Source organism: Hordeum vulgare, chromosome 7H (assembly GCF_904849725.1).
Source record: "Hordeum vulgare subsp. vulgare chromosome 7H, MorexV3_pseudomolecules_assembly, whole genome shotgun sequence".
In the NCBI taxonomy this organism is placed as follows: Eukaryota; Viridiplantae; Streptophyta; class Magnoliopsida; order Poales; family Poaceae; genus Hordeum; species Hordeum vulgare.
In genome coordinates this window covers 600,607,988-600,679,648 of record NC_058524.1, presented here as the reverse complement: position 1 = coordinate 600,679,648, position 71,661 = coordinate 600,607,988, and the positions used below count along the sequence as shown (strand labels likewise).

At 46.0% G+C, this 71,661-nt stretch overlaps 4 protein-coding genes and 1 long non-coding RNA gene across 6 annotated transcripts; 3 read left to right on the top strand and 2 right to left on the bottom strand.

The window, feature by feature from the left end:
• Positions 1-32,321: 32,321 nt before the first annotated feature.
• Positions 32,322-37,419, top strand: LOC123407674 (receptor-like cytosolic serine/threonine-protein kinase RBK1). 2 transcript variants are annotated; one of them, XM_045100860.1, is made up of 9 exons: positions 32,322-32,718; positions 32,868-32,930; positions 34,260-34,853; positions 35,329-35,583; positions 35,901-36,055; positions 36,160-36,239; positions 36,402-36,537; positions 36,722-36,871; positions 36,951-37,419. In XM_045100860.1, the coding sequence occupies exons 1-9, from the start codon at positions 32,703-32,705 to the stop codon at positions 37,110-37,112; spliced, it is 1,611 nt and encodes a 536-aa protein (XP_044956795.1). In that variant the 5' UTR covers positions 32,322-32,702; the 3' UTR covers positions 37,113-37,419. The 2 variants fall into 2 exon arrangements, with proteins under 2 accessions (XP_044956795.1, XP_044956794.1); XM_045100859.1 differs by lacking the exon at positions 32,322-32,718 and having other exon boundaries at positions 32,744-32,930.
• A 408-nt stretch (positions 37,420-37,827) lies between these two features.
• Positions 37,828-40,360, bottom strand: LOC123407675 (fructose-1,6-bisphosphatase, chloroplastic). The gene is made up of 3 exons (XM_045100861.1): positions 39,691-40,360; positions 38,948-39,344; positions 37,828-38,448 (listed from the first exon to the last, which is right to left on the bottom strand). The coding sequence occupies exons 1-3, from the start codon at positions 40,105-40,107 to the stop codon at positions 38,048-38,050; spliced, it is 1,215 nt and encodes a 404-aa protein (XP_044956796.1). The 5' UTR covers positions 40,108-40,360; the 3' UTR covers positions 37,828-38,047.
• A 7,618-nt stretch (positions 40,361-47,978) lies between these two features.
• On the bottom strand, positions 47,979-49,494 carry LOC123411719. Its single transcript, XM_045104682.1, has one exon. It carries the CDS (start codon positions 49,473-49,475, stop codon positions 48,222-48,224), a length of 1,254 nt encoding a protein of 417 aa, XP_044960617.1. The 5' UTR covers positions 49,476-49,494; the 3' UTR covers positions 47,979-48,221.
• Positions 49,495-51,896: 2,402 nt separating this feature from the next.
• LOC123409826 (aspartic proteinase nepenthesin-2-like) lies at positions 51,897-53,440 on the top strand. Its single transcript, XM_045102697.1, has one exon. It carries the CDS (start codon positions 51,958-51,960, stop codon positions 53,344-53,346), a length of 1,389 nt encoding a protein of 462 aa, XP_044958632.1. The 5' UTR covers positions 51,897-51,957; the 3' UTR covers positions 53,347-53,440.
• An 8,846-nt stretch (positions 53,441-62,286) lies between these two features.
• Positions 62,287-62,715, top strand: LOC123410780. Its single transcript, XR_006613100.1, has 3 exons — positions 62,287-62,372; positions 62,487-62,528; positions 62,619-62,715. It is a non-coding gene; the product is annotated as an uncharacterized LOC123410780 (long non-coding RNA).
• Positions 62,716-71,661: the final 8,946 nt, after the last annotated feature.

Sequence of the window (71,661 nt, the reverse complement as noted above, 5' to 3'; positions counted from 1 at the left end):
GTCCAACAGGTAGGCGTTCCCAGCTCCATACTGAAAGTAGGAGCATACAACCACCAACTCCACCGTCCTTTGTCGTCCTGCGACAAGCATCGTCCAACTACAAGTAACAACAAACATGCATCAGTTTAGCAGAAAAAGATAACAGAGAGTACTTAATATTAACAATTTATTACCTGCCGATACAAATAAGCCAGTGCGGCCGAGCCCCAGCTGAACTTGTTGTCCAAAACAGTCAACGCCTTCAGCCACATCCAAGGAGCATTCTTGCCTGTGCCGTCCGCAAAGATAGTCCTAGAGATGACGTACCACATGTAGACGCGAGCATACCTCTGGATGACCTCGTCATCTGCGTCCTCAGGACAATGAGCAAAGTTGGCGGCAATCCAAGTGAAAGTGGCGCCGGCAGGGACTCTATCTTTCTTCCCTCCATCTTCCACCTCCGGCTCCTGCGGCGACATACCAATAAGAGCCTCCATTTGATGCCGCCATCCCTCAGAATCAGTGCTCATACATAGTGGCTTCCCCTCGATGGGAAGAGCGGTGATCATGGAAACATCTTGAAGAGTAACCGTCATCTCTCCGGTCCGGAGGTGAAAACTATGTGTCTCCGGCCTCCAACGATCAATGAGTGCTGTGACTGCCGCAGCGTTCAGATTTGGAGTTGACCGACTCACAAGCTGCACGAATGGAAGGAGTCCCGTCATCTCGATGTACGGGGTGTACCGCTCATCGTAATGCATTACAGAGGATGCCCCATGAGACCGGATCTTCAGGGGCGTAAGCTCCTGCAAACATATAGGAGAAGAAGATATCAAGTGCTTATTACATTTTCAAAATATTACTAATCTACTAATCATTTTCTACTTACCATCTTCTTCTCCGACATGAAATAGGCCCGGTGTTCAGCGTCATAAACATCATTCAGAAGCCACACCATCCTACAAATCACAAAAAATTACTCATTTACTAATATTCAAATAAGACTCATATACTCATATGAACTACTACTAATACTAACTACTACCACTAACTACAAACCAAAACCTAATGCAATTCCTATACCTACTACTACTAACTACTACTACTACTAACTACTAACTAGTCATATACTCAACTAACTAGTCAAATCCTAACTCATATCCTAACTAGTCAAAACCTAACTCATATCCTAACTAGTTAAAACCTAATGCAAATCCTAACTCATATACTAACTAGTCAAATCCTAACTCATATCCTAACTAGTCAAAACCTAACTCATATCCTAACTAGTTAAAACCTAATGCAAATCCTAACTCATATCCTAACTAGTCAAAACCTAACTCATATCCTAACTAGTTAAAACCTAATGCAAATCCTAACTCATATACTAACTAGTCAAATCCTAACTCATATCCTAACTAGTCAAAACCTAATACAATTCATATACCTACCTCTACTACTAACTACTACTACTACTCACTATTCATATACTCAACCAAAACCAAAACCTAATGCAATTCCTATACCTACTACTACTACTAACTACTAACTACTCATATACTCAACCAAATCCTAACTAGTCAAATCCTAAGAACCTACTCAAATCAATCTACTAAAATCAATCTACTCAACCAAAACATAATAAAATTGGATAGAAGGATGGGAAAGGGAAGGGATGGGGGAGGACATTACCTTGGGGGATCAATCCAAGGAAGAAATCCTCAGATCTGAAGGAGATTGGGGAGGGGATTAGGGAGGGGATGAGAGCCAGCCGCCGCAATGGAAGTTTCTGTTTGAATGAGGGAGGGGGTGGGGAGGGGGCTGGCCCGTGGCCCTGTAAGTCAGTGTGTGGCGCCTAAGGGTCAGGCGCCACACATTACAATGTGTGACGCCTGAGGCTTAGGCGTCACACTGCCTGGGGGGTGGGGCCCTCCCTGCCACGTGGTCGGGGGTGTGGCGCCTAACCCCTAGGCGTCACACAGTACAGTGTGGCGTCGAGGTGTCGGACGCCACACAAAAGGGTCAGGCCGGTGAATTATTTCTCCCGAGGGGTCAATCCGTGAGTTCTTTCGTCCCAGGGGTCATTTTTGTCAATTTTGCCCCAACTCCATGACATCAACATCCACGAACGTACCATCCTTTTTCAAGTGAGCTTTGGCAATTGACACGCATGTCAGGTCAAATCTATGTTTTCTCGTAGTGCTCCCGCCGGCCAAAAAGTGTAGCTAGCACTCTTAAGCTGATGGCACTGGATAATGCTTTGCCGGGGCCGTGCGACGCTAACAACCACTTCATCAAGTCCGATCGTGGGTAGGGTACATGCGTTGCTTTACGTGTTCAGTGATCGTCCTTTGTGTGGTTTGACAAGCTCAGGACCCGGTATCTCGTCTTCGAGTCTCGACCATACGCAGTCGCGGCCTGTGCACAACCACGCAGGTCCTCCGCAGTCTCCTCGCCTCCGTGGCATCGCGCACACGACATCACCACCAGGGACGAAGCCAGAAAACGAAGATAGGGGGGCAAAAACTATAAGCATAATTATTATTTTTTGGCTACACAGCCACATAACTTAGTCAATGTATGTTTGTTGCTTCATAATAAAAATAAAATTACATATCTATTAATTTGAAGCTGAATTTATGAGCACCACTATCAAAGATCTCAATAATTTCTTCAGAGCTAAATTTGGCTGCTATTTCCTTCTTAATGTAATATAGTGCAATGACGAAGAAAATCATCTTTCAATTTATTATGAAGACGTGTCTTGAAAATTTTCAACGCGGAAAAGACTCGTTTTGCTGTTGCAGTTGACACGGGAAGAGTTAATACTAATCGTAACAACTTCTCAACCATAGGATAGTCAGAAGACTTGCCAATCTTAATTATTTCTTTTGTTATATCAGCAAGTGATTTGAAATTTTGATCTCAGGATGGTTCAATGTATCAAGCTGGAAATGTGGTAATTCACACTCTAGTCGATCTCTTTCTTGACTAGAAAAATCAGCAGGATAGAATTTTTTCACTAGAGTGAATATCTTGGGCTTGTCAAATGCGTCATGTCTAGGGTACAATGATGAACGACATCTAGAAGCTCCATAACTTGAGAACTGAATCCGTCATTCAAATCTATCACTTGTTGACCTATTGCAACATTAAACACGTCTACTTTATAATTACCTTTTAATGTCTATACTCCTAAAATTAAATTCTAAATTAGAAATTAATCTAATCCTGAAAAAACTGACATTTCTTTATGTTTGATTGCCCAGCCGTGTCCATGTAGGTGTAGCCAGATGAGCGGATCGACAGTGAGTCTGGCCGTCTGGGTCTCGGCCTCTCGGAACGGTCGGACGGAGGCCCTCCCTTCTCAACTGTTGATGGAGATATTAGATTAGAGGAGAGAAGCCGGTGGCGGCAGTGAGTAGATTGAGAACAAAGTAAAAAAGAGAAGGGCAGTGCTCTGCGCCGGCGCGTCGGCCGAAACATTTGGCCGGCCGTGCGCGGGCCGTACGATCCATCAACCCCCGCGCGTATGCACCGTTGGATCTTCATGCAACATTTTTTTCTTCCGATGCAGCAAAAATTCGACGCGATGCAGCAATTTTTTCAACGGTTGCAACGACAAAAAAATGTAGTAAAAAAATATCTACATGATCGTAGCAAAAAAACGAAGCTGATGGTGCGTGGTAGCAAAAGTCAAGCGCCGGTTGTAACAAATATCTACGTGAACGTGTATGTAACTTTTTTAATGAACGATTGCAGCAAAAAATGATGCCGGTTGTAGCAAAAATTAACACGGTTGTAGCAAAAGTAAAAAAACATCGATTGTAACGAAAAATCTGACAAACCGGAGTTGCAACCAAACGTATATGCAGCTCTTTTACTGGACAAATGTAGCAAATAAAAACGTTTGTAGCAAATATGACGCTGGTTGCAACATTTTAAACGGAAAAATATTGCATGCCCAGTCAGGCACAGCGCGCAGGTCGCGTGCGGCCGACCGAACGATTCGACCGGTGCACCGGCCAGAAATGTTTTCCAAAAAAGAAACATGTGCGCCTCTGCCTTTGCCAACTGTCGATGCACAAATCATGCCCCTGCGTGTGTGCGTACAGCGTGGCAGCTATATAATGTCTGCGTACCAAAAAAAAAACTCCTAACTAATCGCTCCTAAGGGATAATGAGATCGTTGCCCTCCCTCCCCTTAAAATCATCCCTGATCACCACGCACCACCGTCGACTCATCGCACAGACTCACCCCGCACCGTCTTCGTATCCGCAGTGACCGCTACAGCACCACGCACCTTCATAGGCTGACACGCGGTCTGGAGCATCACGCAGCCACCGACGAACACCGCCATCGTTGGTACGCCTCCGGCATAACGAATCACGTCCAAGACAAGAAAGCTCTGATACTAAATATTGGGTCTTACCCTATCTAGTTCTCTCACTCTCAGCTGGACGAAGGTAGTAGAAAGAGCAAAACACATTGGGGATTTTCGACGACCGTTCGTACATCTGTTTCTATATTTTAGCACGAACTATGGGTTCAGCTCACAACCATCAAGTAGTCTACGAAGTTTATAACCAGGGTTGGTGCACGTACATGCTACTGCCACGAGCGTGCACACATGCTACACACATATGCACATACGTATACATAAGTCCGTAACTCAATCCGTGGATCCTATCTGACGAATCTACCACGGTCGCACCGCTATAGACCAGACCTGGCACACCGATGCTGGTCGCACCGTGCTCCGTCACGGCTTATTTCTAACAATCATGGCCGGTCTCGCCTTGATGCGGTTGAGCGACGACGAGTGTGGCGTTCGGGCGTGGCACGTGAGCGATCGGTCGAGCATGATGTCCATTTGACATAGGTACTCCTCATCCATGGTCACTGGATATGCAATAATGTGCGTCTGCATTGACTAGTGTACCTTCTACTCCTCATCGCCGAACAAGATGATGATCTCCTCCTTCTTAGAGGAGCCGGCCGCCGTGAAGGTCGTTAGACCCAGAGAGCTATGGCGGCAGCGCCAAGATGAAAACCAGAAGAATATCCGAAGCCACCACCTGTAGGTGCGAAGAACCATGACTTCGACATCATTACTGGTGGTGAGGAACAAAGAGGAGAGGATGCGCAGTATATGATGTACAGGATCGGAGCCATGCCTAAATAGGCGAGTCCAAACGAACGGGTGGGTAGCTAGCTTTAGTGCAACACACCTCTCGTAGTGAGCTTCGCGGTCATCATGCCGTCATTCAAGTGACGTTGCCCGCTCGTCCGTCGCGTCACTCTAACTAGAATCTTTGCCGTGTGGAGTCACATCCGCTCTGGAGTGGCCTAAGGACATGAATCAATGGCAACGGTTTTGTGTGGAAAGGGTTTTTCGGGCAGGGGGTCTTTTGGGATGGCAATCGGGATATTAGACATATTTGTGGTGATGGTCCGAACGCCCGCGAACCCTAAGGTTGGCGACAATGTTTTTAGATTTTGGACAAGAGGGCGTGTCCATGAACGAATGGGGTATCACATTGAATGTTTGTGGTGGCTGGATAGCTCGATCAAGGTCTTTGGGGGGGGGGGGGGGGGCTAACAGAAAATTACAAAGTCTATTGTTACTAAGCCTAGGATTAGAGCCCTCGCTGCCAAAGGATACCACGTGATCGGCCGTGTGAATCCGATACTTTTCTCTACCTAATTTTTACCTAATAATAAAGCAACGGATACTTTTGGTTGTATATCATCACACATTTTGAAGAAAAGTCCTCGTGCTTTCATGAAACCAGCACGGTCCTGTTTTAAGTGAGAACAGGGAAACATTTCGCGTTCTGCACAAACCCTGTGAGGTTAATCAACTCGTGGTCCTATTTTGGGTGAGAATAAAAAACATTTCATCTTTTGCATAAAATTTCTTGATATTTTGGTTAATAAACCTGATATCCGTCCAGCAAATAACTTTTTTGTATAGATTTAAATGTTTTTAATATTCATATCTTTTAAACCATAACTCTAATTTGAACATGTGATATATGAAAAATGAATAGAAAAATGTGTAGAATATTAATATGATGTTATTTTGATCTGTTAATCACATTTAAATGATGTTTAGCCATAGATTCAAATAATTCAAAAAATGTTCATATCTTTTGAACCCTAACTCCAATTTTAATTAACATGTTATATATGAAAATAGATTAAAAAATGCATAGAATCCAAATATGATGTTGTTTCACATGTTTGTAATTTGTAAAATGTTCTTTAGCATGCAACGTTAATCAATAGTGCATGACCCGTCTTTCTTTCGTACCAATGTCGATTCAAATTGAAAATGAACACCTAACGGAAACAAATTGGAGATGAAAGAAACTATATCTGACCATGCATGTCCGTTGGTGAGAGTGGGAACAAGGACAAACATCATGACTGATAAGATGTCGTGTTTAAAGAAAGCACATAGACCCATTAGGATTTTGAGTCATGGTTTGTGTGATATATTTTGCTCCCGTTGCAAAGCACAGGTTCTTTTGTTAGTCTCTATTATTAAAGGGGATCTGCCGTCGTCGTGATGGTTCGACCAGCATCCTCGCCTCTGCCATCGCCAGGAAAATATCCGCAGTCAAAACCTCCCACGATGGAAATATTGTTTTTTATGACTTAAAAAACGGAATTGGGTGAACCAAACTCCCACGATCCCCCATGCGGCGCTTCCCACGTCACGCGGAAATCTCTCCTTCTCTCTTTCCCTCACGATCCCTTAACCATCGTCTCTCAGTGTCGTCCACATCGTCGTCACTGGATCCCTAACCTCCCCATGCCTTCCCTTCACATCTGCCCGCTCCACGGCGCCATCCGATGCTCCAAGGACGGAGTCCCCCACAACCACCTCCCCATCGCCATCCTCTCCCTAGCACTCGGGCACACATGGCACACCCCTTTCACCGGAGACAGAGGGCGATGGTGTTGGCTCCTCTCGCCACATCGCGTGAGAGTCTCGGCCTGCTCCACTATAGCGCCCCATCGAAATCAGACGACATGGGGCAAACGCAACATCCCCCAGAGGAGCAGCCGAAGAAGACATGCTTCACCATCGCTCTCAATAAGGACATCATCAGTATCGGCTGCCTCCGCTGCTCCCCGTTCTACCAGGTCATCGATGTCTTTGGCATGCACTTCTACAGCAGCTTCCTCCACTAGACTTGACGCTGAACAGCGCACTACCGTCGCCAAGGTTCTTCCCGCTGCTGCCGCCGTGTACGCTGACGGCTCCATTTCGTCTGAGCTTTTCACGGTTGCACCGACGCCTCCACCTTGCCAACGTATACCCTCCCACCGACCGATGTCGACTGCCCGGTGGTCGTCGACAGCCAGCGACTCGCTCCCGACAATGCGGGCGTCATGTGCAAGCACGATTTCAAGCTTCAACACATGTCATGCCAGACACATTAGTAGCCACAGAGCGGGTAGCCAACTGATGGAATTAGGAGAGGAGGCAATCGACGATAGGGATTCTAGGGTCCTTAGCGTGGACGTACACATAGCTTCCGCGTGGGATGGAGGAACCAGACGCCAGCTGGGTACGAGCGGCACATGCACGGTCATATCTCACATGGTGGTCACGGGCTCATAGCAAGGCTAGGTGGGCGATGCAAGCGGTAATGACCCAGCTTTTTTGTTCTTGTTACTACTTGTGTTTTCCAATTCCGTTTGTTTTCCTTTGTATCACGAAAACCCAAGAGGCAGCTTATACTATCATAAATTCAGAACAGATAACTACAATCTATTCAGTGGAAGAACAGGCAAAGAGTTTGTTTGCATTCTTTTTGCTAGATCACTTGGATTATGTATTACATAACAAACATGTTTGTTTTAAGTTCTTCTATTTTTGCAATTTCTTTCAGCTTTGCACTTGTGGTAGTGTTGTCTGTTTTGTCTCTACCTATTTCTAGCTGGGATGCCACTCCCTATGCCAAAGGAACCTGAACATGTTTGCTTGGTCATACGGTCATTGCCATGCTTGCAATCAGCAGAAAATGCTTACTGACTTAAAACTTTGTTGACTGCGAGGTCAGCAACCATGGTGGATATGCTGTATGTATGCACCAGCTGTAGAACTACAGGCACAAACAGACAACGCAGACTGAAAATCAAAAATGTGTAATGCTCTGTATAAACAATCCGGTCATGTAGAGTTTTGAGTTTAGTTTTTCTTTGTCAGTCGAGAAGACTTAACTACCGACTGATGTAGTTGTCACAATAATATGTCGAGCAAAAGATTTTGACCAAATACAAAAATAATCAGGATGCCTGAAATCCATCTAATGGGGTCATCCAACACCAATTTACCGAATATTTGACATAGAAATGACTGTTTCCAGTATGATCATAGAAGGGTACCCCTATGCATGTGTCAATTTTCATTCCGTTTGTTAAATACAGTTGTGGAGAAAGAGTGCAAATGGGGGCTGACAGGGAGGGAATGAAACAAAAATGCACGTGCTTATAGCTATAATTGGTGAAAAACTGAACATGTGTCATACTTGGATGCATTTGACAAATAGAATAAGTGATGCACACATAGTAAGGTTATTGGGTCGCAAGGGGCAAGATATAGGAAGCTTGGTAGTTGTTAAGTTGTAGTTTGAAATTTAATGTAGGCAATAACACTACTAATTTATCTACATGTCACAATGGGGTGGTTGTTAAGCACAAATAGCAAGTGTGACACGATGGCACGATGAAATAAATAACACTTGGCCAGCTAGGAGGATCTGGACATGGACAAGCAAGCAAGCGGGAGCGAGACCGCAACGTTTTGGGTTAGCATGAGTGCTCTAGATAACCGAGAAATACGACATCCACGATGGATGGTGCTATAGAAGATCTAGTAGGAGGACGCGCTAGAGAAGGTCAAAGATGAAAAAATATTAACGACCGCTCATCATTATTACACTTGGCATGGTAGTAAGAACATGAGAGAATGAGGACAAAGTAGTCCGTCGTTAACAACGGGCGACAACCGACAAAGCAGAGAAGATCGTGAGGAGACACTCCAAGATGATATTATCTCAACATAGTCATATAACCACATAAAACAGGTAAATTATAAATTTAAATGATATTTGACATCAGTATTTTTATCTCTGAATTTGTTGTTCCGTAGCAACGCACTGGCATTCGCCTAGTAATAATAAAGGGGTTATTGCTTCTGGCAGTACGTCATGTAAATTGCCCCGAAAGTTATAAAATATTATCCATCAATGTCACCTATAAAAGATAAAAGATGTTACATACAAAACAATCCCATGACTCGGCCGGCCCATGTAGGTACCTCCTATAATGCACTATATGCACTGGGAGAAGACTCAGCATGCCGTTTGGGTTCACCATGTCCAGTGGCCTGTTTTTAAGACTAATTTTTATTTTATCTTTTTATATTCCATTTTTTGTTTTCTACTTTATATAATTTGGGACTTCTAAAAGTTGTTCTTTGAAAAATTTGCATTTATAGATAAAATACATTAGTAAATCATAAATGTTTGTGACTTTATAAAATATTCACGTTTTTTTAATAAAATGTTTGGTTATTCACAAAATCTTCAAAATTTTGAAAAGAAATGTTAAGTAAAATAAAAAATGTTCATAAATTTGTAAAGTTCGCTTAGGAAACAATGTTAATGAAATTGAACAAAATTTCAAAAAATGTTCATGAATGTAAAAATATCCTAAAATTCTGAAATTTTGTTCATGACTTACAAAAAAAATTTCATTCATAAAAATTTAGCTAACTCAAAAAACCATTGTGCATTTAGAAAAATGTTTTTTAAATCAAAAAAAATGTTCAAATCAAAAAAATGTTTACGAATTACAAAAAAATGGTCATCAATTCTTAAAATGTTAGAAAATTCTGGAAACATGTTTCAAAAAATGTTTGCAATTTTTTTAAAAAGGTTGCAAAAATCCTATGTTGCATTATCTATGTTGCAATGGTTGAGTGTGTGAGTCGACCGCTAGATGATGCCAGATCAAACAGCTCACGGCCCTGCGATCTTTTATAGAGATCAGCCAATAGACGTGTAGCACACCCAAAAAAGGGCGAGAGCCTCCCCGTATGATGGCCCGGGGATATCGCCTTCAAAGAACTACAAGCCAGAGTTGACCTGGAAATGAAGAAAAAAACGATTTGACGATGCATTTGATTACATTTTAATGATAAAAGACGAAGATCCCATGTAGACGTCTAGATGGTCATCAAAGTTACGATGGACTTGCCAACTTTAAAGGCGATTGCACGTTGACAAGCATTGTCTTTGGCCGAGGACTTGGGGTCTGAAAATCTCGTTATTGTGTCCGATTGTGAGACGGTGGTGAAACACATAAGAGAAGCATGAGGAGCAAACTATGGTAGTGTGATCAAAGAGATTAGCTCTTGAAAATACATCATTACTTCTTGTCTTTCTACACACGAGTCTAGGAGCCCGAACTATGAGTCTCATAACCTAGCTAGGCATGCACTTTATTTGGATCAGGGACATCATCTTTGGATTGGTCATCCACATGATTCTAATGTATTTCAACATCATCTTTGGATTGGTCATCCACATGATTCTAATGTATTTCATGTATCTGTCTGTTACACTTGGTGAATAAAGCTTAAGAGAAGGCAACAAATCGAAGTATGTTTTTTTGGCCGAGGATATCAGAAGAAGCATGGAGGAACGGGATTCTTGTATTACTCGTATTCATCGTAGCCAAAATAAATCTAGTCATTTTATGGCAAAATTTAGGAGATCCGAACGCCACACTGATGTTTGGCTTGGATTGCCTTAGAAGTTTTTGAATTTGATTGTAAACTTTGAATTTTTGGAGTAATACAAGAGTTTATTTGCAAAAAAAAAAGAGTAGGTTTTCATAAAAACAAATCTGATTACATTGTAAAAAGAAGATTATATATACTACCAACAACCACGATACACTTTGGAGAATCATTTGAAAATTACGGGTCCCAGCAAAGATCAAGATCCATCTATGAAAACCTCTGATGGGAGCAATATCATGCTATGGCGTCCTTGCTAATCGACATATTATGTCTAGCTCTCAATGCCCATTGTGCACAACGAATTGTGAAAGCATCAAACATGTTTTCTTTCAATGTCCGAGAGTGCAAGAAATATGGTGAATCCTCGGACTATCAAGCGTTGTGCAAGAAATATGTACACCAGAGCGTAATGGGAGTGCCATCCTCTCGGAGCTCCTCTTATCTAAGAGCAAAACAATGTCACACCATAACTGATATTGGTCGAGGTGAGCTGATCGCAACCACAGTCTGGTATGTCTGGTGGGAGAGAAGGAGCTTCACTCATGGTGAGAAAATCTTCAAACCACCAAGATCTGCACATGTGATCTCAGCTCTTGCAAAGAACTTCTTCAGGGCCAGGAGTAAGAAGCCGGGAGTCCTTCACCATGGATGGAAGTTACCGGCCGAGGGCCACTACAAGCTTAACGTAGATGCCGGCTTCTGCTGCGACTCTGGAACTAGCAGTGCAGGTGCGGTATTGCGTGATGACAGAGGTACATTTATCGCAGGCTCATGGAGTGGTATCCCTTTTGCTGAAGATGCTAGCTCAGCCAAAGCAAGAGCACTCAGAGATGGGTTAATTTTGGCAAGCGAGGTGGGACTGCAGAAGCTCGTGGTCGAGTCCGATTGCATGAAGGTGATTGATACTATATTAAATGATGGCAACTCTCTTGGACCTGCTGCTGCAATCTATGAAGGGTATTCTTTTCTTGCCAAGAATTTTAGTTTTATTCAGTTTAAATACTGTCCTAGGAGGCAATTATGGTAGCAGATACTCTAGCTAGCAATGCTGATTCCACTAGAATTATAAAATGGATGAAGAAGCCTCCTGGTTTTCTTATTGATGTACTAGCAAATGATGTAACACTCATATCACATGAAATATAAGGGCAAATTTGGCCTTCCCCGTTTAAAAAAAAACCACGATACACTTAAACGCCGAAAATTTCAACGGAGTCAGTATCTCCCCATGTAGAAAAGTCTACGTTTTCGCCTTCGTAAAAAGGGAAGTCTACGTTTACAGTCTAACGAGACGGAAAATTCGCCGGGTTCGGTGTTTGTTTGGCAGGCAGGGAGAAGAGCCTTATCATGGACGGTGGAGCCGTCGCGCATCTGCGGGCACCCATCGCGACGCATCCCACGACGAGCTCACGTGGCCGGTGGCTTCCGGTCGGTTTCATCTCGCCGCCGCCGCCCTCGCGCATGCGTAGCCACCACCAGCACATGCGCCCGCGTGCTGTTTTGACTGTGAAATTGACAGGCACATAGGAAAACTACGGCAGTTAGCCCAGCAGAGCATGTTGGTTGTTTTGATTGACCTGGAAAACAGGATCTCGGCTGGATGCATGGAGGCCACTCGCTCCTGTGATCGCGGAGGAAAACAGCACTCCTTTCCTTTTGCTATGTGAATAAGGCAGATCATTTCTGCCTTGTATTTGCACCTGCAAGTGTATAAGCTGGGAGTCATATGTTTGAAAAATGAAGTCAGTCCTTGTGGTTCAAATGGCCCATGAAATAAGAATAATCACTTCCATGGCAAAAGGAAGATTGAGAAAGTGCTTGAGGTTGCTGAATGATGTGGCTCAAGTCATCTGACCCGGGTGGCCGAACATAAGTGCCTTGAAAGTTGTCTCAAAAAGCATCTTCGAGATCCTCCTAACTCCCTATGGAGTTTTCTGGGAGGGTGTTCAACCAGTTTCTCGCTGGCCTTTAAGTTTTAGTGGCAAGTATTTGATGGCATGGAGGTCATCTCCGCGAGCCATGTGAATGTGGACGAGGAAATCTTCGATCCATACGGTCGGGTCTGTTGTCCCATCGTACTGCTCGATATTTACGGGTTTAAACCCTTCAGGAAACTAATGCTGCATCACCTAATGTGTGAAAAACATTGGATGGGCGACGTCCCTTATCCGAACCGTGTCATGCTGGAAATCGGATGAGATCCAACCGCGCGGCTGATCCCGAACTCCATCGTTCTTATTAGGCCGAGCTTGGTATCTATCTTGTTTCACGGGAGTGTCCTTCTAGATCTATAAATAGATCTAGTTTGCTCTGCTCTAGACTTAATGTTCTGTCACAGATCAAATGGGTCTTCGGGTTGAGCCAGCTCCTTTCTCATGTCCCGTCATCGAAGGGGATGGTCTGGTGATGCGGGCTTCAAGACCTCATCTTTCAATTATGGCAACAAACGACGATGCGGGTAGCTTTTTAAATGTGAGGCGGTACTTCTCTTGATGAGATAAAGTGTAGGCAAAATGGACACAATTGATCCAAAGATGAAAGTATTTCACAAAGTGAACCGCAGTTGAAAAAATTCACTTAGCTGACTCTTTTGCGTGGCGTCCGACAATCAGGCGCCACATTACACTGTCTGACACCCAAGCCAATGACGCCACACATATTGCCAGCTGGCGTCTCGTGTCAAGGCCCGACCCCACTCCTGCAGTGTGGCGTCTAAGACTAAGGCGTTGCACTTTCGTCAATTGTTTGACACCTAAGCCCCGGGCGCCACACAACGGATAGTTTGTGAACTACTACTAGGTGTGGTGCTCTGGTGGAGTGGACATTGATCCAACGTGACAGTTTGTGGGACGTCTTTGCTTTAGGCGCCACATAATATAGTGTGGTGTCTAGCTGTCGGATGTCATAAAAAAAGGCAGTTGTGTAAAAAAAAATTAATCACGGTTCAGTATGTAAAATATTTTCATTATTGACGTCATAAAAAAGACCTACGTGAATTTTTTTAATCACGGTTCAGTATGTAAAATGCTTTCATCATTGGATCAATCGTGTCAATTTTGCTTGAAGTGTACGCCTGATGATGCCACCAGCGATACCTTTTTTGGCAGCATGTGCAAACATGCATGGACCGAGGAGTCGCTAACCTGCTCGATCCCTCACCCTCTGCTTTAGGCCACTGGTCTGGTCGCGCTGCACGCCCGCGGCCGCAAAGCCTCCTCTATCCCCAGCCACCATGCCCGATACGTACTAGTCCAACTCAGGTCAGGTGAGCTTTGCCAACCGTGTCAAGCCAAAATCCTGTGTTTTCTAGAACTTCTAGTAGTGGCGAGTGACTTGAACCTGACCGAGCCCTTGCCTTATCCGCCGCCCAAAAAGTGTAGCTACCACTCTTAATTCTTAAGCTGATGGCCCCGCGAGATACTTTGTTAGCGTTTTGACCACACGGCCGGCCGGCGGGCCGTGCGACGCTAACAGCCACTTCATCGAATCTGATCGTGGGTAGGGCGCGTGCACGTCCAGGTCCGTTGCTTTACTTCCTGCCGATGATCGTCCGCTTGTGTCGTTCGACCATACGGCCAAGTCGGTCGATCGCCAGCATGACAAAGAAAACCAGGGCTAATGTACTGAGCAATTAGTCCAAGCCTCCGAGGGCGCAGGAATGCATGCAGCGTGCTGCACTTCAAATTTAGGTTCACCTGCTCTCCTCCTGGGATTCATTGCCCATGCGCCCATGCTCACTCCTCCTGTTCACGTCATCGACGGAGATAAAGTAAGTGCTCGGTTAGTTCAGGTGAAATAAAAATCCGGATGCGCCATATGTAATCTTTCGTTGGACATGCGATCACGCGGCGTGTGCAGGAGTAGCCTCAACAACTACGTGCTTGAGCCAAGCAGTGCTGTAGTCCCCTCCCAGTGATGCTCCTTCATACAGTACCAAGGCTGCCGACTACGTAAAAAATCTTATTTCACAAGTTAATTAGGAAGAGAGAGAATAGCATTGGTGATCAAGAAAGAAACCATGCTAATTACGCGTGAAACACAATTCTGAGTATACACCTAAATTGAGCTTAGAAACAAAAATCACTCACAGATTGGCCAACGCCGATAATGAGCAAATGGCACATAGCGAAGCATTGATGATCCATGGCAGCGTTTGAAAATCGAGATAGATCGGGAGTTACCAGTACCCGTCTGGTTGTAATGAATGGACGTTGGATGGATCCAGATGTGAACCTTCCACGGCGCCCTCTTGTATTGGTAGTACTACAGACTGCTGCCGGTACCAGGACAACGCGATCTTCTAGTGTCCAAAGGTTGATACGCGGCAGATGTGTAGTTAATGTCGTGTGGGGTAAGCAAATGCTGTCAGGCTAGTCGCAGTTGGGAGTTATCGTGTGTCGAGAACGGGGACCCGCTCCCGCTCCCGCTCCCGCTCCCGCTAGAGTCCAGTCCACTCCCCCCACGCCCACGCCCGTCGTTACCGACCGCCCTCGCCCTGAGCTCCCCCTCCTATCTCGAGACCCCGCTCTAGCGTCCGACCACCTTCCTTCGTCAGTCACTTCATCCCCCTTCCCCACCCGCAGCCATCGACGGGCACCTCCGGCCCTCGACCGAGGTGGTGTCGACGGCGGCGGGATCTTCTTTTCCCGCGAGCGCATTTCCCCTTCCCGAGGCAATAGGCGGCGATGGTGCGGCTCAGCTAGGCAGCGGTCCGGCGACCCGACAGCAATGGGCGGTGGCGGGTGAGGTGGCAGCGCTCCTCCTTGGCGGCGGAGCGTTGTGGTGGCGCGGGGTGGCCGGTGTGCGCCCCCGACCCAGATCTGGGCCCTGCGGGTCTCATTTGGGTCCTAGCAAGCCAGCACCCGACGCGGTTTTGGTATCTTCTGTGTGGTGGGGAGGAGGAGGAGGAGCTCGGACAAGGGGCGGTGACGCCTACGGTGTGCCTGTTACAGCGCAATGGCGAGAGCTGTACGGGCTATGAGGTCCCGGTCGGGCCTGGTATGCTCCTGCTATTGCATTTGGTCGGCTACCGTCGTTGACGCTGGAGGTTGAGCCCCCCTCCCCGACGCTTGCCGACAGTGCTATTGTTCCTAGTCCCGACTCATTTTCATCGATGTGCCGACCTCACCTCGCTGTGTCGTGGTGAGACGGCACGGGAGCTTCAAGACCATGTTGACGCAGGGTGGAGGCCGGTTTGGGGGCAGGCTCCAGAACGCCCGAGGTGCAGGTTAGGATGGAGGGAAACCTGTGTCTCTGACGATAGGAAACTTATCCACATCAGTGTCACGGATCCCTACCTCCAAACACGCTGGCGGTAGCCTATACAACTCTACCGCCAAGGTTCACAACAGTAGATGCAAAGACGCATTGTGTCCGACAGATTTTTTTTTTCCGGTATGACTTGCAACCCTAGCATCAGGTTGCTTGGCGATAGCTAGGTTGTTTATACCTATCGCCAAAGACCTTGACGGTAAAAAAATAAATCAAAATTTGAATTTTTTATAAAGTAGGATCACATCTGCATCAAATCTCTCTCTAATAATAAAGCACGTAGTGCTTCTGTCGTCCGTTGTGGCTATTTTGCAGAAAAATCTATGTCTTTTTCCATAATTAACCCGCAGTCCATATCTTTTAATCCGTAACTCCGATTCTAGCATGTTATATATAAACTTTGATTAAAAAATGTGTAGAATCTAAATAGGATGTTATTTTTAGCAGTTGAATACTTCTTAATTATTATTTTTGATGCAAAACTTAATCTGTAGTGCACGGTCTATTTTTTTCTCTTTTTCCGATGATGATACAAATTGCAATAAACATTCATTAAATTAAAACCAAATTATGAGGAAAGAAAACATCGTTAACCACACATGCACATCTTTGAAAAACCTCATGGGAAGAAACAACGTATTTCTCATCTTATTTCGAGTGACTCATTCAAACGCGTTTTCGTTGTGTGAGCACTGAAGTCATTCCTAATCGGCAACACAAATGTGATACCATGTGAAAATGTATTACGTTCAGAGCGTGTGTTATTTTCTCTTCCGTTACAACGCACGGGCTCTTTTACTATAGTTACATAAAAGATCAAAACATGAAATATAGCAGCACGAGCGGACGGCAGTAGCACGACGCATGTCTCGGCGACACACACACCATGACCGGTTCACGTGGCACGCGCAGCGGCGTCCGGACGGATCGGTGCGTCAGACGAGACAGACGCGCGCGCACGAGGCAGGGGCACTGTCGCGACGATGCCACCCACGACCGGCTCACGTGGCCGGAGAAAAGTTCGGCGTCGTGCGTCCCCCGTGTTGCCGCCGCCGCCGTCCTCGCCACATGCGCGCGCGTGCTGTTACTTCCCGGCCGCGAGCCTGACCTGACCTGACCACCAACACCAAAGTCGACGATGGAAAACTATGGCAGGCAAAGAGCATGCTGGTTGTTTGACCTGGAAGACAGGGAGAACCCCAGCGCCACTCGCTCCTGTAATCGCGGACGGAAAAAACAGCGCTCGGTTCCCGGTCAAAACCGATGGTGCATCGGTCAGCAAGACAAAAATATTCGTTAAACTAAAAGGCAATTACGTAGTACAGTAGAACTTTTCTTTTCTGAAAGGCATGAGGGCATGTACAACCGTATGTTTCAAATGACCGCTCATACGTTCAAAGACGTTGACCGGACAGAAAGAGAATACAAAAAAAATAACTCAATTGAATCCTTTATACCATCTCTATACGTTTGGACCGTCTATAAAGCCTGATATTAAAAACAAATATAAGAAAAATATAAGGGCTCGTGAACGTGCCCGGTCGATTCGTCAGGTAGGATGCGACCCCGCACTAGCACATCTTTTCTTTTTCTTTATTCATTCTTTTTTGCCTCTCTAAGAAATGTAGTTACGCAGACAAATATATAGGAGACACACCCGATCAGTAACCGATACGTTCACAACACTCATGGTATCATTATGAATGTACAAGTTAAAACTGTAAAAACCTAGAAATATACATACCCAGTTAAGATGAGATATGATTACATCACAATGTCTAAGGACGCGATCTAATAGATCGTTGTATTGAGGGGCCATGAACTTTGGAAGGGCTTGAACTTCATACATCCCTTTTTTACTCAATTCAGAATATCGATAAAGTTAGATTGAATCATTTTGACGACCTTTCCTTTGGATTTATTATTATAGGGTGTCGTATTTGCGTTTAGGGTGTCTGTATTTGCTAATACGGGAGGGAAACCGCACGAGCAGAAGCACAACTGCTTGACGAGTGGAGTGTGCAGTGCCAATGCGACTTTGTGTCAGCATATGCAAACAAGCATGCACCGAGGAGTCGTTCACCTGCTCGATCTCTCTCCATCCCTCTACTGGGCCACTCGTTGCACTGGCATTGCACGCTCGCAAAACGTTTGGCTTTGCTTTCGCTGGCAGTGCCAGCACTCTTGTTACAGCTGATGGCCCCGGATAATCAGCGCTCTGTTGGCGTTTGAGACCACACGGCCGTCCGGCGGTCCGTGCGATCGACGACGCTAGCAACCACTTCAAATCCAATCGTGGGTAGGGTACGTGGATCTCTGCTTTACGCCTTGCCGTTGCCGCGGGGGTGATGGGTCCTCTCCTTTGTGTCGTTTGACGAGATTTTCTCCACTCGTCCGTACGAACGCCAGGTCCACACAGGGGCGGAGACAGGGAGGCGAGCAGGGGCCTCCCCCAACGATCAACGAAACCTGAAATATATAGTGTATATTTGAATGATATATATATAAATATGTATGTATTTGCCCTCCTTCGTTAATGATTATATGTAAATCCTTCAGAAAGTACGTAGTTCTTCAGAAAGTATGTAAATCCTACGTAAATCCTTCAGAAAGTCCGTCACTGAGCCCACACACAAAGAAAAGCCAAGGGTCTCTACAGAGCAGTTCTTCAGAAAGTACGTAGTACGTACTCCGACGGTGCTGGTGGAGTGGACATTCTTCTCCTACTAGTGGAACTGCGCAAGTGATATGGATACTCACGAGTCTGTCCGGGTTCATGGCGAGTGGTTCGCACGCAGGAAACCGAATTAACGGGCAACAAGGATTCGGTTCACCCACTCTCCTGATACTATTATATTCTTTGCCCGAGCCCATGCATGCACCCTCACACCCCTCCTGCTGACCATAAAGTGTCGATCAAGCCGGGTCAAATAAAATACGAACGTCGCATATGTAATCTATAGTACCCAAAATAAACTTTGCGTTTCGCTTTATAAATAAAGCACCAAGTCTACAATCAAAGGTATCAACATAGTATCCACTGTCTGTCGGGGCCACAGCACAAGCAAACCCAAAAAACGAAGAAGAAATGGAAAAAAGGCCACCAAGTGGTCATATCATCCGGTCGAAGGCGGTTGGGCAAAACGGTGAGCTGAGGTGTGAAGCGCATCCAATGTCCACCCAAGGCGCGCCTGATCCCTTAGCCTAGCAAACGGGTGTCAGTGCTGCAGAAAAGCAAGAAGTTAAAAAAAAACATCAAAGGCGCGCTGCAAGAAAATCCTCTTAATCACCATTTTACTCCTCGTAGTCCAAAGGGTCCATGACATCGCATCGAAGATCAGCCAGAAAAGACGCTTATTGATGTTGCATTTCCTTGGCCTGCAAGAACTCAGCCACGTCAGAGGCCGTCCACTGTGGCCCAAGCGTGTTCCGAACAAACATCCAAAGAGACCTAGGAGCCGTACAAGAGAATAGGATGTGAGTCCCGTTTTCCGCAAAATCTATAGTAGAGACATTTGTATATGTACATCGACCTTGGACGTGGCAGCTAGCTTCCAAAGACGTGTCAGAGCAACTCTAACCACGCGATCCGGAACACGCAATTTGACCGTCCCTTTGGGTCTGTATATGCTCTTAGACATTAATTCGTAAGTATTCGTCTCAAGAATCAACGGTCGTGCCATATACAAGCATATGGAGTGCGGCCATGCACTTCTGGTAACCAGAGAAGCCAATCATTCCCACAACGTCCTTCTTCAAGATGATGTAGTCATCATAGAATCAGACGTCATGGTACAAATGATCGATGAAAATCCTCCGCATCCGAAAAAGCCGGCGAAAATGATCAACGAAGAGTGCATCGGGGCCAAAGTAGCCATCCATCAGCGTCAAAAGGATGCGCACCCGGTTGCGGTTGAGCACTCAATGACCCTTGATCAAGCCCTTGAAATTACGAACATGCACATCTGCACACTCCTCGTCTTCAAGGACCGTGTGCATTATTGTCGTCTCACCGGAGTACTCCTTGTCGGACGAGCCGTCTGACGACTCAAGATATTCCTCGTGTATGTACTTCATATCGGAATCCATTGCTATAAAGAAGAATTGAAAGCTTTTTTTAGCTCCGGCGATTCATCAAACAGTTGTCGGACATGATGAGTATAGCAATACCGGATGGTACCTAGTAGGGCGGTCAGAGGACAGGGGTTGAATGGCGAGGGAGAAGCGGGATGGATCCATGTTGGAGCAGTGGAGGTGATATAGACGCAAAGTTTTGATAGGGGTATGGTGTTGCGGCTGGGGTGGTGGAGCGGTAATGAACGCAATAGAAAAAGAAGGACGCAAAGATAATGAGGATGATGAAGGCGGGGTGTACGGAAAGGTTTTTGGGTGGGTTAGGGGGTTTGAGAGCGACGTTCATGTGTCCGTACTCCCACAACGCCCCCTCCCTCACCCCACCCACCCACGTTTGCCTCAGGTTTGCGGGAAAAAATGCATTTGAACCATGCCACAGACTGATACAAGACCGCGTTGAATGGTTTCCACGGTCCGAACAACACGGTCCAGATGCATGCGGGAGGTTTGCGGGTCCGTCTTGAAAATGCCCTTACCAGTCGTGTCATGTGGTACATAGTGATAAGGAGGATCGGTTAGACGAACAGAGGTTGGGACGCGATGGAGTTAGCCGAGTGTTAAGTAACTCTGGGGAGCAGCAATGATAAGTTTGGGTGGCAACACTCGAGGATTTCATCTTTGGTGATACTCCTCATGTATCGAGTCGTGACTTTCAGGATGAAAAACTAGGGTCTCGCCTTCATTGGTTATGCGTGGTGATAACCTTGTTGAAGGAATTGTTTTGAGAACGTGGACTTTCTTTAGGGTGAAAACCTAGGTTCTCGCCTTCATTGTTTATGTCTTGTGATTGCCTTGTTGAAAAAATTGTTTTGAGAGCGCAGACTTTCTTCCGGGTTAAAACATAAAATCTTGGATCGAACAACGATGGCATTAGCTCCTTTTTGAAGACGTTTATTTTAAAGTCCTTTTATGTTTACAGGGGTTGTATTGGGTGTTGGTGGGAGTGTTGCTGCTGAGAAAAGTTAATCGCTATGGCAGGACTTTATTTTTGCTTTTTTTATATTTTTCTTTGATTGTGTGCATTTTGCCGCATCTTATAGATGTAGAGGCCGGGTGTAATCAGCATCTTCACATCTCATAAAAAAGTAATCAGTGTCTTCGCGATATTAATATATTCACTTTTTAAGAAAAAATGCAGCACACGGTGATAATTTTTTTTATAGGCAAACCAACCCGTGATTTGATGGTTAGAAGGATTGTGATATTTTTCTGGAATTGGCGTTGGATGGTTAGAAGGATTGTGATATTTTTCTGGAATTGGCGTTGGATGGTTAGGAGTCCACCAGAGTTCAAGTTCCACACTTGACGTTGGTGCTTTCATTTTTTTGGATTTATTTCAGGTCTTACGACGATGTGCTTTCAGTGAGAGGAGACGTTTCCGTCGACAACGAAGGTGCTCATAAGGGTAGGGTATGCGTGCGTGCGTCCATAAAAATGGGTATACGATCGTGTATGTGAGCTAAAAAAAAACATTTTTTTTTAGAAACAAACAACGGTGTAGACAAGTCCACGTGGGATTCGGCGCATGCACGCACCGGAGTTGCGCAACGACCGAATTCACGAGAGGCGTACGGTGGGCTCGTCGCGTAGCAGCGAGCGGCCGGGCGGTGCGGGCGCACGGCGGACGGCACTGTCTCGGCGCCACCCTCACCACGACCGCCTCACGTGGCCGGAGTAATAGGAGTCGGGGTAGGTTCCGGTCGGTTTCATCTCGCCGCCGCCCCTCGCGTACGTAGGTAGCCACCACCAACCACATGCCCCTGCGAGCCGGGCACCGGTCACGCCTGCGATCACGGAGGAAAACAAACAACGCTCGGGCTGGGCCAGCGTTTGCAGTAGATATTCCGTGGAGGAGTCGTGCTGTTTCCTTCTGTTTATTATCAACTGCCAGCCGAATTTATAGTGCCGCAGTGGGCAAAATGACGGTTGAAAAAACAGAGAGAAGCAGGCAGTATTTAACTTTGCATGCCGATAGATAGGTACCACTCCAACTGATGTCAGGCGTGCTTTGCCACGCACGTCAAGTCAAAACCGGTGTTTTTTTTAGGTAGTGGAAGTGGAAGTAGTGTTTTGACCACACGGCCGTCCGGCGAGCCGTGCGACGTTAACAACCGCTTCATGTCCGATCGTTCGTGGTCCGTTGCTTTTACGTCTATCTCGGTCTTGCCGTGGGGTTCGTGGAGGATGATGGTCCTTTCTGTGGTTTGACAAGCCGGAGACCCGGTTTCTCGTCCCGATCCACCATACGGACGCCAAGTCGGTCCATGGCCAGCATGAGAAAGAAAACCAGGGCTCGGCAATTATTCCAAGTGAGGGCCAGGAGTTCGGCGTGCTGCACTTCGAATTAAAGCGCAATTATAAGTTAAATCAAAAAAATGATTTAAGCGCAATTAACTTACAGTTGCTAATCAGCAGCATCGTACGAGCTGGGAAGCAATCTTGTGTACATATACACGGTTCAGATTTTTTTTATATGAAACGGTAAATTCAGATCTATCGTAAGGCTGGCCATAGTGTGGTATCATAGCTAGTAACATAGTCTTGGGACTAGCAAACATGGTGATGTGACAAGTAATTAAAAAAAAAGAGGATTAGAGTAACATATGTAGATACCGTAACATGTTAAATGTTATGCTAGTATATGTCATGCATGTCAATAAATGAGATCATCTTTGATACTAGTTTATGTTACTATGTATTATGAAGGTAATATCATACAATAGTAACATATGCATGATATTACTATATGTTACTCTCTACTATGAGCAGCCTAAAGGTTCATCAGAGTACAAAAATATCATAAATATAATAATAGTTATGTTGAGGTCTTTAGACCACATAATGATCACTACCTCCACAAGACAAGTCATTGACACACCGTTGTCACGTTCACACAACGAAGTCGATTTGACATTATCGATTACAACCGTGAAGTTCCATGCATGTACCCCTAAGAACCAGCGCCCCAAAGTTGTTATAGTCATCATCAAACTCTTAAATAGACCCGAAAAATCTAACGTCAAATCTCGCCAACGCAATCGCCTAGAGACAAACCCTAACCTCGCTACCCCGAGGAACCGATACAACTCTATGCGGGAGCTCCTTCTGATCCGTTCCGACGGATGAACTCAAGCATGATCAGAATCCAAAAGACCTACTCGAAGACGAAGCACCGCCATCGACCCAATAGTTGTAGCGCGGAAGCCGAGGAACCAGATTCAGTTTTTTAAACGGTGAACATTCTGCTTTACAATGACGGTCAGCTCTGCTCCTCCTACCCAATCAGTCTCGTTGGAGAAGCTCAACAACAAACATGCGTACGTACGTAGCGGGTTTTCGGCGCAAGGAAATGCTCCTACGCTGCTCTGGCGGAGCGGACATTCTTCTCGTAGCGGAGCCGTGGAAGCGATATGGATATTCAGTCCGGTGACGCCGGACAGGCTAGTGGTTCGGTCGCTGCAAATCGAATTTCACGGGCGACGAGGATTCGGTCACCCACTCTCCTCCTGCTGGTGTTCTTTGCCCGTGCCCATGCTCACCCCTCCTGCTCACGTTATCACTGAGATAAAGATGAAGGAAGGGTTCGATCAGGTCCGGTCAAATGAAATACGGACGCCGCATTACGTAGGGCCTGTTTGTTTCTCAGTCACACTTTGTCAAGCCAAAATTTGGCAGCCACAGTTTAGTTGGCATATGTTTGGTTTTTGCCATACTTTGGCTTGCCACACTTTATTGTTGCTATGACCCATTTGTCATAGAGTCAATTTTTTTTGCCAACTTTTACCAAAGTTTGACGTTTGTTTTTTCAGCCACACTTTGTGGCTTGCCACACTTTAATGGCTTGGCAAAATTAGTCTCCAACCAAACAGGCCCGTAATCCAGACATCGCCGGCGAGAACCGGCGATGCTCACATCCCTGTAGAGCAACCATATAGTCCACCGCCAAGGGCCGCCGACCATGCATGCATCAACGACGTTGAACCGTGCATTGCTCTTGAAGGAGCTTGAGGCCTCGAACCACGAGGTGCCGGAGCAGCATGACGACAATGTCAACGTGGCACACGCGGGTTGCGTCGACTGCCGACGATGTCGAGGCCGTCGCTCCGGCGGGAGGGTCGTACGGGGACGAGTGGATTTATTTATAGGTTGTATAGCATCTACACCTTGATAATGCTTGCGGACGCGTTCGAACACATTCATAGACACTATCCGATCACGTCTTAAATAATGCAGTCTACATCCGAATAGCTTAAATTAGAAAACCACAAATTCATATTATTACATGGAACGTAAACGTCCGGCTCCGCCGTGCCCATATCCACTGACTCCTGAATTACCTCCCAAGCTTTGCATCGTCGCTGGAACAGACGACGATGGAGCCCGAGGATTTGAGTCCACCACAAGGATGACGTCGCCACCACAATATCTCCGCTTGAACAGACTGGTTTCCAAATTCATCACCGGCCATAGAGATGATCACCTCGCTGAAGAAGAATCCAGAGCTTCTCTATTCCGCAACGTCGTTGCCGCAGTCAAAGGCATGACGCCGAACAATCCAAAAAACCTAAGCTACTAGGGGCCTAAAACCTAAAGCAAAAATGATCCACACATGCGAAATTCGACGACTCTCCCCACGACCGGCGGTTAAGAGGACAAACTCCAGAATAAGCAATATTCATTGGACCAGCAGCACCTCCTCGCCGACGGAGGAGAGCCGATTGAAAACGACGCCATAAATTGGCTCTCTTGGTGGCGACGGCGGCAACTAGGGTTTCTCACCGGCATGGACGGATTAAGGGGGGCGAGCCCCCCCCCCCCCCCCCAACGATCGCGTCGTACCAGTCAATCGATCAGGTATAGCGCTGTTTTTTTACGTTCGTAACCGGCTGCAGCCTGCTTTGCCCCCCCCCCCCCCCACACACACACACATCCACTTAGGCCTTTGTATGACCCATGTAGACATGTATTACATGTAATCCATAGTCATTAGTACAGGTAGGATAAAACCCATGCACTTAATTTGTTCAGCCCATGACCTTCAGTCAGTGTCTCGGCCCATGACCTCCAGCCTCCAGGGAACGAGGGATCACACGAGTCCAGGCCTCCGGGCTCCACCGCTCCACGGAACCCCTGCAGGGAACGAGGGATCAGCGACGGAGCGGACGACAGGACGAGTCCATCTGCCCATGACGCTGCCGGCTGCCGCACATAACGTAAAAATAAGATCTCTAATCTCTTCTACAGACAAGACTAGTACAGTTCCTTCTTCGTCTTGAAGCAGGCCATCTGTGATATGTCGTTCGCCGATCACGATCGGATCTCTCCTGTCTTCAACTTTCAAGACTCCAACGCTCCGGCGCCGCCACGCAGTGGAGAAGGGACGTTGCAAACATGCGATTGTGCTACAGTAAGCGCCGACACGCAGACGCAGTTGCGGACTTGCGGTTGCGGCGGACGGACAGACGAGTACACAACATAAGGATGAGCTTTTAGAGTTGAATGATCGATTCAGTTCTCAAGTAACTGAGCTTTTAGATCTTTGTTCATCATTGAATCCGAGACATGATGCCTTCGACAAGTCAAAGATATGCAGACTAGTGGATAAATTCTATCGAGCAGATTTTCTAGTCAAGAAAGAGATAGGTTAGAGTACGAGTTACTACATTTTTAGCTTGATACTTTCAACCATCCAAAGATTAAGAATTGCAAATCACTTGTTGATCTAACAAAAGAAATAGTTAAGACCGACAATGGTTGAGAGGTTGTTACGATTGGTGATAACTCTTCGAGTGTCAACTGCAACAGCTGAGCGAGCCTTTTCTGCAATGACATTAGTCAAGACACGACTTTAAAGTAAAATGAGAGATGATTTTCTTCATCATTGCGCGCTAGTTTACATTGAGAAGGAACTAGCAGCCAAATTTAGCTTTGAAAAAATAATTGATATCTGTGATATTAGTGCTCGTAAAGCCGAATTCAAATTGATAGATATGTAATTTTTTTTCTTACTACAAAACATCGGACATATATTTACTATCTATAAATTCGAATATACACAGTGGTATCTTCTTATATATCCTATGATTTTTTTGCACAAATATATTCTATGATTTTGATGCTTTGCCCCCACACCCCCATCTTAATTTCCTGGCTCCGTCCCTGCTCACCGGTAGCCAAAACCGCCCCGCAGGCTAGTTTCCGGTCCTAAGAATAATAGTTGTGCTGTGGTATGTTTGATGACCCGCGTTGGAGATATGTTAAACACAAGTAACCAACCAATGAACCGTTCTGGCCACAGGCCTCGTGGGACTGCGGGAGGTGACAAGCATTGACGATGGCAACATTTGAAAATCGAGATCGATCGTGAACTACTCTACCTCTCTGGTTGCTGTAATCAATGGATGATAGATGGATCCGGATGTGAACGTTGCCACGGCGCCTGGTGGTATGAGAGCATCTTCAATAGTCTGTATGTTCAATTGTTGGTATAAATGTTCATGTCAGCAGCCAACAACACATCATACAAGCTTTTTAATGAAGTGTATGTTGATCATATGTAAAATAACTAAACGGGTCCACTAAATGTTAAAGAAATGACTATGCTTATCTCGAAGCTTGTGCCTCAACCGTTGCTTCAAGTTCATACGATTTCATTCTCTCTCTTCTTTTATTATGTGTCATGTCATTAAAATCGTTTATGTGACAATTTTACCGACGATGCTCCAATGGTCGTATGATCATCGTTGATAAAATTGCCACATAGATGATTTTGATGACATGACGCGTAATAAAAGAAGAGAGAATGAAATCGTATGAACTTGAAGCAACGGTTCACGCACAAGCTTCGAGGCAAGCATGGTTATTTCTTCACTATTTAATGAACCCGCTTAGTTATTTTACATACGATTAACATACACTCCATTAAAAAGCTTGTATGATGTGTTGTTGGTTATTGATGTGGACACTTATACCAACAATTAAACATACGGACTGTTGGAGATGCTGTGAGTAGGAAGTACTACCATGCAAGGACAAGGCGATCTTCCCGTGTCCAGAGGTGGATGCTACTACGGATTTCATCGCGCTGTTAATTAATGTGTCTCTCTCTCTGCTGGTTGCACTTGGAGCCCAACACGCGGCTACCCGTAGTTAATGTGGTGTGGGGGTAAGGTAACCGAATGCTCTCATCGATGGAGTGCTACTAGCAGCTTCGGTGTTTGGAATTTGAACTTCCCGGAGAGTAGTCAATGGAGGAGTAGATTAGTACGCTTTAACCACCGTCGTCGATCAAGGAGAGACAAAAATGGATTTCTACAGTATTTCTTATCTTCGTGTTTTTTTTTTTTTTGCGTATACCTTTTGCCACGTTTTTTTTAGTTCTTTTGTAGTATAAACTTCCTATGGTGATTACAACACTGTATTAACCCAAATCTCTCCTGTTGCAAAAGGCAATGTCTAGAAGGCACTTAGGCACTTCTACATGCTAAAAGTAATGCTACTGAATAATTTTTATTTTTATTCCCGTCGTCCATACTGGTTACATTTATGATGAAACTTAAATTTTGAAAGTATGAACACCACAAATTATAAGATGGAGGAAGTATAAAATTATTTAACCTATGTAACCACCTACTTAACTTTTTTATCCACACTGGCTAGTACTTATCATATCGAAAATGCGTAAAACTGAAATGAGATAATAAAAGAAATGTTAAAAGCTGAAATCAGTTAGTAGTGCACTAAGAGCATCTACTACCGGACCCTGTCCGTCTCAAACGTCCGGTCATGCCTCCCGGTCATTGACTGGTCATAAAATGACGATCTAACTGGATCTTTTAAACGGGTCTTAAATGTTCGGACTGACCGACATCCTTCCTATCCAGCCCAAAATATGAGACGGATATGAGGAAGCCCGAGTACACCCGTCTAGACTGCACTGGCGCGCATCGGTCCCATATATATTCGTCCCTATTCGCTTGTCAGACCAAACCCTAGTCAGTTCACTCCACCCTCCTTCACTCACATCCGTCATCCCAGCTCACCTCCGGTAATTTTCGGCCTTCTTCATCATCGTGGGCAACGGATCCAAGTCCTTCATCTCCAGATCTGTCGATCATGAGCTCACACCACGTGGCCTTGAGAATGAGATGGTTGTGTGGCTCGCACTCCGTTGCTCCCGAGAGGCGGCCGCCCTTCGACCCGCAATGTCGGGAATCCAACGCGTCGGCAAATCGACGTTGCTGACTCACCGAAGGCAGTACGATCCGTCTGACGTCCGAACGCTGTGGCGGATGTGCAAACAGCCCGTTGACGCGTTGAGGACTGCGTCCTCGAACGCTAACATGGATTTAAAGTTTACAATACATATAAATGATGTAATAATATGGATTTAATATTTTTAATTAAGATATCCGGTTGTAAAAATGCATTATTTAAAGTGTGAACGGTCAGTGTTCGCGAACGCATCCAGACGCGCCCGCAGACGTTTGAGGACCAGATTTGTAGGTTGCGATTGTAGATGCTCTAATGTCAGGTCTGCACGCGGGAGTATTTCAATGTGAATTACTGTTAAAAAAAAAAGAAACCCTCGTTACATTCAGAACGACAAACACTGGTCCCGATCCCTTAACCACAAGCGGCGTTGCAATTATCCCTTGGCCCAAGGGATGCTCCATGCGACCTTTTGAGCCCGAGCCTTTATTGCCACCTCCATGCGGAGCAAACAGGCAACAAGGCACGATCCATGAATTTTGCCAACCGGCCATGCCGCTTTCACACCAAATCAGGGCATGCATTTTCACATTTGTTCATTCCAATACATGTGCCTCCCACCCAGTGCTAAGAGACCCCGCAAAACGGCCGGCCCGCAAAAAATCCGGCGACTATACGGGTTTGGGTTCATTTTCCTGCCAGAGCATACACTGCAAACGCGGTCCGACCTGATTTTTTTTTCGGTGGCCTGTAAACGCGACCCCTCGATCGGTATAACTGCGGGTTCGACCGATGGATGCGGGTCGAAACCCTATCCCTCCGCCGCCGCGAAAAGCCCCCCCACCTCATCGCCGGCGCCTCACTGGTAGAAAAAGAGGCTTCCGTCCAGCCCCATAAGTCGCGAAACTGTAGGAACCGCGACTAATGAATTCTTTAGTCGCGGTTCGGAAGACGAACCGCGACCAAAGTTCTGGGCCCAGGGCGCTCGGTGGCCAGCTGGTGCACGTGAGGGGCTTTAGTCGCGGTTGGCCAGGCCAACCGCGACTAAAGGTCTTTAGTCGCCGGTCGCCTGGCCAACCGCGACTAAAGGTCGTTGCGCGCGGGAACGAAAAACCCGCCAAAAACCCTTTAGTCGCGGTTGGGGAGGCGACCCGCGACTAAAGGTCTTTAGTCGCCGGTCGCCTGGCCAACCGCGACTAAAGGTCGTTGCGCACGGGAACGAAAAACCCGCCAAAAACCCTTTAGTCGCGGTTGGGGAGGCGACCCGCGACTAAAGGGTACCCTTTAGTCGCGGGTCGCCTCCCCAACCGCGACTAAAGGTGGGGGGCTATAAATACAACGCCCGAACCGTCGACTCCATCTCGTCTTCTCCGATCTCTGCCGCGCCGAAGGCCTGCCGCCGTCACCCTCGCCCTCGACGCCGCCCGCCGTCGCCCTCGCCCTCGACGCCGCCCTCGCCGCCCGCCGTCGCCCTCGCCCTCGACGCCGCCCGCCGTCGCCCGCCGTCGCCCCTCGCCCTCGACGCCGCCCCGTCTCGCCCACGTACGGCGCCGCCGGCCGCTATCACCGGCCTCCCTCGCCCGCCCTCAACGCCGCCGACCGTCTCTTGTCCGATTCACATGCATGCCCCGGGAGCCCATCATCCGTTGTCAATATAAGTTAGAATTATGCCCCGTAGAATATGTGAAACTCCTTCAAAATTAAAATAAAGCACAAAAGAAATAAAACAATACAAATAAAACCCTAAACCTGCGGCGGCCTTTAGTCGCGGTTGTCCATAAGAACCGCGACTAAAGGTCCTCCGCCCCGACGGCCGCCTGGCGCCCACGTGGACGGGCCTTTAGTTGCGGTTCTTAAGCAACCGCGACTAAAGGGGGGGGGGCCTTTAGTCGCGCCTATTTGGTCGCGGTTGCGCAACCGCGACTAATGGCAGTTGCGAACCGCGACCAAAGGCCCTTTTTCCACCAGTGGCCTCCAATCCGCCGCCGCACGCCTCCATTACGCCGTGTAGCCGCTCCAATCCACCGCCGCGCATGGCCAACTCCGGTAGCCGTAGGAACGATGACCCCGACAGGGCTCGTCGCGTCAGACCCGACGCCGCCCGTAAGCGCGTCGCCCGCCGGTACACACGCTGGGGCCTGACGCCGCCGCCGTCGCTCCTCCGTCACGAGACAGAGGAGCACGACCGCCTTTTCTCCGGCAGCAGCTCAATCGAGGCGTCGAGCTCCCGCTCGTCCTCCTCCGTCCCACCGGTGAAGAGGGAGCTCGAAGAGCTCCCGTCGGTGAAGATGGAGCCAGAGGCCGAGGCGGTGCCGGAGCGACGTGCCGGGGCCGTCGTCGGACCGGAGGACTTCCTCCCTCCGACGGAGGCGGATAGCCTCCTGCCCGTGCTGCTGGCGCGGAGTGCACGAGAGGCGAAGGAGGACCAGCAGCGCTGCCGGAGGGAGGAGGAGATCGACACCGTGCTCTACGAGCAGGGTGTCGCGTCGGCCATCGCCTTCAGCCACAAGGTGGAGGAGTGGCGCCGCGAAGCTACTGCGCAGAAGCGCATCTACGTCGAGCTCTCCTCCGACGAGGACGACGACTGAATGTAGGCTATCTACTACTGCACGAGCTCGACTCCGGTGAGCTCCATTTTGCATAGTGCGGTAGTATAGGTAGTAGCTCTGGTGAGCTCCGATGAGCTCCAGTAGGTGATGCCCCCCTGTAGTATTGAATGTAGTGTTGTATGATCATGACTGTGGTTCTGAAAATGCCCGCGAATGTTTATTTTCCAAATTATGCAGTTTCATTATGCAGGTTCTGTTCTGCAGCGCAACTTTTCGTCCCGCAAAACTCCACTTCATCGAACTGCAAAACGCGTTTACAAGTCATTATTATACATGGTCTGCTAGAGTTGCTCTAAGAGCCACAGCCCATGCCCATGCAGAACGGAGTGTTATATTCTCTCTATCTCTATCTAAATAGTAAATACCCATTCCGTCTTAAAATACATGACTTAAAAATAAATCTACTTTATATTAAAATTAGTATAATTTTTTTTTGAATCATTTATTTTTAAACAGAGATGTAATAAATACTTATAGTTGAAGCGAATTAGACTAATAACAATGAGAACACCGGATCTCTCCTATGGCTAAAAAATCTTTTGAGAAAAGGAGCCGCTAGTAGCAGCGGAGTGGACCAAGAGAAAAAAAAGGGCAATGTGTGCAAAGGATTCCACAGGAAGGACGCCGCTCACTCCCCTCCCCAACAGCCAAAACCCTACCACCACATCCAACGCGCACAAAGTACCCTTCTTTATCCCCAACCGCGCAAGCAAACCATGGAACCTCACCCCCTAACACTAACACCAACAGCAACGTCTAATCCACGCACCACACATTTACTTACTTGAGTTGGAGCTGGGGTTGGGGTTGGGCACAGGGCCATACAAAGAAGACAAACACACCGTCAGGATGCACTAATTATATTGTCTTCTCCACCACCAACTCTTATACTATCTCCCATCCTTCCTGCATCCCTCCATCAGATGAGGCCATGAGAACCATTCCACTACCACGATCAATTTTCCTTTTCCTCGCGCCAAGTATTAGTACAAGATCTATTATATCCCCTAGCCTTGGCCTGGCCTGCGCTTGCGCGGGCCCCACCAGCAGGTCCACGGAGGTCACTACATAAAGTTGCACTGCACCATAGACTCCGACTCCTCATTGCTCCCTCCCCCCCTCTCTCTCCCACTCGCTCTGTTTCTCTCTCTAGACCCCCCCCCCCCCCCCCCCTCTCTCCCTCCGCATTGTTCGCTGCTTTTCAGAGAAGGGAGGAATACCTGCAGCGGAGGGGGAAACCGCCGCTGCCCGAGTTTCAAAAAGAACCGCCACCTCCCCCCCCCCCCCCACCACCGCGCCGGCCACAAATCCTCTCTCTCCTCCCGTAGGAGTATTAATTTCGGTTCCCCATCCGTCCGTCCGTCCTCCATTTTCTTGGCCGCCGTGCAGAGCTCTATCCGTCCGAGTACTACTAGCCGCTCCTGCCTGCTGCTAGTAGGAGGCTTGGAGGAGCGCTTGCTTGCATCTATCCCCACTTTCTTCCCCGGTTGGTTTCCGGCAACAGTGCGTGCGTTGGAGGGGAGATCGGCCTTCCCATCAATGCGAGGAGAAGGCATCGGCGGTGGGAGCAGCAGTCGTCGTCCTTGCTGAAGTTTCGTCGAGCTCCGTCCCTGTCGCTGTCCCCGAAAGCCAACTTCTTGGCGGGCAGCAGCAAGGAAGCACAAGGGATATAATGGCCACCACGGAAGGTATCTCTTCTTCTTCTTCTTCAACCTTGGTGCCGAGGGCGCAATATTCTCTTTCGCCCACTCTGCGTCCTTTCCCTGCGCCCGGCCGTCCGCCGGGGATGTGGGCGGAGCCATGAAACTAAGGGAGTATTTCCTGCTCGAACCTGCAGGCGGCTGCGGCGGCGGCGGAGCAGAGAGGGCGGAGGATTCTCTCCCTGCTTCCGGCGAGGAAGGTGAGCGCCGTGGCTACTCGACTGATTACTTTCCTCATTTGCACTGCTGCTGTCCCCGGTGTGAGTAATTAGCCGGATCCTCTGCCTCCTCCTCCTCTGATTTACCTGCCTCATGATGCGGATTGCAGGATCCCTCCTTTTTTTAGCAACTCAAAATTCGAGCTATTTGTTTCCTTTTTCTGTCTCGTTTCAACCAATCCTCAAGGATTTAATTCCTGTAAGCCACCGCACGTGTTCCAGTCCAAGGGGACTGACCAAGTTGAGTCTTTTTGATCGATGATGATGATGAAGAGAGGCAGTTGATGGTTCTCGTGCTTCATCAATAAGCAGATGCAGAATCTCTATTTTTTTTAGTAGTCATAATCAAATTTAAGCTATTCTTTTTGTCCCATTTCAATCCTCAAGAGTTTCAATTCGTGGCACCACACGTGTTTTCCACGACTGACGGAGAGTTAAGTCTTTTTTGGAGAGATTATTGATGTCAGCTTTAGGTTCCCGGCCCTGCTTGTAACAGTTTTATACATTAGGCTGAGCTATCTGTTGTATCTCTCCAAATAAAAGACTGATAGGCTGTCAAATCCCCCCCAAATTTAATTTGCGTCATTTCAAACCCAAGAATTGAATTTGTGTCACCACACGTGTTCCAAGGACCGACTAAGAGCTTAATCTTTTTTTGGAGAGCTTATTGATGTCAGTTTTGGGATCCTGACCTTGTTTAGTAGTAGTAACTGTTTCGTATTTTATTCAGGTTGAGCTGTCTCCTGCATCTCCCCATATAAAAGACTGTTACGATGTCAAAATCCCCCAAATTTCCCCCCATCCCCTACCAAAATCCCTGAAGTTGACATTTAAATTTGTTTATTAATCCGCACCCACTTGATCCTAGTCCTGGATGTCTGCATGGGTGAATTCTCTCATTCCATGCCAGCCTTGGACGTGGTAGGCGCAAGGAAAGCGTCAGTTTTGGAAGGGCGCAGGGTGGTGTGGTGGTGCAGATGTCAATTTGTTAGGGGGCGGGGATCCATGCATGGGGTTGGCTATCAACATGGCAGCATGTGCTTTTCATCGCCATCGCCGAATCAGAGGAGCACAAACGTCCTCCTATCATGAACCATCATGGAATGGAATGGAATCGGAAATATAATAGGGCCTTGTGCGTGACAATGATTTGTACCTTGCGGCGACGGGCAGCGGGTTTTGTCTTGTTTTTCATAGTTGGTGGCTGGTTTTGTCCATGAATAGAGACTTCGGTTTTGTTGCCAAGCAGACTTTTTGTGGCTGCTCGTGCTGATTGTGTAAATCTTGCTTGTTTTTTTGTCTGATTATTAGTGCAAGGGGTGAACCAGGAAGAGGGCAGGAGAAGCTATGGCGAGCCGGCCGATGAGGACTGCGGCAGCATTGGGTCGGTCACCGATGCCGCTGTACCGAGCGAAGATCCGAGCGAGGGGCAGAGCAATGACAGCAGCGACAGCCAATGTGCCGGTTCTGATGGAGGGTGCAAAGAGGTGCCTGAAGTGTACTCCAAGAGTGGTGGCAACGACGAGAATAGCGAGTGCACCGACCAGAGCTCTCCCCGTGCCGTGCTCGACATTTCGGTGTCCGGCAGCGTGGACTCCGACGAGAGCTCCTCCGTAGAGCAGCCGGCGGTGCCCAGCCGCAGCGTGCAGCCGCTGCAGTGGAGGAACCTGATCAGCGGGCTGATACTCAGCAGGAAGAAGCTGATGGCCAGAGCGGTGACGTTCCCTCAGCGATCAAAGAACACGGGGCTCAAAAGGTACCTGGGGAGGATGCGGAGCGGCAAGAACCAGATGGACTGCAGCGCCATCGCCCCGGAGATCTTCCCCGAGATCGAGAAGTGGAGGCCATCATGGAGGAGCTTCGACTACGACGAGCTCTGCGCTGCCACTGACAGGTTCAGTTCAGGTAACATGCAACACTCACTAACTCCTATGTTGCTGTAATTCAGTGCCCTTGATAATTGGGACGCTGTTACTATCATTGCAAAGCTTGTGGTTTGTCGCTTTGCCGTAAAGAAATGGGTTTTATAATTGTACTGCTATGGTCTCACTGAGTAAAGAGGGTTTGAGGTCCTAATCATGAACTGTTCCTCAGGTTAATGATGGTTGTTACTGGTTGCTAGTTGGAAATGTCAAGTACCAGACCACATTATTGTCATCAGTTATCACCCTGTACTACTAGTTTCTTTAGCTTTCCAGTTTTCAAGATTGTGGTACCTCCAAATATTGTGATTATATGATGTGGAAATCGAATAGCCCTGTTTGTTTTTTTCCTTCCAAGTACTTGGACTACAAGTACCATTATTGGCCAGAATTACTTTTCTGAACCTTCACTATCTCTAAACATTTTTGCCTGACACCTGAATGTACGATGTTACTAGATAATTTGATCGGAAAGGGAGGGCACGCCGAGGTCTACAAAGGACAGCTTGCTGATGGACAGTTTGTGGCGGTGAAGAGGTTAACAAAAGGCGGCAACAAGGAGGACAGGATCAGCGATTTCCTATCCGAGCTTGGAATAATAGCGCACGTAAACCACCCAAATGCGGCACAGCTCTTGGGGTTCAGTGTGGAAGGGGGCTTGCACCTGGTTCTTCAATTCTCACCACATGGGAGCTTGGCTTCTCTTCTCCATGGTACAGTCCTCCTAACAATTTGTTAGTTAGGCAATGAATGACACAGTTGACTTGTAGCGGTGGCTTCCAAAAAAGGAGAAATAGAGCAAATATCTTGACATGTACGCCAACGCAACGTAAACATTTAGAAAGTATCTTAAATGCTGATGTCCGTTGAGTGCATGTTAAGCTCATAATTTGCATTTATGTATAACTTATTGCATCATCACTTCATGTTAGTACTCCTTCAGTTGAAAACATATGCATGGTTCTAATGAAAAGGACCATTTAAATGAGGTGCTGTCAATCTAGTGATAAATGGAGCTTTACCTGATCAGGTGCAAAGGGAGCCCTCAGGTGGAAGGCCCGGTTCAATATCGCGCTTGGAGTCGCTGAAGGGCTATTTTATCTACACGAAGGCTGCCATCGGCACATAATTCACCGAGACATCAAGGCTTCAAATATTCTTCTAACTGAAGATTATCAACCTCAGGTACGTATTCTACTGCTAGTATGTTATACTAGCCCACCCCATTCTACTATCCCTGATGGTGTAAACTGTAAACTGATGCATTCTTTTGCCCCCTCATTGAACAGATTTCAGATTTTGGCCTTGCGAAGTGGCTTCCCGACAAATGCACCCATCAGGTTGTGTTCCCTATAGAAGGGACATTTGGGTGAGTTTGACATGTTCTATGATGACTTCATACTTCCCAGTAGACTGGCTGCTTGCATCAATCGACGCAGAGCCCGGAGCTTTCCTCTTTTCAGTAAAAACAAAATCCTTCCTAGTGGACCAAAACAATGTTTCATTGTTATTTCAACTTTCCCTTTTACAGCTATATGGCTCCAGAGTACTTCATGCATGGGATCATAAATGAGAAGACCGACGTATTCGCATACGGAGTATTGCTTCTTGAACTAGTGACAGGGCGGAAAGCCGTGGACTCTTCTAGACAAAGCCTGGTGATATGGGTGAGTATAGCAGATTGCTCTGATATACTTTATCACAAGTATATTCCAATTAGCTCACTTATTTTATCATATAAATATAGCAAACTGACTCAACTGTGAGTCAAGAATGTGAAGCATAAAGCAGGAAAGTAGCGTACTTCTGAACCCTTTGAATTCACAATTTGTTTTCTTGATCATTTCGAAGGCAAAACCGCTGCTCGAGTCGAACAACATGAAGGGGCTGGTGGACCCTTCTCTTGATGCTGGATATGACCTGGAAGAGATGGCACTCACCCTGGCAGTAGCGTCCATGTGCATCCACCATAGCGCAAACTTGCGGCCTAGCATGAAATCGGTGAGTGACTTCAGCGCACCTGTCGCTTCAAGTGCAAAATGAGTACCGTAAACTGACGAAGCGACACGTTTGGTCGCAGGTGGTCCGTTTCTTGAAGGGAGATCGGGAATCGCTCGAACTGATGGGAAAACCTAAACCCACAAAGCCCCCAATGTTTGACTCCTGTGATTCAGAGGATTACACTCGCACGAGTTACCTCAATGATCTGGACAAGCACAAGCAGCTTGCGTTGGAGCAGTGAATTTTTTAGCCGAGTTTGGACAGATTTGGCTTCTTTTTGTACATCGTGACTATCTTCGTTGTGATCCTCCCGCTTTCCAGAGATGTTTATAGGATTGTATGGATAGATGTGAGGGATCAATCTGTCGTTTGCCTCCCTGTTGCTGATCCAAGGTGTCATTCTTGGCTTCCCGTGGTCACTGTATGTTGTGATACTGTGATCTGTATGACCAGGGCCAATGATGTTGGCTGTATGTCAGTATTTCTCATATGGGAACATGCTTAGAGATAGAAGAGTGGAATGTATTTTGGTCATCTGCAGGGTTAAATCATGTGTCCTTGTTATGACCTTTCATTTTGGCAGTTTTAGGCTTTCAGCACTTGTGTTTGATGGATAAGTTCAGTCTCTGCATAAAAGTTGGTTGCTACTCCAGCTTACCGCTTACATTAGATCTGCTAAAGTGCTAATGCAAGGGTTACAAGACAACACGCCTCAAATGTTTAATATCGATCACTCGTAAGCTAGTAAAATGCATGGAAGCTACAAAATGACTGTGATCCTACAGCAAATTCTTCTGACTTACACTATAATACAAAAGTTCAGTTACTGCATAAAAAATGATTACTGCTCCAGCTTACATAGATCAGCTAATGCAAGGGTTGCCAGAAAAATTACCTTAAATATTTAACATTGGTCACTTGTAAGTATATGTTTCCGAGAGTAAAATGTATGGAAGTTACAAACAAATAGCCATATTGCATATTTTGTTTCCACAGTGAACTACAGCAAATTTTTCTGACCTCCATTATGCAGTACTCTGCAATTGCCTAGGCAAAAGAAGGCAAACAAAACAATACACAGAAACAACATTGTGCTTGCAAATATAGACTTTGCCATATACAATGGTTACCTCATTGTAAGCTACAATACCTGAAGGTATCACCTCATGCTTAACATTAAACATCGTATCCAGGATTGACTTTCTGCTGGACATCCCCATAGCTTTCTAGCTCAAGCATGTCCTCCATGCTCCCAAGGAACAATGGCAGCCTCTGGTGCAGCTTCACAGGCTGAATGGAGAGGATTCTGGTTTTGCCATCCGAGCCTCGCCCCCCTGCCTGCTCGGCAAGGAAACTGAGAGGATTTGCCTCGTATACCAACCGAAGGTGATCCCTCGGGTTCATTGCGACTCCACCGTATATGACCGTCCGGTGAAAATCAGCGACCAATGAGCACACGTACCGAGCCGAGTACTTCTTGGGATTCTGCCCCTTGCCTTGTCTGATCGTGTCGATGTACTTCTTCAGGCCCTCTGGCCAGTCGAAATACCGCGCATCATTCACTGAATATATCTGTCCTGACATTGTATACAATTGCTGATTTTGAGAGGAAGATAAAAGTGTCTGAATTTTTTTTCTGGACCAATGCAGCAATGCTGCTTCAATATATCAAGGAAAAAGTATGGTTACAGGATAATACGCGGCAATATATTAAGGAAGATAAATGTCTGTTAAAGCATGGATTCTTAGATTACAGGGATACTGGATGCCTAAAGGCAGAGAATGAACCACAGTAGCAGTGTAGCAAAGTGTGGGGTTTGTCTTCAGTTTTAGGATAAGGAAATTATTCTATAATACTATCTTCTAAAGTTACTCGAGAATCTTGTCCATTGATCCCTATAAATTAAGAGTTCAGATTTGAGAAAGCTTGTTACTGCTAGTACAACTAGAACTAGGTAAAAAAGAAGAAGCAAGATTTGATTAAAACTAACGTGGTCAGAAACTAACAAATGCAGATATACAACTTTTTCATATTGCGATAAATACTGATTGTTGATTGATATACATCTTGGTTACCTCTAGGGGGTATTTGCATGAAAGGATACGTCAGAACAAATTCTCCTGTCGATCTATCCAACGTGAAGCCATGAGTTCCCTCACCGAAACTGATGCAGAAGATGGTGGCAGATGAATATAGGACGTATCCAGCAGCGACCAGGCGAGAACCGCTCTGCAGTGAATTGAGCTGAGCTTTCTCCTCCACAGGGAGATGGTCGAGTTCCACCAGCCTATCGTATATCCCGAATATCGTTCCAGTGGGGATCGACACCTCGATGTTGCGAGAACCATCGAGCGGGTCGGTGACAACAACATAGGGGCCGTCATCGCACATCCAAACGGGGAGATCGTTTTCTTCGGACGCCACCACTGCAACTTTTCCGGAGCTTTGGAGCGACGACAGGATGATCTCGTTCTGGATTGAAAATGAAGTTAGTATTCAGGTTATTTTGGAATGGATTCACTATCATTCATGCCAAGATGCATAGATTTTTAACTGAAGGAGATACAGTGAGAGCAAAAACAGTAAAAAATCTGCTCGCATATGTACAGGTTTTTAACTGAAGCAAACTAGTAATCTAGTAGCAGAAATCTGTGGCAGGAGCAAAATGTTACGTAGTAGTTCAAGCATTGGACAATGCATGTATCCCCAATCCAAACTCTACATAATTCAGTTTGCCAAAATGCTTCAGGTTCTTATCAATCACCGATCTCACAGTGACACCAAAATCAAACAGCTCGTGGGAGCGGCAGGCACGCACCGACAATTCGTCGAGCGGCTTGGGCGCGTCGCGCCCGGCCGCGGACGCCCCACCGGCAGCGGCCGCCGGCTTGGCCCGCGAGAGGTCGGCGTTGCCGGGGGACGCGACGAGCGCGGCGATGCGCTTGCAGGCGGCCTGGATGTGGGCGACGAGGACGGCGAGGTCGGCGGGCGCGCCGGCCCGGCCCATGTGCTCGAGCAGCGTGGGGTAGTGCGCGTCCTGCGACGCCATGCCGTCCCCTGCGCCCGCACCCGCGCGCGGCGGCCGCGCGAGGTGTACGCGGCTCCGGCGGCCCGCGAGCGCCGGGAGGAGTATGCGGGGGCAGGGGCGGGAGCGAGGCGGCGGCGGGCGGCGGTTTGAACTTGGCGGGAGCGGGGGGAGAAGGGGTGGGCAGAGTGTGTGAGGGGATAACGTCATGGCTTCGCTGGCCAGTGGCCACCACCGGTGGACGGTTGGTGGTGGCGTGGTGCTCGATGACGATGGCGATGGCGACGACCCGTGGGAGAGAGAAACGCTCCTTCACTCTCCTCCGCAAGTTCCCCACTCCTTTTCGGCCCCCACGAGCTCCTTTTCTCCTCCCATGGCGCCATTTCTTCTCGCCTCCCCGTGGATCGGACCGCCTCGCCCCACCTCCCTCTCGAGCTCCTCGTCCCACCCACCGTGACACCTCGTGCCGGAGTTCGAGCGCGCGCCGCCGGTCGAGCTCCGATCGGCGATCGAGGGACGCCCCCCCCGATCCAGCTCCGGGGGTGCCCGGACCGGCGGAAGGCGGCGATTCGGACGAGAGGTCAGTGGAACTCGAGATTTTTTTGGGTATGATCTTCCGTTCTTCCATACACGCTGCAAACGTTTGATCATCGGCTAAAGCTCAGAATTTTGGATTCTGACAGAGGGAGGGAGGGAGGAGAACCACATGCGGCCACTCCGTCTGAAGAACACGGAAGAAATGGCGCTTTTGCTGGTCTATGGATTCAGTTCTGGCGGGAAACTTTTTATACGGCCTTCCACACGCCGTGCCGTGCCGTAAGTGTTGAAGGCTTGCTTATCATGGGATGATGATCGCGTTAGGATCGCGGTATAAGCTGAAGGTTCATCTCTAGCAACTTGATACCATGTCAAATTATCATAGCTAGAGATGCCGAATGAACCAATATATTACCGCGCGCCAGATGATTTTTTTTCCTTTTTTTACAACAGAGATATCCGAGTTTAGCGATTCAAGGTCGTCTGTATCGCTCCATCAGACCCTCACATGACACATTCGCTTACTTGCATTGCATACTTAGACCCGGAGTTTTGCCGCACTCGTGGGCTGACCGGGAAGAGTGAGGGGTGTTTATAATCTTGGAGTTATGCGCGTGAGGCTTCTTATTAGATACTCCCTCCTTTCTAAAATAAACATCATCAAGCTTTTATACTAAAACTAGTACAAAATTAAGACATTTATGTTGAGACGAAGAGAGTATTAGAAACCAATTTCATTCATGATCTTGGTCACCTAGGCAGGACTTGCTTCTTCCACAACTTGAGAACCCATAACTTCCATGAGGACTCCCTCATGAAGCGTTTCCACAAAATAATGAGAGGTGTTAAGCTAAGGTGATTATAGAGGTTGAAAGATTAATAAATCGATCAGGCTTATTCGACAAAAATAATCGAGCGGTTGCCGACGCGTGGGCCTAATATTGGGACTGAAATGCGTCGGAACGGACGCGCGCGCGCCCCCTCGGTGTCCGCCCGCAACCACCGCCGTCAACATAATTTATGACGGCCGTCATCCTCGGGCCCACGCGTCGGCGACCGGACCGGCCGTTTTAATCCGAGCGTGCGGTGGGTTTCGCCATCTGCTTCCAGAACCCGCCCCCGTCCCCATCTCGCCACCTCCTCGGCGACCAAAGCGACTGAAACCCGAGCCCACCATAGCCGGCGGCTTCCCAAACAAGGGCAAGGTCTCGCTCTTCGCCCGCGCCACCTCCCCGCCGTCGTCTTCCCGACCTCACCAGCGCGTGAGCGTCCCGGTGCACCAAGCGCGGTGGCACTGGGAGCACCGCGTGGCACTCCCTTACCCCCGACGTCACGCTGCCGCACGACTGGCACCTGGATCCGGAGAAGATTCCGGTGCCGCCTGTGCCGCGGTCGACGCGGGTGCATCTGGAGGAGGTGAACAAGCAACGACGTCTGCTGACGACGGAGCAGCGGCAAGACCCCACATACGCGGCCGACTCCCCTAACTGGGAGGTGTGGTTCGCGGTGGAGCAGGAGGAGCAGCGCCGCCGTGGCGTGCGTCAAGTGCAGCCAGGAGGCCCTCCGCCGCCCCCGCTTGTCGTCAGCGACGAGGACCAGGAGGCTGAGGCCGCCTACCAGGCGACGCTCGCTGGTGTCCTCCGCGACAGCGAGGAAGAAGCTCTACGCAAGGCCGAAGAAGAGGTGGCGTACCAGCGGCAGCTCGCGGAGGCCATGGCACTGTCGGCCGCCGACGACTGCGTCGTGCCACCTCCGCCGGAGCCGGAGCCGGAGCCGGAGCCCGAGCCCGAGCCCACGCTGCCACGACAGGTCTACCAGTGGACCGACGTCGTCCAGGAGTTCGTCAGCGCTCCGCCCATTTGGCTGGGCGCGACACCGCAGCAGGAGCAGGCCTACCTCGAGCACTGGAAGTTAGTGCACCTGCAGGCGGAGCGCGCCGAAGGCCTACGGCTCATGCAGCTGGAGAAGAAGGAGGAGGAGGAGCGACGGGAGGTGGCGGAGGAGGATTGTGCTCATGCTGCTGCGCTGCCACCGCCACCACCACAGCCCGCGCCGGCAGGGCAGACGACCGAGGCGCACGCAGCTGCGCTCTGGAACTCGACGTTCACCTCGGCCGGCCCTGCGCCAACGCTGGTCGACCTCACCAGCCCCCCCCCCCCCCCCCCCCCCCCCCGCCGCCGCCTAGGGCTGCATGGACGCGGTTTTAGTTTTTTTAATTTTAATTTAATGTAATGTAGACGCGACGTGTGGACTATCGTCGACCTTCGTGGCCGGCTTTTAATGTTTAATTATGCATTATGTTTTTTTTCTCGCTGGCAAAAAATGGGTCCGACCAGCGTTGGGCGCACGAGCCGACCCATTTGCGGAAGCGGAGGTTCGTGTCTGTCTGGCCGACCCAAACGGACAAAAAGCGGACGAAATCTTTTGGGTCGGCCCGTTTGAGTTTCCTTAATATTTTAGCTGACTTGACATCCCTAATGCAAACTCCCATTCCCCTACCCAACTGGTTACCAAACAGACTATAAGAAAAATTGGGGATCCAGCGCTCTCTGCTCTCGCGACCGCGTCGCCCCCGCGGGCGACCGGTCGTGGCCTACCTCCTCCTTCCTCCAACCCCGCTTTCTTCCTCTCCTCTCCGCCGCCGTCGCTAGTACCCGCAGCCGGCCTGGCCCCGAGTTTGCGGGTGGCGGCCGCCCCCGACCTTTCCCCTCACTGTGGCTCTCACGCGACGCGGAGCTGCACCAGGGGGTGCTCCTAGGAGGCGGGGCTCCGGCACGGTGTGGGCGGACGGCTGGACGGCGGCGTCGTTGTTGGCAACGGGGTGACGCTGCGGCGAGACCTGGAGGCGGCCTCCCGTTCCAGATATGGGCCCTGCAGAGCCCATCTAGGCCTGGGCGGGCCAACGGCGGAGCGGGTTTGCGGCGGAGCTTTCGGGAGACGGGGAGCAGCGACGAGGGGTTGGGTGCTGTCGGCGCCATTCCCAGCCCGCTGGAGCATGCCCAACAGGGCTTAGCGGGCCCGTTTGGGGCCCGGCTGGGCCAGGGGTGGACTGGTATGCCCTGCTGCCGTGTCCAGTCGGTGACCACGGTGGTGCCGGAGGCGCGGGTCTCCTGCACGTCGACGGTGGAGGTGGATGTCTTCCCGCTCGGTTTCGGTGCTGCTGCTTCATCGTTTGGCGCAGCTCACTGGTCTCTTTGGCCTCGTGCTGGTGTTCGCAGTAAGACTGTGTGGATGGTGGCACAACCGTTCTGGCGCGCGGGGTTTGGCGGTGGTTTGGCTGGTCGGCTCCGTTTGGATGGTGGGGTGTGGAGTGCGGGTGAAATCCTTGCCGGTTAGTCCGGCTCCGATGCGGTGACACCGACGGGTGCCACCATTCCTTCATGAAGGGTGTCGGTGGTAGCCATCCCCTACCTCCTTCCACGTGCCGGGGGAAACCCTAGGACTCGTCCGGGCAACAGCGTTGTCGACATCCCATCCCTTCTTGGAGGTGTTGCTTGGCACGCGGCGGATCGGAGCCTCAGGCTGTGGGGGTTTGTCTTCGGAAGGCGCAGCGGTGGCGGATCATCCGCTCTTTGTTGAGCTAACATTGTTTGCATTTGTTTCTTTTTCGTTTTTTGGGTTTGATGTGTTGTTCGCCCCAACAATGATCTCTGTACGGTGTCGGTTGCTTTGTATACGAAGCGGGGGAAACCCTTTTTTGGTAAGGAAAATTGGCATCGTAGCAGCTACTCCCTCCATCCATATATATAGGGCCTAATGCATTTTTTAAGATTGACTTTGACTATTGATAAAATTAATAGTATATGAGATGTATAATGTAAAAATTATATCATTGAAAGCTCCTTTCACGTACGAATTTGAAGATATGCTTTGTGTAACTTGCATGTCATATATTATTGCTCCAACATATGATCAAAGTTAACCTCAAAAAATGCATTAGGCTCTATATATATGGATAGAGGGAGTAAGTGAATAAGCAAGAGTAGTCGTAAGTTCTACTGGAGTCGTAATGCGATCATCCCATAAAAGCAAGCACCTAACACTTATTTCGTGTGTGGAGTTTATATGATGTTTCATTAGATATGAACTCATACACCAGCAAAGGCGCATCTGTTTCCAAACAGCAACTCGTAGACAGTTGTTCTGGACTGGCTTTCTAAGTCTAAGATAAAGCCTCAGGCCTGTTGGCTTTTAATCCGTAGATCAAAAGACGAGAACAACATAAGCAGGCAGCTGGATGGATATCCAGTCACGTACGTGTGTGTGTGCAGCCGGATCGTTTCTTCAACCGGCTACGATCGACACGACACGATTTCGGCGGAACGAACACGAAGGCACGAATCGATGTATGGCCACGGGTTCGTGTCGAGCCTGTCAAACTTTGTATTGCTTTTCGTTTTTCTGGTGTTACAAGCAACACCCCTAGGGTGTCTTTTATACACATCCACAAGGGACTATGGAAATAGACTAGGACTAGGAATCCTAATACTATTAGGACTCGGTTTGCCTTTCTTTCCTAATCCTACATGAGCAACATGATTAACTTCTACATTCACCTCCTTAATCTTGTTGCTTGACTTCACTTCTTGCACACTCCAGCTTTCTTCCTCATCTCGATGAACTTCTGTCGACCGAGGGACTTGGTGAAAATATCGGCAAGTTGGTCTTTCGTGTTCACATGTTGAACCTCGATCAACCCTTCTTCAATGCACTCCCGGATATAGTGGAACTGGGTATCTATGTGCTTGCTCCTTTCGTGATGAACTGGATTTTTGCACAACGAAATTGCAGCTTGGTTGTCGATCTTCAATGACACCTTCTGCACCTCCCGCTTTGCAAGAATAGCTAGGAGTCTTCTCAGCCAAACTGCTTGACAAGCCGCCATGCTTGCCGCTATGTATTCTGCCTCGCATGAAAACAGTGCCACCACCTTTTGCTTCTGAGGATTCCAGCTAATCGGATTCGGGCCAAGGTAGAAAACCATGCCCGTTGTGCTCTTTCGGTCATCAACATCACCTATCATGTCACTATCTGAATATCCATGAAGGATCAATCCTTCCTTTCCCTTTCTGTACGTGCAACCAAGATTAATGGTACCTTTCACATTCATGCTCCCACTTCATTGCATTGGACTGTTGCTAAACGAATACTCAGATATGTTAAGAATACCTTAAGTATGGGCATACATTTCAGCAAGCCTTCATCCACACTTGTCAGTGCTTTCTCTGATTCAAACTGGGCAGGGTGTGTAGATGACAGAATATCAACAGGTGGTTTTGCAGTATTTTTTGGACCAAATTTGATATCATGGTGTGCACGAAAACAGGCTACTGTGTCCAGGTCCAGCATTGAGGCAGAATACAAAGCTTTAGCAAATGCTACAGCTAAAGTTATTCGCGTTAAGTCAATACTTAAGGAACTTGGGTTAAAACATATACAAACTTCATGTCTTTGGTGTGATAATCTTCGTGCCACATATTTGTCAGCTAATCCAGTTTTTCATACCAGAACCAGACATATTGAGATTGATTGTCATTTTGTTAAACAGAGAGAGTTGCCAATAAAGAATTGGATATACGATTTGTGCATTCAAAGGACCAAGTTGCAGATAGGTTTACAAAAGCATTGCTTACAAGGCCTTTTGAGGAGTTCAAGCGTAATCTTAACTAGATCAAGTTATGATTATGAAAGGGTGTTAAACATGAAGTATTGGTCCCACCAGGTTTGGCCTATCTTGAGTATCAAGGATCTGTTAGGAGATAGGAGATAGTTATTCAGTTTAAACCAGTTGTATGTTATCTCTATCTATTTCTATCTCCTCCTTGTTAAACCTCCTCTCACCGGTTGATCTCTATAACAACCGGTGCACAACTTGTACCTCAAGCCAAGGTCTATATATATATATATATATATATATATATATATATATATATATATATGCGGGCTCCCATGTATGGGGGTTTGAGACGCTTCATACAACTTTGATAATATGTGCCACCCAAAAAATGCTATATGCCATTTCGAAAGCGGAAGTGCTACCGCAACCATCTAAAACAACATTTTTTGCTAGTAATACTAGTAAAAAAGAAGAGGTAATAACAGAAGACGATGCTCTGGTAGCAGTACTAATAAAAACAAAGACCTCAGAAAAAGAAGACGAAATTACAGAGCAGTATTTGTTTCGAAACAAACTATCCACAAGCCAAATTCAGGCAACCATGAAAAAACTGACTACCAATCGGCTTTTATTCATAATTTGGTAATGCTGCAAGAAACACGTGGAACAGCAACAGATAAATATTCCTGTATTCAGAAGTCGTTCATTTTTGTGAAGCACTAAATTGCAAATACAATGCGTGTACAGTTCATACTACCATTTTTCATGCTGGGAAGATACCAAATTGTCAATAAAGAGACAGGTGGAAGGGCAACACACAGAGGGAGAAAAATGAAACAATTCTCTATCAGTGACTTGCAGACATGCACAACAAATTTGAATGCTTAATTAAATCCCGTAGTGTGATTGGGTAGAAAATACTACCAGATAGAAGTAATGTGGAGTGCCCAAGCATGCACTGTGATACATTCCCAATGATGAAATGCTTTTTGAGGTGAGTTTCTGAATTTTACTGGTAAGCTCGATTGATTCACACGGGAAAGATTACACAAACAGCACTGAAGTGGCTGGGTTTTCCATGTGATCTCAGACATGAACCACATGAAAGTACAATGACTGGTCAAACGAACACTATCAGCATGTAATTTACAAATATCTATCTAGACAGAGATGGACCAGAGAACCAGCACATTCAACTTGATCCAAGATCCAAGAGAGCACATTTCTAACGTGCTTCTATCCAAAAAGAACCAAAATCCTCGACATGGAAGCAGGACGTAACCAAGATTGATGATACGACCAAAGTCAAGGGACCAAATTAGTTGCCAAAATTTTCAACAATGAGCATATTGAACAACCAGGCTCAACAGATTGGCACTCCCTCTGAAATAAATATAAGTGCATCTAGATCACTAAAGTAGTGATCTAAACGATCTTTTATTTCTTTACAGAGGGAGTACTAATTAACTAACAAATAGACACAGCAAAAAAAGTAACAAATATACACAGCAAACAAATGCAGGAGCAGCTAGGTGGCCAAACTGAATTAACAACCAAAAACAAATTGGTGCTAATTAAGTAGTACTCCCTCCATAAAGAAATGATCTAAACGCTCTTATATTTCTTTACGGAGGGAGTAATAAAGACACACAGCTATGCAAAGTAAGTATGCCTGCTGCTAAAAAAAAGTGTGCCTGATGAAAATATTTCAACACAAAAGAGCAGCAGCAGCAGTATGCCTGATGGAAGGAAATATCCAAGCTAACCATTTCGAAAACTAAAAATGCCATATGTCTGACAGAAGCATTTTCTCAAAGAGCACGACCAAGAGCCCAAGGCTGAATCTCTCAATTTAAAAATACAACTCGTGCTTCTTAAGAAGAGCTATATAATAGGAAACCAAACTGAAAGTAAATGTTGGGCATGACCGTTAGAAATATCTAAATAGCATACATAGATACTCTAGTTCAGAACATTATAACAGTGTTCAGGGCATCATAATAAGCAACAACCGATCATAGCATATAGGTGCTACTAGGAGGGATCATACAAAGTAACATGTTGTAGTAGTAATACTAATACTTAAGAAGATCTAAGAGCAGAGGCATAACTCGTACAGGATAGGTAGATGCTCCAAGGGCAAAACAAACCAGAATGAAGCCCTGAACCATCAGACATGCTGCATGGAGAACGGAAGCTCCTCATCTTCTCCTTGCATCTCACCAGACGGAATCGGCATAATGCTCTCTTGGAGGCGATGCCCGGTAAGCTTCATACAATACCGTCTCTTATAAATTGTCAACACTCCTAACAACTTGTCGTCAGTGTTGGAACGCAAGACATAATTATAATTAAAGCTGACCAGCAGCTCATGCTCATTTAGCGGAGTCATCCTACCAAAAGATGTCACTGTTGAATCAAGCGGTCGCTTCGTTTTCCTTGTATCTTTGGGAGAAGTTGATTCAAGTGGCCGTGACGCCTGTCTCATTGACACGTCGATCCGGTACTTGAAGGCCCAGGTTTCAGCCTCGTAGTCCTGCATCACCCATACATCCTTGGCGGTGTTATATGACTTGGTGCATACAAAAGCAAGCGTACCCTCCATGTCGAACAACCTCTTGTACATGAGGTCGCCGGTGCCGGTGGGAGGGTTTCTCATCCAGCGGAATGACTCGGCTTCTGTGTCGAACACAATAATGCCTTGGGTGCTGCTGCCGCCAAGAGTAAGATTGGGCCCAAAGATCCAGTGCAGACTGCCGCAGTGGTGGACTGGTGGGGGCTTCCTGAGCAGCTCACAGCGAAGGTGGTAGATTAGCTGATACATTTGTTTCTGGGAAGGCGAAGGCAGTGTTGGCAGGACGACTTGGATGCTCCTCGACTCCTTGGCTCCCACGGTGAGGACGTACAATGTGGCTTCTTCTTGTTTCGCATGAATTATGGACCAGAGCACCCTGTATTCCCCGGTTGATTTGTGCTCGTAGAGGCCGTGTACGCAGGAGGAGCCAGGTAATGGCAGGAGAGCGTGCTTGCGGGTGGTCGGGTTGCAGATGTAGAATCGGTCTCTAAACATCCACCAGACGATGAGGAAGCCATCGCTGGAGGCGCGGAGCCAAAGCCCCGAGCCCATGGGTTTAGGGTACTGGGAGGGGAAGGGCCAGATCTGTTGGTTGGTGGCTCTGCCGGCGACGGCGGCACGGAGGGTGACGAAACTGGCTGGCCGTCCGTTCCCGTCGATGATGGGGAGCGACGGCTGCCGGCGGCGGTGCTCGACCATGAACCCCGGCGTGGATGTGGCGCTGCGCCACGACTTGCGCACCACGCGGCAGCGCCCGATGTCCTTGGGAGGCAGCAGGATGAGGATCTTGCCGACGACGATGTCGTCGGGCAGGTCGTCGAGCACGGCCGCGCCTCTCCTGTCCGGCATCCTGCTCCGTCGCATCGGGCCACCTGAAAAAAAAAAGAGAAGCAGCAAGCGTAAACGACCCCACAAGATTGAGGGCCGCACCGTGCCAAGCGACGAGCTACGGCTTCGGTGTTACATGACAATGAATGAAACTGTCGTGCCCGCATACCTATCAGTTGCCATGTCCACAAAGACCATTTACGATTTATGTCAGTTAATTTTTTTGGATGTCCACAAAGACTATTTACGATTCATGGACTTTCATGGGCTATTCATTTATGCGAGTTAAATTTTTTGATGTCCACAAAGACCATTTACGATTTATTTGATGGATGGCATATGTGGAATTAGTGGGTTTTAGTGCCATTTACATCCTTAGTTCAAAGCATGGTAGGTTTGTTAGGATCACGGTTTGTTAGGATCGCGTGGTGCAAAATAAGGGTTTGTGGCAATTACGTTTTGTACGGGAAAATCATCGTATTAAATCTGGACCGTTATAATTTAGTCATGACAGATGGATGATTCATGTTTTAAAAAAAAGTAGGCCTTTTGGTTTCTCACTTTTTAATGGAGTTTAGATTTGATCCCTTAATTTTAAAACCGGACAACTTGCATTCTTAACTATTGAAACCAGACAAGATTCATCCCTGGTCATGGTTTTGACCGGTTTTGGTATCGTCCCAACCCGGTTTTAACCATGCCGACTGAAAATCGCATACTTTCTTCAAGTATGATTAATGTTTTCAAATTCGGGAACTTTTTCCAAATACACGAACTTTGTAAAAAATCACTTACTTTTTTCAAATCCGCATACTTTTCCAAGTTCACTTACTTTTTTAAAGTTCTTATACTATTTTCACATTCATGCAACTTTTAAAATTGACGTACGCTTTCATATTTCGCATACTTTTTTGGAAAGAGTTCATAAATTTGAAAAATTATGCAAACTTGGAAAAAGTACGCGGTTTTGGATTTTTTTACACAAATTAGGAAACATATGTGGATTGAAAAATTATGTCAACTTGAAACAAGTATGTGAATTCAAACAAAGTTCATGGATTGGAAAAGGAACGCGGATTTGAAAAAAAAAACCTAACTTGAAAAAGTATGCGGATTTGAAAAACAATTCATGGATTCAGAAAAAAAAAATATACTTGGATTTGATAAAATTACACGAACTTAGAAAAAACACGCCGATTTGAAAAAATTACACAATTGTTTTTAAAAATCATGGATTTGAAAAATATACCCTAATTTCAAAATACATGAATTTGAAAAAGTATTTTTCTTAGAAAAATACACGACCTTGAAAAAACTATGTGGATTTGAAAAGAGTATGTGAATTTCAAAAATTTCACGGATCTAAAAATTACTCGAATTTGAGCCACAAAGGGTCAAAACCGGGGTGAGTAAATACCAAAACCCGTCAGAACCGAGACCAAGGCAAACCTTGTCCGGTTTCGATAGTTGTGGGTGCAAGTTGTCCCCTTTCCGAGTTGAGGTACCAAAGCTAAACATCATTAAGAGTTGAGGGACAAAACATATATTTTCTCTTGTCTCTTGTGTTTTTCCTAATTTCTACTATTAATGTTGTATTTTTACCTAATTAATCTGCATCATTATAACTTGGACCATCAGATTAATGGCTTTTATTTACTGATTAACGAATGAATTTCTAGAAAGTCTGTAATTCGTAGAAGTATAGATAGATATAGATATAAATCTAGGTAGATAAATAAATATGGATATAGATAGATGTATAAATATAGAAGTATTAATAAATAGATAAATGTAAATATAAAGGTTTAGATGTAGATATAGATATATTTTCAGTATCTCGAAATGGATTTCTCCCACACCCTCATTACCTAACTATTTAATCATCGGCTTTAAGTGCAAATGGGCCAGCACAGGGGTGCAAACGTAGGCCGTTTGCAAACAGAAAAATTGAACTAACACGGTTATTAATGTAAGAAACATTAGTTTAATTGTTTCTTCACGAACGACAAGCATCCGCTTGCATCTCCGATACTCCCTCTGTTACAGTTTAAAAGACATGCATGAACGATCTTCGAGATCTAGATGAATTTTAATTGGTTTTAATTTTTTCACAAATGCTCACATAATAATCACACGACCCATAATTATTTTTAAAAATAATACAGCAGTAACTCACACAACTACTACAGCAGAAATTAAACGAGGAGTACTCATACATGGAGTAGCATGGTCAACTGGATCAGTTCAATCTCTTACTAATTAATATGCTTAGAGTATCTAGAAATGGATTTCCTCCACACGTACATTTACTAAACATTCAATCGTAGGCTTATTAATGCTCATATAGACGTGTAAAGCGGATATGCAAATCCTAAATCTAGATACCCTCCCGTGCCATTCATTAAACGCCGATGGATTCGATCGGTATATATAGGTTCCCAATGCCATAGCTCCAGGACATCTCATTCCACACAAGCACCCACCACCGATCTATTCATCCTCCATGGCGCTCAAATCAATTCTAGCACTAGCCCTCCTTGTAGTCCTCGTGCCATTCTCCCATGGCCTCACGGCCTCCGTGTCGTCGTCGTCGTCGTCGCCGCCGCTCAACGGCAGCGTCGGCGCTGGCTTCAGCCTCCGGCTCATCGCCAACGACCAGCCGTCACACTATGACCTGGAGAGCCTCCAGCGAGCCAAGGAGCAGGTGAAGTGCAGGATCAAGCACCAGATCCTGCCAACGAGCAATGAGATGCGTCCGCTCATGTGCCCGCTGGAGGATGCGGTGTACGCCGTGCTGGTGGGCGTCGGCACGGAGGCTGGGTTCCAGAATTACCAGCTCGCGCTGGACATGGGCGGCGGCTTGTCCTGGATGCAGTGCTTGCCGTGCCGGCACTGCCTGCTGCAGATGAGCCCGGTGTTCGATCCAACCAAGTCTCCGACCTTCAGCAACATCCCGGCACACAACACCGTCTGGTGTCGTCCGCCGTACCAGCCATTGGCAAACGGGGCGTGCGGGTTCGATATTGCCTACCGGGACAACACCCATGCTTCGGGCTACCTCGCCAGGGACACCTTCTCCTTCCCCGCCGGGAACGACGACTTCGTGCCGCTGTCGGCCATCGTCTTCGGCTGCGCCCACCAGACCGAGCACTTCAAGAACCAGCGCGCCGTCGCCGGCATCCTCGGCCTGGGGATGGGGCCGGCGGGCAAGCCTCCGACCGCCTTCACCAAGCAGGTCCTTCCAGCCCACGGCGGCCGCTTCTCCTACTGCCCGTTTGTTCCCGGGACGAGCATGTACAGCTACCTCCGGTTCGGCAGCGACATCCCCAGCCATCCGCCGCCGAACGTGCACCGCCAGAGCACGCCCGTCCTTGCGCCGGCACACAACAGCGAGGCCTACTTCGTCAAGCTCGCCGGGGTCAGCGTCGGTGCCAACCGACTGTCCGGGGTCACGCCGGCCATGTTCCGGCGCAACGCGCACGGGGCGGGCGGGTGCGTGGTCGACATCGGCACGAGAATGACGGCGTTCATTCACTCAGCGTACGTCCACATCGATCACGCGGTGCGGCAACACCTGCAGCGCCGCGGAGCACACATCGTGGTCGTGCGAGGCAACACGTGCGTGCAGCAGCCGGCGCCGCACCATGACGTCCTCCCGAGCATGACGCTCCATTTCGAGAACGGCGCGTGGCTCCGGGTCATGCCGGAGCATGTGTTCATGCCGTTCGTCGTCGGTGGCCACCACTACCAGTGCTTTGGCTTCGTATCGTCCACGGACCTGACGGTCATCGGCGCCCGGCAGCAAGTCAACCATCGCTTCATCTTCGACCTCCATGATACCATACCCATCATGAGCTTTAATCCCGAGGACTGTCACCTAGATGGCGCATGAAGCTAAAACCTCAGTTACTACATCTCTAGCAGCAGAAATTTGTGGCGAGAAAAACTCATTTCATAATAAAGGCAGACGTAATATTTCTCTTCAATCCAAACGCACGCTACTGCTTATTTACATGTGGTTTTGCTATGATGCCTATTTGTCCTTGCAATTCAACGAGCAGCTTGGGCGCCTCGAAGCCACGCATGCGCACCCGTGCAATTCGTCAAGCAGTTTGGGCGCGTCACACCCGCCGCCATGGCCTGTGTTGCATGGGAGCCCCGTGAGCGCAACAGTTAATTGATGCGTGTGCAGTAGCCGTAGGCGTTGAAGAACTGCAAGGTCGGTGGCCGTGGTGGCCGTGTCGGCCTAGCGCGCATGCATGAAAAAATACATTATTCCGGGGCAAAATTGATAAATTTGACCCAGCATTCAAAGGATTTCATGAACTGAACTATTTTTGAAAAAAATTCATCCAACTAAACCTTTTGTACGGCGCCCGACAGTCAGGCGCCACACTACACTGTGTGACGCATGTGTCTTAGGCGTCACACAGTGTAGTGTGGCGCCTATGCCTTAGACGTCACACTAGGTCTCAGGCGTCACACAACGTAGTGTCGACGTCACACAGTGTAGTGTGGCGCTTAAGACAAAGGCGTCACATAAAAGGGTCAGCTGGATGAATTTTTTTCAAACATAGTTCAGTTTGTGAAATCTTTTGGCTCGTGGGTCAAATTTATCAATTCTGCCTTATTCCGGTCACCTTGCTTCAACCATGTGGATGTAGAAAAAGAACGCATGCATGACATCGTCGGAAGTGTTATGTGTTTCACATGAGAGAAACAAAAGATCTCACCCTAAAACATGCCATAGATGACAAAAGGAACCAAAGACGTGTCTCCTATGGGCAGATTCGCGATTTCTGGAAAGGAACCAAAGATGAGGAAAGTCACACCATTTTCTACCTAAATTTAGGTTGTTTTTTGGCATTTCTACCTGAATTTAGGTCGATTCCCAAGCGTGCCTCGCTGCATGGCCTAACCCTGGGCATATCTACCGGGGACCTAGCCAGTTGCATGCGGTGCACACTTGGTGGTCCCTTGCATGCATGGCTCCATGTCGTACGAGGTTCCTGCTCATGAGTAACATATACTACTATACAACTGTTTGCAACCTCCTCTGATGATCATTTTTTTTCTTTTTAAGACAAATTATTTTTAGTTATTTTTGACAATATCCTGTCATGGCTACCACCCCCTCCGTCCCAAAATTCTTGTCTTAGGTTTGTTTAGAAATGAATGTATCAAAATACTAAAATGTGACTAGATACATTCATATCTATACAAATCTAAGACAAGAATTTTGGGACGGAGGGAGTACTTATTTACATGTGGTTTTGATAAACTATGACGCCTATTTGTCTAAAGCCACGCACACGCATATCATGCAATTCATCGAGCAGTTTGGGCGCATCAAGTGTGCCGTCATGGCCCGTGAGAGCAACAGTTAATTGATGCACGTGCAGTAGATGTAGGTGTTGAAGGACCGCGAGGTCGGTGGCCGTGTCGGCCCAACGCATGCGTGCTCGAGCAGCGTGGGGGCTATGGTCATGTCCGTGGCACCCGCTGGTAGTGATAGAGTAAGAAGTATCCGGCCGTGGCAAGTGGTCGTTCGTAATTGAAATTGCCTCTAAATTTATAAAATATTACCCACCAATGTTACCTATAAATGAAAAAAAAAATCTTTCATATAGAAAAATCTCAGACTGGGCAGCTCATGTAGAAAACTTTATAATGCGCTCTATGCGCTGGAAAAAGACACATGTTGCCAGTTTGGACGGCCCATGTGTCGGTGAGCAGTTTTAATTTTTGTTTTTTCTTTTCCGTTGTTGTTTTCTCTACTTTAAATAATTTGATAATTCAAATAAGTTTTAAAAAGTAAAAACAATAAAAAAATTAAATAGATATATATTAATTCGTAAATTTTTGTGGCTCCAGAAATTGTTAGAATTTTTTAAATAAGTATTCAGAAAATGTAAAAAAAATGTTCGGGAAATAAAAATATGTTCATAAGTATTTTAAAAGTTTGTATATTATAAATGTTTACTAAATTGTGCAAAACTTTGGTAATTCAAAAAAGATTCGTGTAGTGAAATATATCCTAAAAATTAAAAGCACTTTCATAAATTAAAACATATAGTTTATTTATTTCTATTTTTTTTGCTGATTCAAAAGCAATCATGCAGTTCAAAAAATGTTCATTAATTATGATAATTGTTCCATCAAGTCCCAAAAAATTGTTGGTCGATTCTAGATATGTTCGCCGATGAAAGAAAATATTTAAAAAAATGTTTACTTTGGAAATAGAAAACTGTTTGCAAATAGTATAAAATATTCATGAATTCATAGAATGTCCACAATTAAAAATATGTTCACGAGTTTAAAAAATGTTCATGATTTTTAAGAATTATTCACAATTTCCCAAAAATGAAAATTAATAGAGGTGAAGTTGTCCCTCTCTTTCGATGAGATGGTGGATTCGTTTTAGTAGAGTCGACTTTGACGATCCGACTACGAATGTGTGAGGACGTCGCGCCTTAGCGATCGCTAAACCAACTTCGAGAGTTTATTGACCACGCCGGAGCACAATCAACCTGACGACGAAGGTCTGTTTTCTGCACGCAAACGAAGAACAAGCAAGAAACTAAGATTGCAATCAAGATATTGCGAATATAAGAGGAAAGCTTTATTGATGACGGTGGGGTTGTGTGACGCCTTTGTCTGGTTGTGAAACACAAACGAAGAACGCGAAGTTACAGCTATGACGAACTTGTAATCTAAAAAAAACCCCAGTCTAAACGGGGCCCTAAGGGCTGTATATATGAGAGAATAGAGAGGCAATTTCGTGACCCTTGAAGGAGGGGTCCGAAAACAGCACTAAACTCGGTTTTCCCACACATACGGACTCTAATAATAGCCTATATTATGGTGTTTCGAAATTACATGGCCCTGGCCAAAAAATAAGGTGGCGCAACACCTATAATAGCCTATGGACGAAATTTATAAAGTGACGTCTTGAATATTTCGTCCAAAGCCTTCATGCTCTCCTTATTCTCTAAAGTGCGAAAATCACTAGTGGAAGCTCCATTGTTTTCTCCTGCACGTGCACCTTCTTCTCCATGCTTGATCCCGCTCCAACTAATATCCTTTAATATTAAAAATGGTACTAACCCCAAAATCTGCAGGCAACTCAAGTCTATATGCATTATCATTTATTTTCTCTAACACTTTGAAAGGACCATCAGCACGCGGCATTAGGTTCGACTTGCGTAAATCAGAAAATCTGTCCTTACGCAAATGCAACCAAACAAGACCTCCAGGTGCAAAGACAACATGCTTTCTAGCCTTATCCCCTATAAGTTTATATTTAGCATTCATGCGCTCAATGTTTTTCTTAGTTAACTCATGCATCTATAATATCAAATCAGCACGTTATTTAGCATCCACTCTTGAAATAAGCAGCTTGCACTCTTTCTCCTTGTGGGCAACACGTCGTTTTATTTCCTGTTCAGCTTTGCAAGCAAGACGAAACAAATGATCCCTAGAATAACACTTTTCATGAATTAGTATCTCTTGAATATCATGGTTTAATCCTCCCCAAAATATATACATCAAATCTTCTTCACTTTCTTCTAACGAGGAATGCAACAAGGTCGTTTGTAAATCATCATAATATTTCATTACAGTGTCACTACCTTGTTTTATATGTTGTAGCTTTTTAATCATGCCACAAGTATAATAAGTAGGAACAAATGTGTGTCTCATGGCAAGTTTTAAATCAGCCCAAGTAGTAGGTACATAATCAGGGTGTAATCGACAACATTCACTCCACCAAACTGAAGGATAACCGGTGAAAGAACCAACCGCGACCTTAACTTTCTTATGTTCAGCAAAATTATGGGAAGAAAATATATCATTTATTTCAAATTCCCATTCAATATATAAAGTAGGTCTAGCCATTAAATGATGGTGAAGAAAGATTAACCCGATGATGTGCATTTGTATCTCTCTGCATCTCTCGTAATAGTTGTTATGGTGGCACATATCCCACGATTGAAGAAGCCCATGGATTGACAACTCTTGATCCTGTCATGACTAGTAGAAAAAAACAAAATCCAAAAATATTGTTCCTATTAACTACTGGGAAGTGGTGGTGGTGTGATACGTCCATTTTGCATCATGCTTTCATGTTGATATTTATCGCTTTATGGGATATTATTACACATTGTGGTACCATATTTATGCCTTTTCTCTCTTATTTTGCAAGGTTTACATGATGAGGGAGAATATCGGCAGCTGAAATTCTGGACTGGAAAAGGAGCAAGTTTGAGACCCCTATTCTGCACAACTCCAAACACCGTGAAAATCAACAATGATTTTTTTGGGAATATATTAAAAATATTGGGCCGAAGAAGTGCCGGAGGAGCACAACCAGGGGCCCACAAGCCTGGTAGGCGCGGCCTACCCTCCTGGTCGCGCCTAGGGGGCTTGTGGGCACCCTGGTGGCCCACTGGCTCCCCTCTTTTGCTATATGAAGGGTTTCGTCCGGAAAAAAATCAAGGAGGAGCTTTCGGGAGGAGTCGCCACCGCCAGGAGGCGGAACTTGAGCAGAACCAATCTAGAGCTCCGGCACGACGATCCTGCCGGGGAAACTTCCCTCCCGGAGGGGGAAATCGTCGCCATCCTCATCACCAACACTCCTCTCAGCGGAGGGGAGTCATGTCCATCAACATCTTCATCAGCACCATCGCCTCTCCAAACCCTAGTTCATCTCTTGTAACCAATCTCCGTCTCACGACTCCGATTGGTACCCTTAAGGTTGCTAGTAGTGTTGATTACTCTTTGTAGTTGATGCTAGTTGGTTTGTTTGGTGGAAGATTATCTCTACTATTAAAGGGGGATCTGCCGTCGTCGTGATGGTTCAACCTCCAACGACCCTCCTCCTACCGCTAGCCTTTTCACCGTTCCACCGATTTTTTCAATCCCTTCATAAACGAGACGCTAAACCAGACGATTACAATAATAAAACCCTTCTCTCCTCGTGCGACCCCCTCCCCCCGCTAGAAAAAAAGCAGAAAAAGAAATAAATAACCGCAAGCCACAAGGCACGAACGCACGTCTCGTCCCCTGCTACTCCATCCCCACACCCTCGCTCCCAATCCCATCCCTCTCTCGAGAAATCTCACCGCCGATGGTGCCACCGCCCCAAATCCAGCCATCCCGCTTCCCCGCGTCGCCGGCTCGGTCCCTCAAATACGCTCCTGCCCACTCGGAGGACAGGGTCTTCCTCTCGCCGGGCCAGGACAGGATGATGGACGGGCCGAGCGCGAGCGGCACCGGCGGGAGGCGGAGGTGGATGCAGCGGTCGTGCCGAGCGGGAGGGGCGGGCGGGGTCGTCAGAAGGACCGTAGCGGCGCCGGAGGAGCGCGTCGTGACCGTGCCAACGCGACGGAGCACTGCAGGTCAGTGCTTCCTTTAATTGGCGTGGCTATTTCGATTTGAGGGCGTATTTGCGCTTCTGCTTGCTTAATTGCCTTTTATGCCTAGTTGCCTGCCCAATCCGTCTTTCTGCTTCTGGTCGATTTCGCCTGGCCATTCCAAACGGACGTCGGTTAGTTTGTTAGCGATTGCTTCCGGTAGTGGGATTGGGATGCAAGCTTGTTGCTAACTGTTGGGGAACATCGCATGGGAAACAAAAATTTTCCTACGCGCACGAAGACCTATCATGGTGATGTCCGTCTACGAGACGGGATGTGTGATCTACGTACCCTTGTAGACCGTACAGCAGAAGCATTAGTGAACGCGGTTGATGTAGTGGAACGTCTTCACGTCCCTCGATCCGCCCCGCGAACCGTCCCGTGATCAGTCCCACGATCTAGTGCCGAACGGACGGCACCTCCGCGTACAACACACGTACAGCTCGACGATGATCTCGGCCTTCTTGATCCAGCAAGAGAGACGGAGAGGTAGAAGAGTTCTCCGGCAGCGTGACGGCGCTCCGGGGGTTGGTGATGATCTCGTCTCAGCAGGGCTCCGCCCGAGCTCCGCAGAAACGCGATCTAGAGGTGAAACCGTGGAGATATGTGGTCGGGCTGCCGTGGCAAAGTTGTCTCAAATCAGCCCTAAAACCCCACTATATATAGGAGGAGGAGGGGGGAGTCTTGCCTTGGGGTCCAAGGACTCCCAAGGGGGTCGGCTGAGCCAAGGGGGAAGGTCTCCCCCTCCCAAACCGAATTCTACTTGGTTTGAAAGGTGGAGTCCTTCTTCCCTTTCCCACCTCCCTCTTTTTTCTCCTTTCCTCTTTGATTTTCTTCCCAATGCGCATAGGCCTCTCTTGGGCTGTCCCACCAGCCCACTAAGGGCTGGTGCGCCACTCCCAAGGCCTATGTGCTTCCCCGGGGTGGGTTGCCCCCCCCGGTGAACTCCCGGAACCCATTCGTCATTCCCGGTACATTCCCGGTAATTCCGAAAACCTTCCGGTAATCAAATGAGGTCATCCTATATATCAATCTTCGTTTCCGGACAATTCTGGAAACCCTCGTGACGTCCGTGATCTCATCCGGGACTCCGAACAACATTCGGTAACCAACCATATAACTCAAATACGCATAAAACAACGTCGAACCTTAAGTGTGCAGACCCTACGGGTTCGAGAACTATGTAGACATGACCCGAGAGACTCCTCGGTCAATATCCAATAGCGGGACCTGGATGCCCATATTGGATCCTACATATTCTACGAAGATCTTATCGTTTGAACCTCAGTGTCAAGGATTCATATAATCCCGTATGTCATTCCCTTTGTCCTTCGGTATGTTACTTGCCCGAGATTCGATCGTCAGTATCCGTATACCTATTTCAATCTCGTTTACCAGCAAGTCTCTTTACTCGTTCCGTAATACAAGATCCCGCAACTTACATTAAGTCACATTGCTTGCAAGGCTTATGTGTGATGTTGTATTACCGAGTGGGCCCCGAGATACCTCTCCGTCACACGGAGTGACAAATCCCAGTCTCGATCCATACTAACTTAACGAACACCTTCGGAGATACCTGTAGAGCATCTTTATAGTCACCCAGTTACGTTGCGACGTTTGATACACACAAAGTATTCCTCCGGTGTTAGTGAGTTATATGATCTCATGGTCATAGGAATAAATACTTGACACGCAGAAAACAGTAGCAATAAAATGACACGATCAACATGCTACATCTATTAGTTTGGGTCTAGTCCATCACGTGATTCTCCTAATGACGTGATCCAATTATCAAGCAACAACACCTTGTTCATAATCAGAAGACACTGACTATCGTTGATCAACTGGCCAGCCAACTAGAGGCTTGCTAGGGATAGTGTTTTGTCTATGTATCCACACATGTAAATGAGTCTTCATTCAATACAATTATAGCATGGATAATAAATGATTATCTTGATACAGGAATTATAATAATAACTATATTTATTATTGCCTCTAGGGCATAATTCCAACACTAACTTGTTATGCCAGCCAAACCGAGTGCCTTGCTTTGCTTGGTCTGTTGTTTGATACGCCAGGCGGCCTCGCTCCTCGCCGACGACGGCCCCTCCGACGACTCCGCGCCCAGGCGCCCCTCCACCTTCCTCAACGTCGTCGTCCTTGGCAACGTTGTAAGCTGTGGAATTCATATTGGCTTCAGTAAATATACGTATTGTCTGCATCTGTCAAGTAAATATGTCAGAACTGTTCTATTTTGACCATAATGCATAGCACTTGGTGAACTATGTGTTGAGTTTTTGCTCATAAGGTTGTCTTAGTTCGTTGAACCAGTAGATAAGTCCTTGGTTTGAGCAAATGAGCAGCTCGATGATTTAACATATTCATGTTTATTTCCAGGTTCTTGGGAATGCAGAAGGTGTTGTGGCAGTTGTCGTCTCAATTCTGATATTCAAGAACCTTGTGTCTGTAAATGGAATGCTTGGTTACACCCTCACAGTTATAGGCGTCATTCTTTACAGTGAATCCAAAAAGCGTAGCAAACCCTAAGTTCCTCCCCAGAAAACCGTACATATGGCCGTCCTTTCTCAGTCCGGTCGGTGGTGTCCAGAGCTAATATATGACGGGGAACTACATCCGGGGCGATTGCAACAGATTCTATGATGTATGTAGCCGGATAACAAGGGTAGAGAGAAGTCCAATAATACCTGTAGTTTTCCCTTGGATTGTAGAGGCACTTTATTTTGCTAATGGAAATGATCAATAGTATACAATTTTTTTGTGTTTAGAGAATTGTGAGCCATGGCACTCCAGTATACGTTGTTAAGGTAAGAAGTGTGTTATATTTCTTCTGATCCAGCCTTATTTTTTACCTTGCATAAGACTTGTATGATTCTTGCTGATGGTATAATTTCTACGTTTGTGAGGCATCTTTACCTGTCATAGAGTCTTTTGGGTTTGAGACAGATCTCAGATACCATACACAGGGGCAAGCATTTTGTGTAGTGTTTGACCACTGGGCTATTGTTCCTGGCGATCCACTGAGAAACCATGTATTGAAGGTAAGCAATTCTTTGTTTACATTTTATTTGTTTCTTCCTGCTGCATGTACGATTTGCTTTGGAGTTATTCTGACTACCTGCTTTGGAGTTATTCATTTCAGGAGGATGTTGGTTTGGAGAAGAACGGCTCCTTGACTACATGCAGTAGGGGAACACAGTTTACTTGGAAGGCAGAATTCATACCGACGAGATAATGTCCAAGGCCAGCTGTTTGCTTTAGCAACATGGACAGCTAATTTTAAGCATATGCAATGCTAGCCTACTTGATTTGTTGTGCCATTGTTGTGTGATTATTGCAGAGCCTGACCCCTTTCTCTCTTAATTTGTCTCTCTCACATCTCTCAATCTATTATTTTTTGTAGTGTCTTATAATTGATGAAGCTGATTGCATTCTTGAGCAGAACGTTGAGGAAGATATGAAACAAATATTTAAACGCCTTCCCCAGGTATATTTTCATATAGCCGTCTAACAATTTTCACTTTATACACATACCACAGTTTATCAACTTTATTGGCATTTAACCATTTATTCATTCTTATTCACTATGATCGATGCACAGAATCGGCGGACAGTTCTTTTTTCTGTGACACAAACTAAAGAGGTTGGTGGATTTGTCCTGAAGTCCCAACTTTTAAGTTGATTCTTTATGTTTTTCTATCTCTATGAATTTACTGGTATTTTTAATCCACAGGTTGAAGATTTTGCCAAGTTGTCATTTGAGAAAAACGAAGAAAGGAAAGAAAAACCTGTTTATATCTCAGTTGATGATGGTAAATCAAATGTAAGAAAATGATTTGCCACACCATTCGTCTCTCTATTTTGAGGACTTTTATAGTAAAAATAACAATGATGCTCCTACAGGCTACCATGGAAGGCTTACAGCAGGGCTATTGTGTTATTCCTAGCGACATGAGGTTTTTGGTTCTGTATGCTTTCCTAAATAATAAACAGTCTAAGAAGGTCATGGTGTTCTTTTCATCATGTAGCTCAGTAAAGTTCCATGCAGAACTTCTAAATTTTCTCCAGATAGTGTGAAGATATCCATGGGAAACAGAAACAGCAGAAACGAACTACAACATTCTTTAACTTTTGTAAGGCAAACAAGGGCATCTTATTATGCAGTAATGTGGCAGCACGTGGACATGATATTCCTGATGTGGTGAGGTTTTTGACTAACATTTTATTGAAACCATTGCAATGAATTTTTCTTTTCCCTTGGTAACTGAATGATATTGCCCTTGTTTAGGATTATATTGTGCAATATGACCCTCCAGATGAACCAAAGGTTTGTGATGTTACTTGTTCTAGCAAGCAAAGGTATCTGTCATTCTTTGTTTGAGTGCCATAGGTTTTTCTTCAGTGATGTAATGCTATGTGTGCAATCCTGACAATAACAGTCAACAGTTAGCAATTTATAACTTGCATTGGGTGCCACTGCACTGCTGTATCTCAATTGACGATCCTCCTTCCGCTGCATTGACGAGGTTGCAGACGCATTGACCTAGAGCGACGATGGCCCCTACGGAAGCTCGACGCCCAGCGCAGTACTACCCGACTCTACCTCCATCTCTATGGTATGTTTGGCTTTCGAGAAAGAATCCTCATTTTGCACAAGGGTTAGGGAATTGGTCTGGATGAGGATGTAAAATCTGCAATTATGCATTCATGAGTTCACTGCACGGTTACTACTTTGCGTCATCAACCCTGAATATTTGGTAGTGCTAATTAGAGTGAAGATCATGCCACTTTATACATTTGGTAGTGCTAATTTATGATGAAATCAGCCTTAAAACAGATATACTTCCATCATTAGATTGCTTTGAAACTGATACATCTTAACTTCCATCAGTAGTTGATATTATGTCTAGGGGAAAAGGGCAGTTGTCTGAAGATTACAGTTTCAGAATGCTTCTCTTTCTATTAGTACAAAAGAGTGTCCAAAAAACAAGTTCAGAAAAGCGGGTCAGCCACTAGCCCCTCGGTACACAATCCAGATCATAAATAAGTATTGTGCTCACAATTTGACAAGCATCAATGATAAGCTCTTACATTGGTATCATTCATATACAAGATAAGCTCTTACATTCATATACAATCTTCAGTTTATTCTGAGTTCTAGATTCATGACAGAAAAGAAATACAGTTTCTACATCTGAAACTTTAGTTTGGGCTCTTGCTGGCTCATGCTGCTCAAGTACTGTCTGCCTCCTCCAGCATTGCAATGCAGGCCGTGTCTATGTGGTTGTCGCCCTTCATCCTTGGCTGCTTGCACTCAGCAACGCGACACTCACTTGGTACGTCCCATAGTGGCAGCGAGCTCAACAACGCGCTGGAGTCATGCGGTGGTGGCGGCCATGGCGTTGCTAGCCACTCTCTCTCTTTGTCTCTTGATGTGATGCTGGCGGCAGCTGTCGTCACACTCCCACGCTGGTGCGACGATGGTAGCGGTGTTCGCCTTATGGCGAGCAAATGGCGACAGGGAGTAAACAGATCGGTGAATTTTTTTTCTTACTGAACTGAGCCGGATGCATGGATCAGGGAGTAAACAGATTGTGTATATATGTGGCAGAGAAATATGAAATTCTGATGTAAATGGTCATTAATCAGGACTGACAGTGCTGGATGCATGGATGAGAGTGGAGGCCGCCTGAGGAAGACACACCATTGAAGGGGATGCAGTTCATATTGCAGCCTATGAAATGGTAATATCTTACCCCTTTCGTTTTCTATCCTCTCACATCTCAATCTTCACCAGAATAAAGCATTTGATTAATGAGCTCCACAAATCCGCCTTGCATAGATTATAAGACCCGGAAGAAGTGACTAGGCAATTGTGTTGTTAATTTGGTTTAACAGCTTCATAGGTCCGTTGTCACTATTCCTGCCGTCCTCCTGTTGGGCCGTCGAGGACCTCCTGTAATTCTCCGTACGTGCACCGTTGAGGGCGCCGAAGGTCTATCAAAATTTAATCAGGTGAACTTTTAACTCGATCTGGGGTATTCTGTGCTTTGCATGACTAATACTACATTTTTGGCACTTGGTGGTGGGTCAAAGATTTTTTATCGGCAATTTCATCTAGAAACCAATCCTCCTCTGATACATACTAGAAACATTTTTTGGGACAATAAGAAGTTGTTATTCCGGAGTTTAAGTAACCATTTGATAATTCCTTTGGGAAATACATGTGATCTGAGCATGAAAATCATTCTCATATATAGATATAGGAGGAAATGGGACTGATGTAAGAGTGTGTTTGTTTAGACCAAGGTTAGAATTTGACGACATGTATAAGTTCGGATTGTTGAAAAATTATTGTACTGGAATGTGTAATTAGATATGACACGTACATAAGAATTGTGCAGCAATCTTGTCTGACAAAGTAGGATCAAGAGGGATACTTAAGAACAAAGATGCAGACTTCCTACCACCAGATGCATTAAACTAGACTGTATCAACACGTAATGCCATCTCCTTTATTAGGATTGCCTTATTTGTGCTATTTGGTCAGTGTATGTTTTACTTATGATGTTACTTAGCTAGGAACTAAGGTGGGTTGTGCCTGCCAAGGCACTAGGTCCAGGGATATAGGTTAGAAATCAGAATGTATAATTCATTCTTACAAAACTTTACGCGCATACTTCTGTGTCGTTTTAACATAACTGCGTAGCAATCCAGTAAATTATGTAAGATTCAGTAGGAGGCAGTGGTGCCGGGATGAAGGTGCGGTCATTGCAGTCCTGGACAGCGTTGATTCATGCACATGTCCTATCCGTGGCAATGGTAATGTTCTTTGTGATTTGGGGTATCTATTTTCATTATTTTTTCCTGATGTATGTCATTGAGTTGGCTAAATGTAGTTATGATCTCTCAGCTGTTATGGAGAAGAGAAGGCTGAAATTTTTCTTCTGAATTTCATGAGGCATGAGCCACAAATTTTCTCAAGAATGACCCTTGGTATATATAAGGCACACATGCAATTTTAATAATACTCTCTTTTTAGCTCTCATTTATCTGGTGGCTCAGAGCATCGTATAATATAAAAGAGTCATTCAAACATAGCTCTTTGAATATCGACAAATGATTGGTTGCCTGATTTATTTATAAGATGATTCTTCTATGTATTTAGTTACATGATTTTAACTTGATTATCTTCTTTGAACATTTTCTTTTGCTGACTATTAGTTGATTCACATTTGTATGTGTTTTGTTGGTCTTTAGAACATTGGGGGAGCGTAAACACGAAACATCATGTGTAGCAGATAACGCTCTGCCTGCACTGGGCGGCGGAGCATGGGGCCACGACCGTGGCCGATGTGCTACTGGAGAGAACGGCACGAATTTGGAGGTGGCCATCGTGAATCGCCACCGGGTATGTAATTGTTTTCTATTCTTTTCCCCTGAATTTGTACTCTCGTTTTGGGTCCTTTGTAATGTTGTGGGATTTGTATTCTTTTCCCTCAAGCTGATGAATCAGAGAAGCGAGGGACTTAATTCTTCAGTGATGCCAGCAGTGTATCCCATTACTTGCATTTCCTCTTCAGTATGCTGACCAGATCTTGAGAGTCTTGGATGCTTCTTTCTCAATCCGTTTAAATACATCATTATTTTTACCAGGTTGTACACGTTTTTTCTCTCAATGTGCGCTCTCACAATCATATACCTTTTCCGATCTTGAAACTGATTTGTTGATGGTATAGGATATCACTCAAACAATGTATTCTCATCAAGGATTGGGATGTGTTCTCCATACAACATATTGTCCAGGGTATGTTTTTCCGTCCAATAAACTGAACTGCCTCATAGAAAATCATATGTAATACCCTCTTCTCCATAAATAAATGATATTTACTTGGCGGTAGGCCATGCTTGGCAGCCTCTCCTCCTCCCGGTCTTCGGTGCTTCTGCAAGAACTTAGCACCACTGTGGTCGAGCCACATAGCACACGAGCGAGCTACAACGGGCGCACCACTTCGTGGTCGAGCCACATAGCACACGAGGGAGCTACAACAGCGCACCACTTCGTAAGTTATTTTGCTCCTTTTTTGATAAATTCATAATTGGAGACCTCCATGTGCATATAACTATATATATACTTGGACTCATTGGAATTCATGTAGCTATTCTTCATAGTATTAAACACGTTAAATTAGTTGATGATTCACAAGAATATTGATAGAAGAATTCTACAGATTTATCTATGATTTTATGATTATGTTCTTACTACAGTTTATGGTTTAATATGTATCTTGCAAACTATGTAGGCAAAAATTATCACGTATTTAAGAGCTGAGAGAATGGTGTCAAAATGTAGTTAATTACCTTTCAAATTGCGTTACAGGATTCAACGATTAATGTATATACAATATACTTTCATGTCTGCTTGATTCTTCTATAAAGAATGTGGATCCACGTGGTTTGGAATGTTAAATATGTGCTCATACGATGTCTGCATTGAGCAATCTATTTACCGACGGCCGATTTTTAATGATGTCTTATAAAGTTGTGAAATTCTGCGAGGAAAAGCTTGTGAGTGGAATTAATGAGCATGGTGCTTGTGATGTTTCCTTCAAAGTTCTTTTGCAATCAATCAATCATTCCTATATTCTTATGTGTATAAATTCTCCTCTAAATCCTACATAACAAAAAAAGGGTTGCATACATATGTGTGTTACAATCTATTTCTTTCATATTGTTCACTTGTTTCATTGTATACATGCATTTTGGAAGGCAGATGTTAATGTTTGTTGGTTGCCACATAAGTTAAAAAGGTTAAAATCTTGAGTTGTATCGAGCATAGTCCTTTGCTTGAAGTTTCTGATGGACTATATAACATTGACCATTCAATCATTCCATCAGAATGAGACAAGGGCACTATTACATGGTTCGACAGAGATTGAAAGTATATTGCTTTATCGATTCTGATATAACGTTTCTTCTTATTCTTGATCATACCTATAACATGATACAAGCAATTATTTTGAAAGCTCGTTCAGTCGCACGACTTGGTGACTAGAGCTGCATTTTGAATATTGTACTATATAATTGAAGCACCACCATATTTTAGTGTGTGGAATGTGCCCGTGTGATAATCTATATAGAAGCTACAAAAAGTTTATCTTAAAATTTGATTGTATAGTATTAGATATCATTGTAAATTTTAATCTCTCGCCAGACACCAAGATTGGACAAGATACTTAATAGTAGAAATTGTGCAAGGTGAAGGACGAAGAAGATAACACGGAGGATAAAAGGTCGTGCAATGAGGTTGAGTGTCCTCTCGAAAAGAGGGAGGGGAGAGGATACCACTTTAGGACCATGAGATATCATCACATGTGAATAGTCTATGACTCATGTCACATGACATTTTCTTTGATACACAAATTTTGTTATCTCGTGGCAACGCACGGGGTACTATACTAGTATATTCAGATCCTTAATGCTATACATTACTCCTCTGGTCATGAATATATCCATGCTTTGTGAGTAGTTACTTTTGTTCCTCAGGACATGGGATAAGTGTTGCTATAAATAGTCATGTGAATTTGGTATTCGTTCGGTATTTTGATATATTGTATGTTGTCTTTTCCTCTAGTTGTGTTATGTGAACGTCGACTACATAACACTTCACCATATTTGGGCCTAGAGGAAGGCATTGGGAAGTAGTAAGTAGATGATGGGTTGCTAGAGTGACGGAAGCTTAAACCCTAGTTTATGCGTTGCTTCGTAAGGGGCTGATTTGGATCCACTAGTTTAATGCTATGGTTAGATTTGTCTTAATTCTTCTTTCGTAGTTGCGGATGCTTGCGAGAGGGGTTAATCATAAGTGGGATGATTGTCGAAGTAAGGGCAGTATCCAAGCGCCGGTCCACCCACATATCAAACTATCAAAGTAACGAACGCGGATCATATGAACATGATGACAATTAGCTTGACAGATTTCTCATGTATCCTCGGGAGCACTTTACCTCCTATAACACTTTATCCAGGCTTGTACCTTGCTACAAAAGGGATTGGGCCACTTTGGTGCACTGTTGCTACTTTTGTTACTTGTTACTTGCTACAAATCATCTCATCACAAAACTACTTGTTACCGACAATTTCAGTGCTTGCAGTTATTACCTTGCTGAAAACCGCTTATCAGATCCTTCTGCTCCTCGTTGGGTTCGACACACATACTTATCGAAAGGACTACGATTGATCCCCTATACTTGTGGGTCATCAAGACTCTTTTCTGGCGCCGTTGCAAGGGAGTGAAGCGCCTTTGGTAAGGGAACATTTATATACTGTGCTGAAATTTATTGTCATTTGTCACTATGGAAACTGTTTCTTTTAGGAGTTTGTTCGGGGTATCTTCACCACGAACGGAAGCACGGGGAGTTGCTCCTAAACCTAAGTTACCTACTGAAAATATATTTTATGAAATTCCTTCGGGTATGCTTTAGAAACTGTTGGCTAATCCTTTTACAGGAGATGGAACATCACATCTAGACTTGCATCTAATCTATGTAGATGAAGTTTGTGGTTTATTTAAGCTTGCGGGTTTGCCCGAGTATGAGTTAAAGAAGAAGGTCTTTCCCTTATCTTTCAGGGATAAGGCGTTGACATGGTATAGGCTATGTGATGATACTGGATCATGGGACTATAATCGGTTGAAATTGGAATTTCATAAAAAGTTTTATCCTATGCATTTAGTACATCGTGATCGGAATTATATTTATAATTTTTGGCCTCGTGACAGGGAAAGCATCGCTCAAGCTTGGGGGAGGCTTAAATCAATGCTATATTCATGCCCCAATCATGAGCTCTCGAGAGAAATCATCATTCAGAACTTTTATGCTCGGCTTTCTCATGATGATCGCACCATGCTTGACACTTCTTGTACCGGTTCTTTTATGAAGAAAGATATTGACTTCAAGTGGAATTTATTGGAGAGAATTAAACGCAACTCTGAAGATTGGGAGCTTGAAGAAGGTAAGGAGTCAGGTATGAATTTCAAGTTTGATTGTGTTAAATCCTTTGTTGAAAAAAACACTTCTAGAGATTTTAGCGCTAAGTATGGACTTGACTCTGAGATAGTAGCTTCTCTATGTGAATCATTTGCTGCTCATATTGATCTCCAAAAAGAGAAGTGGTTTAAATATCATCCTCCCTTAGAAGTCAATGTAGTTAAACCCAATCTAGTTGAAGAGAAAGTCATTGCCTATAATGATCCTATTGTTCCTTGTGCTTACACTGAGAAACCACCTTTCCCTGTTAGGATAAAGGATCATTCTAAAGCTTCAACTGTGATACGTAGAGGCTACATTAGAACACCTACACCCCCCGAGCAAACTAGAGTTGAACCTAGCATTGCTATTATCAAAGATCTCTTAACCGAAGACGTAGATGGGCATGTTATCCAATTCTGTGAGGATGCTGCTAGAATTGCTAAACCTCACGCTAGAGACAAACATAGACCTGTTGTTGGCATGCCCGTTGTTTCTGTCAAGATAGGAGATCACTATTATCATGGTTTATGTGAAATGGGTGCTAGTGTTAGTGCAATACCACAAGCCCTATATAATGAAATCAAAGATGAGATTGCACCTGTTGAGATGGAATTCATTGATGTCACTATTAAGCTTGCTAATAGAGACACTATCTGCCCTGTGGGAATTGTGAGAGATGTTGAAGTCTTGTGTGGTAAAACGAAGTATCCTACTGATTTCCTCGTTCTTGCTACCACACAAGTAGCTTTTGTCCCACCATATTTGGTAGACCTTTCCTCAATAATGTCAATGCTCATATTGACTGCGTGAAACAAATTGTCACTGTTGGCTTTGGACGTGTGTCTCATGAATTCAACTTCTCTAGGTTTGGTAGACAACCTCATGAAAAAGAGTCGTCTGGTAGGGATGAAATCATTGCTCTTGCCTCTATTGTCGTGCCTCCTACTGATCCTTTAGAGCAATATCTGCTTGAGCATGAAAATGATATGCATATGGATGAAAGAGATGAGATAGACAGAGTTGTCCTAGAACAATATCCTATCCTTCAGAATAATTTGCCTGTTGAACTGCTTGGGGATCCACCCCCACCAAAGGGTGATCCCGTGTTCGAGCTTAAACAGTTGCTAGATACTCTTAAGTATGCTTATCTTGATGAAAAAGAGATATATCATGTTATTATAAGTGCTAACCTCTCGAAGCATGAAGAAAAGAAGTTATTAAAAACTTTGAGGAAGCACCGTGCTGCTATTGGATATACTCTTGATGATCTTAAGGGCATTAGTCCCACACTATGTCAGCACAAGATTAAAACTGATCCTGATTCTAAACCAGTTGCTGATCATCAACCGAGGTTAAATCCTAAGATGAAAGAGGTAGTGAGAAAAGAAATACTAAAGCTCCTGGAAGCAGGTATCATCTATCATGTTGCTCATAGTGATTGGGTGAGTCCGGTGCATTATGTCCCTAAGAAGGGGGGTATTACCGTTGTCCCTAATGCTAAGAATGAATTGATCCCACAGAGGATTATTACTGGCTACAGGATGGTGATCGATTTCAGGAAACTGAATAAGGCCACTAGGAAAGACCATTACCCTTTGCCTTTTATCGACCAAGTGCTAGAAAAACTATCTAAACACACACACTTCTGCTTTCTAGATGGTTATTCTGGTTTCTCCCAAATACCTGTTGCACAATCTGATCAGGAGAAAACCACTTTCACCTGCCCCTTCGGTACCTTTGCCTATA

Coding starts and splice junctions, on each gene's coding strand:
- LOC123411719 (XM_045104682.1), bottom strand. CDS start 49,475: ATGCCGGACAGGAGAGGCGCGGCCGTGCTCGACGACCTGCCCGACGAC.
- LOC123407674 (XM_045100859.1), top strand. CDS start 32,831: ATGAAACTAAGGGAGTATTTCCTGCTCGAACCTGCAGGCGGCTGCGGC. Junction 35,584..35,900: donor CTTGGCTTCTCTTCTCCATG/GTACAGTCCTCC, acceptor TTACCTGATCAG/GTGCAAAGGGAGCCCTCAGG. Junction 36,056..36,159: donor CTGAAGATTATCAACCTCAG/GTACGTATTCTA, acceptor CTCATTGAACAG/ATTTCAGATTTTGGCCTTGC.
- LOC123407675 (XM_045100861.1), bottom strand. CDS start 40,107: ATGACGTTATCCCCTCACACACTCTGCCCACCCCTTCTCCCCCCGCTC. Junction 39,345..39,690: donor AGCCGCTCGACGAATTGTCG/GTGCGTGCCTGC, acceptor TTTTCAATCCAG/AACGAGATCATCCTGTCGTC. Junction 38,449..38,947: donor CATGCAAATACCCCCTAGAG/GTAACCAAGATG, acceptor ATACAATGTCAG/GACAGATATATTCAGTGAAT.
- LOC123409826 (XM_045102697.1), top strand. CDS start 51,958: ATGGCGCTCAAATCAATTCTAGCACTAGCCCTCCTTGTAGTCCTCGTG.